Here is a 72,089-nt window from a genome sequence, read left to right as displayed (position 1 = left end):
CTTGGCTTTTAAGATTAAAGTAGATGGTTTTGACTACATCGTTTTTGCGACATCGGATAGTATGAAGTGTTTTAATTGCGGGAGGGAGGGGCATAGATAATCGCAAGAGCTTGTCCAGCGAGAAAAGCGGAGAATAATGATGCGAGGAATGAGGCTGTTGGTGGGGCGGTTGGGGCTGCTGATGGGGCGGTCGGGGCTGCTGTAGAACAGAATGAGAAGGCGACAGGTGAAATACAAGCAGACAGTCAGGTGAGTGAGGAAGAACAGGCGGAAAATAATGTTGCAAGGAATGAGGCTGTTGGTGGGGCGGCTGGGGCTGCTGCAGAACAGGATAAGACTGAGACAGGTGCAACACAGGCAGACAGTCAGGTGAGTGAGGAAGAACAAGAGATTGAAGTACAGGAAAGCGGTCAAAGTGAGGGAGGACAGGAGGAAGGTGAAGTACAGTCAAATAGTCAGGGGAGAGAAGAAGGACAGGCAGAGAAAAGTGAGGCAGGAAAAAAAGACACGGGGGAACAGAAAGCTGTTGATGGGATGGTTTTTGGGCCAAAGGCTATAATTTCTGGGAAACAAATTGATCAAAGCGCTAATGATATAAGGGTTGAAATGCATGCAGTGTCAGACTCTGGCCGAGCTGATATTGAGATGATGGATGAACTTTTAAAAGTGCCACACATGCTGAAGAGAAAGGGTAAAAGTAGTAAAGGAAGTTCAAAGGCAAAAAAAACAACAGAAAGTGAGGAAAAAGTAACTAAGACAGCAAAACAAGTAGTCAGCGAGAGTGATAATGAGTCTACAGATGATGGTGGTCTTGAGTTTTCTGTTGATAAAATAAGAGCTTTTTTACGGAAAACAAAAAATAAGAAATATGTGAAGGTGGGAGATCACTTCTCTGACAGTCAGCAGTTTGCTGATTCTGCTCGGTTTCAGATGAGCAGTGAAGGAGAAGGAGGGTTTACTGACCAGGAGATGTTTAGACTGAGGAAATTTGTGTCCAAAATTAGAGCAGAATTAAACAATGAAGAGAAACACTTTCCATCTCAGAGTCAGAGCTAAAATATAGGCAGCTACGCACGGCGGCTAGAGGCCCCGAGAGTTCTCCCTGCATCGCAGTTCGCAGCCCGTTCCGTCGCAGTTGATTTTTCACCTATTTAATCTGCGGTCGGTTGGGGGGCCTCCGACGGCCGCGCGTCGCCTCCTCCATTCAACCGCCGTCACTTCTTCATCCTACCGTTAAGCGACAGCCTGCTGTCCGGTCGTGGGCCCCCCTGTTGTCCCCCTCTGCGCTGCGCTGTGCCGGCTTGCGCTGCAGAATTAGAGCAGATCTACAAGCTCACAATGCGTTGAAGCGCGACGCGTTGTGAGCTTGTAGATCGGCCGCACCACCGCGCAACGCATGCAGTCGAATTATACACACAATGGAATCGAAACAAAAACAACTGAACACATGTAGGCTAATTGAGTGTACAACGGCTCCGCTCACAATCAAAACGACTCGTCACTCGAGTGAAGTGTAAAGGTATGCTGTCATGTCATGTAGGACTGTGTGTGGACAAAAAAAGTTTTATTTCAAATAATTTGTCACGCATGGATGGACCGACGACCTCTCTCTCTCTCTCTCTCTCTCTCTCTCACACTCTCTCTTTCAGTCTCTCTCTGTCAGTCCAGTCAGTCAGTGTCATGATTTCACAATTTTCAAATTGAATTTTGATCATCACAAACTGTCTGCAGGCAATCAAGCAAATGTGATACTTAATATTTATAACAAATAACAGCAACACAAGCAAGCAGCTGTTCATTTTACTTGTATAACCAGTAAGTTGAGCTGCATTGCAGGGCAGACTGGTTGGGTGGTGGTTTTATATCAGTTTATGATCAGGGCAACAGGTTTGTGTTCCATTGGTATTCGTTGTAGAGTAGAGTAATACATAGACAAGTTAAATTGCTAATATAGATCATCAGACAGTGTCAGCCCCAGAGACCCCTCCTGTGACAGCTTGCTTGACATGACTCATGTCATGTTAATTGTTAACTATAGCTTCCTTACAACAAATAAAATAACATAATGTGGAGGACCACAATCTCTGCATTCACACTGTTAAGCTGCTAAATTAGGCAGTGCATGTCAATTTCTTACTCATTGGAGATGAGAACCTGGCATATAATATCTGTAGGAAAGTGAAGGCAAAAGTAAGTATTAATTAATTAATTCAAAACATTTGCGCGTGCTTTCCCCCGACATCTCGCACAGGGCCTCGCATTTCTCCCAGACGCCCCTGGTGCAGAGAAGATCTCTTCCATACCTGGGTCGCTGAATGTGTATTCACATATTTTAATGTAAACTGCGTCACTCCCTCCATGAACGAGTCAGTCGTTTCTGTTTACTGATGATTTCATTGAGCTCTCACTCTCAATAGACAAAAAAAAGTCAAACTGTAACAAAAACAAATCGCATCAATTAAACTCATATACAAATCAAACATACACCTTAAATGTTGACAAAGAACGTAAAACATTGGTTCAGAAACAACAAACAAACCTTGGTTAATGACACGCTTCTCTCAAACAATTCATGTCCTTCCGTCTACACGGAGGCTTGACAAAGAAACAGTTGTGAGCCATCGCTGGTTCAACACCAAATAAGGATATGGCACCGGACGTGACGTAATTCCAAATTACCTTTCCCAATATAATGTGAAATAAAACAAAAATAATGACAGAAACATGTTTCTGCCAAATACTGTACCTTTTTAAAGTTGGGTTTTTTATTATTGTTTGGACCCAATGTTTTATACATTTGTGTCAATAAAGTAACTAACTAGCAGACTCCGATCTGAGCCGACTGTTTACTGAACGTGGATGTGAAATAAACATTGATTGATTGATTGATTGAAATATTTATTAACAGTTTGTAGAATTACAGTACATTTCAAGCACAAACTCAATACAAAGACTGTTAACTGTGAGTGGACGACCCAATTAAGCATTACACTTGTTTACAACAGCCTGTTGTAAACAAGTCAACAGATGGGTCCACATTGTTCAATTCATCAAAACATTTAGAGACATACAAACAGACACTTCTATGTAGTTAAAAAACAGAACAGGAATTCATCATATATAACATTGTTTTTGTATGGGCGTTTTTCTGTTTAGCATAATGGTATGCAGGTATGCCCCAGCAGCACTGGGGGAAGTCACACTAGAGTACATGATACTACTACTGTCTCGTTTTATAAACAGTCTATCCTTTAGGCTCAGGGTCAGAGAGTGTAGGCTAGGGGGGAAGGTTCACTAACTTCACTTCTTCATTCACGGTGCCTAAAACAAGAACAATGATGGAGGCCCACTCGCTCTCGCTGTTCTTCACAGTAAACGGAGTTTTAACAGCATTTAAGTCGCGGATTAATTTCTACATGTTGTTGGTGCTGTGGAGCAGCATCTGTAACACACCTGTGACAGGTAGGCCTATACACTTATTAATGCTCATTTACACTCACTTTTACTAACCGTCTGAAAACGAAATCAAACGTCTCTTCAATCTCTCTTTTCAATTCCTTTGCAAAACCTTAATACAAATATTAAATACATAAATAACACTTAACAGACCTGCAGTAATCCGCCAGGTTTGGACATGACCAAAACATATGAGTCCAATCTTTTGATGCTGATGGACGGTAGATTGGTAATGTTAGCCTACTGTAGGCCTATATCTCCATATAGTCTCGATTGAGCCTCTAGGAACCAAAATGTAAGATTTTGTCCACAATTCCTTGTATTTGACGTTGGTACCATGAGGAGAGAACAGGAGAGACAATTCTTCTACATTCTCTAATTGTGTATAGACTTCTTGTACATTTAGTAATGCAGATGTTTAACAATAATGTAACTCTTGAGAGCTTAAAATGAAATCAAATTTCGTTTCATTTTATGCTCTCAAGAGTTAAATATATATAAGGGTCCATTTGATTATTCCATTATGATTGGGAATATTTTCACTGCACCATGGTTACTCCCATCTGTAGTACAGTACTGTAATGTAATGTATCTTTGAGCGCCTCTAGCGCAATTTCGACAGAGTGGGGCGCTAAAACACTGTTGATAATTGCCTCTGTTTTGGTGCGTGCACTTGAAAACCTCTTCGCTGTGTCTGAGTCTGGGAATGCCTTTTTCAGCAAATTACTGGTGCAATTATCCATCGACAGTGATCAACTTGTAACTGTTATGGTGTTTGACAGTGTGAAATGCTAAAACTCCCTCCGCTGCATTCACCATATCTTCTGCTTTGCCAGGTCGTACAAGGTAGACCTACTCTGTCAATTTAGCAGACGAGCTCTCACCCCGTACAGCTGTTTTGTGCTTTGTAGTTTTTTGCCACAGATAGAGAGCGGGTAAATATATGAAAAAACCTTAAAAAAAATGTAACAAAAGGTTTCTCAACTGATTTATGTAGTATTAGGTGTCCTTAATAACATACTAAAAGCTAACCAAAGTTTGACCACCCGAAAGGTGTTATTTTCAAGATGGCGTCCAAGATGGCCTAAAAACCATTAAAATAGCCTAACTCCTTCATTATTCATCCTAGACAAGTACTTTTTGTGTCTAACCCTATGTTTTTGGGGTCTAGGAGTCCATTGAACCAAATTGCAGAGATATAATTAGATAATTGTGAAATCCAATATTGTGTTTGTGACTGTTAAAACCCTCTGAAATAGTCACCAATTTCAAGTTAACTAAACTAAATATTTAATAAATATCTAAATATTTATATATATTTTTGGAATAATGTTTCAAGATATCCTCAAAACACAACAAAACTAATAGTCACAATTTGCAGTAATTCAGAAGGTTGTGGCAGAGAATATTGTCAGTTGATAGACAATAGCCTACTGATTGCAATATTGAAATATTATATATATTTGGATCTGTGGATAAAATTAGGCTCAAACTAAATAATTCATCTTTGACTATACACCCACCCAAAACTAATTTATTGCATTATTTACTCTTAGTGCAGAGTAGTCAGAACCTAAGTCTCTACCGGGTGCAGAGGGGAGTATGATAGGTGGGGTTGGGTGAGGAGGTAAAGGGGGGTCCGGACTAGGGTTGGGATTTGTTAGGACTTTAACGGTTCCGGTTCCTAACGGTTCCTAATATTATTTTTTCTGACATATATTATGCTTATATTATAACTAACCTAACCAAGTACTTAATAAACACAAATTAAATTATTGTATTTGCACTTTACAATTATGAGTTGGCACTATTATTTAAACTTCACCACCACCAGCTAGCCACCACGACAATATCATTGTTGCAATTTGTACTGTATATTAAATATACAGTACACATTGCAATAATGATATTGTTGTGGTGACAAATGTCTTTAATGTTCAGATTAATTTAATATTATTTTTTATTGTACTGTAGGCTATGATCCTGTGCTTTTTTCTGCAAACTGTTTATAAAGTAATCAAGTAATCAATCTATGGAGGTATACAGTATGTATATGCACCTAAAGTCTGGGCTCTCAACAGTTGCGTGATTAATTTAGAGCCAAATGAAAAGCAATTGAGTTGCTTATAATTTGTAAAAATAAGTGCAGACAAATTGATTTTTATTTAATTCATGGCTCTATAGTTAACGTGATTCAGACAGAAAGACGTCGAGTCATAATAAAAAGCTCTGTAGAAGTTAGTAGTTTTTATTTTCTAACGTTATTCGTGTAGGCATATTGACTTTGAGATGTTTCCTGGTGCAAGTTGCAACATCCTTTGCAGGAAACTATGGCATCACATTTATTGCACGCAAAGTGCAATACATGCAATGCCATAGTTTCCTGCAAAGGAAGTTGCAACTTGCACCAGTTGCATGTCCACATTGAGGAAACATCTCAAAATAAATACGCCTACATGAGACAAGATGAATCTACTCACTCATGTAGGTGGGGGTCACGGCATGCTGGGGAACGGAGTGTGGAGGAGGTAGAAACTAAGGAATTGGGGTTTAGCTTAGGCTGGGAGGAGTGTTCCTATACGTCGCCTGGCTTATAGTCCCACTGGTCCCATGTGGACCATGCTGGCTCTTACTCCCGAGATATGACCTCTTGAGGTATCGAGGCTATAGCCTACTGTTTTGGCAGCGTAATACCTTACTCGTTACTGGGTAAAGTAATAATATTTAAAGGCGAACATTGGTTCAGAACAGTGCTTCTTAAATAAATAATCACAAGTACCGTAGGCTACTAGTGTCTGTAACATGAGGTCCCAGTGCAAAGATGAAAATCATAATGAAATGGCCTATGACCCTGTCACCCTAGGCTAATTCATATACATTTAATTTGGGGGTCCTTTAAAATTAAAATGGCTGAGGATCAGTGGATTAAACTGTGAGTTAATTCACAGAAAATACAATGACAAACAGCCTACATTCATTTTTATAGCCCTATATGTTTCTGTTCTGCCTTGTTTGTTTTTGTTCTGCGTCTTATTCTGTAGCGTGGGCGCCCTCTTGTTGATAAAGGTGGGTGGTGCAGAGAAGATCTCTTCCATACCCGGGTCGCTGTATGTGTATTCACATATTTTAATGTAAACTGCGTCACTCCCTCCATGAACGAGTCAGTCGTTTCTGTTTACTGATGATTTCATTGAGCTCTCACTCTCAATAGACAAAAAAAGTCAAACTGTAACAAAAACAAATCGCATCAATTAAACTCATATACAAATCAAACATACACCTTAAATGTTGACAAAGAACGTAAAACATTGGTTCAGAAACAACAAACAAACCTTGGTTAATGACACGCTTCTCTCAAACAATTCATGTCCTTCCGTCTACACGGAGGCTTGACAAAGAAACAGTTGTGAGCCATCGCTGGTTCAACACCAAAAGGATATGGCACCGGACGTGACGTAATTCCAAATTACCTTTCCCAATATAATGTGAAATAAAACAAAATAATGACAGAAACATGTTTCTGCCAAATACTGTACCTTTTTAAAGTTGGGTTTTTTATTATTGTTTGGACCCAATGTTTTATACATTTGTGTCAATAAAGTAACTAACTAGCAGACTCCGTTTACAACAGCCTGTTGTAAACAAGTCAACAGCTGAACAATGTGGACCCATGGGTCCACATTGTTCAATTCATCAAAACATTTAGAGACATACAAACAGACACTTCTATGTAGTTAAAAAACAGAACAGGAATTCATCATATATAACATTGTTTTTGTATGGGCGTTTTTCTGTTTAGCATAATGGTATGCAGGTATGCCCCAGCAGCACTGGGGGAAGTCACACTAGAGTACATGATACTACTACTGTCTCGTGTTTTATAAACAGTCTATCCTTTAGGCTCAGGGTCAGAGAGTGTAGGCTAGGGGGGAAGGTTCACTAACTTCACTTCTTCATTCACGGTGCCTAAAACAAGAACAATGATGGAGGCCCACTCGCTCTCGCTGTTCTTCACAGTAAACGGAGTTTTAACAGCATTTAAGTCGCGGATTAATTTCTACATGTTGTTGGTGCTGTGGAGCAGCATCTGTAACACACCTGTGACAGGTAGGCCTATACACTTATTAATGCTCATTTACACTCACTTTTACTAACCGTCTGAAAACGAAATCAAACGTGACTTTTTCACTGGGAAAACAAACGGGTGTGGTTTAAAAAGCCGTGTACGTTCCAACTTTTTCTTTTCTCTCTTCTCTCTCTCTCTCTCTCTCTGAGTGGAAGGACGCGAGTGAGTGAGGTGCTGCGTGTGAGAGGTGTTTTTGCAAGTGATTTCTATTTCTATCTATTATCTTATCTTTACCTATAAATGTATTAGTAGTGTTGTTAGTTTAAAGTGTTTTTGGTGTCTATAGCGATTTGTTGTGGTTGTTTGGCGTGTGTTTACGTTCGGCCAGCACACGCTGGTCGGCGTGCACGGTGCACGCCGAGATGGAGACGCCTTTTGTTGGCCTGACAAGGAAACACGGCGTTAAAGTGTCAGCGAGTTTTGCGTGTTCAGTGGAAGAATGTAGTTTGGCTGCTGGTAAAGTGGTCGGTTGTGGAAGCATAAAATCCGCTGCTCGGATGAACAGCGCTGTGATCATTTTCGTTGGCAGGTTGAGAAAGGCATTGTCATTAAGGACACTTATGTCCCTGTTGTTCCTCTCGCTACACCATCAAAGAAGGTGACGATATCTAAGGCCGCAGTCACACCTTTGAGACAGCCGTCTTATCAATGTTTTATGGTTTCATCTGTCTTGTCGTTTGTCGCATCAATTGACCACAATGCTTTGCGTAATCTGGGCGGTGCGTGGGCGGTACGAGGACATGCGGAAACAGATCCACGTGTTCGTGTTGCCTGTTGTTGTCCTTACGCTGTTAGCCGCGGGACACAGTAGCTAGTAGCTTGTTGGTTGTGTCAACGTGTTTGTGGTGACAAAATGTTTTTTTGGAGGAGAAAGAGGGCTCTTGTCCTGGCGATGTTGGTGGCGAGGAGAAAGAGGGAAAGGGAGACGCGCCAGAGAGAGCTTAGCAACGACTCCATTATTTTTAATAAAGCGCATCCATTTTACCACAACACACGACTTTATTGCTACATTTCAGGCTGTTAGCCATGGGGCACCTGGGCGCACGGCTCTCTCCTATCTGCAGTCAGACCGTTCAGCGTTACTTCAGGAGAGGAGACGACAGATGCCAGTGGACACCTCGATGTTAATGTTATTAAAAAAAATGAGAGAAAAAAAGGTGTGACTGCGGCCTAAGGCCGCAGTCACACCTTTGAGACAGCCGTCTTATGGTTGTCTGATCAAAAGCATCAGACAAGACAGCTCCCAATGCATTTCTAATGGGAGTCACGTGGTTTGATGAGACAAACGTGTTTCATGGGGGGGGGGGGGCAAGACACGAGGCATAAAACATTGATAAAACATTTTGTAGGCGACAAACTGGAGAACAAGGCGGCACCAGACACAAGACAAAAAGGGTTGGGTTTACCCGCCAACCAATAGGAGAGAAGGTCCGTTTGTTACGCTGCACTGGGCGGTCTTTTCACACTCTGAGTCTGTTGTTTTTTTTCTGCATAGTGCAGACACGGAAGAGGAAAGCCTATGCACTTTCGTATTAATTTAAGTAAAGTAGTTTGGTCTGTTCCAGTAAGCAATTCAACAGGAAAATATAATCCCTGCCCGTCGTGGCCGAACAGAAAATTAAAACAAACGTTATAATTCAAGGTGCATGCATTTTCACTCCTAATGCTTACCGGTATATGATTCTGCCCTGTGTTATGATCAAATGTACTAGATATTTATCGTGTACACACGCACACCCTGCATTGACAGAATGGACCGGAGCTACTTATAAACTGAAAAAGTCGCTTGTTTAACGTGCCACGGCTGTGACAGCTAGCAGCTGCAGCTGTCAAACTAGCAACAGGCTAGCTGTAAAACTAGCAACAGGCCAGGGCTGACAGTCCGAATGTCGGCAATCCAGTTAAAAAGCACATCAGTAAAACTGTGTATCCGAACCTTAAAATCCATATGCTGTCTGCAGTGGTTAAAAAACAGGGCTTAAAAAGAGCTTAAAAAGACGGAGCTTCGTCATTGAGCTGCTGCTGTGTTTCAGGGTTCAGCTGCTTAACGTTCGGTGTGCATCGTTCATCGCTGAAACTACGCGACTATATTAAAATGTCAAATACTGTCTCAGCAGAAATTTTGATTCATATGATTCATATGATTCAAAATCATATGATTTGGTTGTTAAAATAAAATAAAACTGTTAATATGAATGAACATGTTTTCAGTTCGCATGGGCAGTGCGCATTGGACTGGAGATTATGAAAGAGTCGTAGCCATGACTTATATTTCTGAAAATGCTACTGCTCGCAAACAATCATTTTGGGCATGAAATGTTATGATTCCCCCCCTTTTTTTTCTCTCATTTTTTTTAATAACATTAACATCGAGGTGTCCACTGGCATCTGTCGTCTCCTCTCCTGAAGTAACGCTGAACGGTCTGACTGCAGATAGGAGAGAGCCGTGCGCCCAGGTGCCCCATGGCTAACAGCCTGAAATGTAGCAATAAAGTCGTGTGTTGTGGTAAAATGGATGCGCTTTATTAAAAATAATGGAGTCGTTGCTAAGCTCTCTCTGGCGCGTCTCCCTTTCCCTCTTTCTCCTCGCCACCAACATCGCCAGGACAAGAGCCCTCTTTCTCCTCCAAAAAAACATTTTGTCACCACAAACACGTTGACACAACCAACAAGCTACTAGCTACTGTGTCCCGCGGCTAACAGCGTAAGGACAACAACAGGCAACACGAACACGTGGATCTGTTTCCGCATGTCCTCGTACCGCCCACGCACCGCCCAGATTACGCAAAGCATTGTGGTCAATTGATGCGACAAACGACAAGACAGATGAAACCATAAAACATTGATAAGACGGCTGTCTCAAAGGTGTGACTGCGGCCTAACGTTCCCCCGTTCATCAGTGATGACATTCTTCTCCGTGAGCTTTCAAGACATGGAAAGATTGTCTCACCGATGAAGAAAGTACACTCGGGTTGTAAGGCCCCCGAATTAAAGCATGTTGTGTCACACAGACGCCAGTTGTACATGATTCTTAATGAAAGGAATGTGGATTTGAACTTGGCTTTTAAGATTAAAGTAGATGGTTTTGACTACATCGTTTTTGCGACATCGGATAGTATGAAGTGTTTTAATTGCGGGAGGGAGGGGCATAGATAATCGCAAGAGCTTGTCCAGCGAGAAAAGCGGAGAATAATGATGCGAGGAATGAGGCTGTTGGTGGGGCGGTTGGGGCTGCTGATGGGGCGGTCGGGGCTGCTGTAGAACAGAATGAGAAGGCGACAGGTGAAATACAAGCAGACAGTCAGGTGAGTGAGGAAGAACAGGCGGAAAATAATGTTGCAAGGAATGAGGCTGTTGGTGGGGCGGCTGGGGCTGCTGCAGAACAGGATAAGACTGAGACAGGTGCAACACAGGCAGACAGTCAGGTGAGTGAGGAAGAACAAGAGATTGAAGTACAGGAAAGCGGTCAAAGTGAGGGAGGACAGGAGGAAGGTGAAGTACAGTCAAATAGTCAGGGGAGAGAAGAAGGACAGGCAGAGAAAAGTGAGGCAGGAAAAAAAGACACGGGGGAACAGAAAGCTGTTGATGGGATGGTTTTTGGGCCAAAGGCTATAATTTCTGGGAAACAAATTGATCAAAGCGCTAATGATATAAGGGTTGAAATGCATGCAGTGTCAGACTCTGGCCGAGCTGATATTGAGATGATGGATGAACTTTTAAAAGTGCCACACATGCTGAAGAGAAAGGGTAAAAGTAGTAAAGGAAGTTCAAAGGCAAAAAAAACAACAGAAAGTGAGGAAAAAGTAACTAAGACAGCAAAACAAGTAGTCAGCGAGAGTGATAATGAGTCTACAGATGATGGTGGTCTTGAGTTTTCTGTTGATAAAATAAGAGCTTTTTTACGGAAAACAAAAAATAAGAAATATGTGAAGGTGGGAGATCACTTCTCTGACAGTCAGCAGTTTGCTGATTCTGCTCGGTTTCAGATGAGCAGTGAAGGAGAAGGAGGGTTTACTGACCAGGAGATGTTTAGACTGAGGAAATTTGTGTCCAAAATTAGAGCAGAATTAAACAATGAAGAGAAACACTTTCCATCTCAGAGTCAGAGCTAAAATATAGGCAGCTACGCACGGCGGCTAGAGGCCCCGAGAGTTCTCCCTGCATCGCAGTTCGCAGCCCGTTCCGTCGCAGTTGATTTTTCACCTATTTAATCTGCGGTCGGTTGGGGGGCCTCCGACGGCCGCGCGTCGCCTCCTCCATTCAACCGCCGTCACTTCTTCATCCTACCGTTAAGCGACAGCCTGCTGTCCGGTCGTGGGCCCCCCTGTTGTCCCCCTCTGCGCTGCGCTGTGCCGGCTTGCGCTGCAGAATTAGAGCAGATCTACAAGCTCACAATGCGTTGAAGCGCGACGCGTTGTGAGCTTGTAGATCGGCCGCACCACCGCGCAACGCATGCAGTCGAATTATACACACAATGGAATCGAAACAAAAACAACTGAACACATGTAGGCTAATTGAGTGTACAACGGCTCCGCTCACAATCAAAACGACTCGTCACTCGAGTGAAGTGTAAAGGTATGCTGTCATGTCATGTAGGACTGTGTGTGGACAAAAAAAGTTTTATTTCAAATAATTTGTCACGCATGGATGGACCGACGACCTCTCTCTCTCTCTCTCTCTCTCTCTCTCACACTCTCTCTTTCAGTCTCTCTCTGTCAGTCCAGTCAGTCAGTGTCATGATTTCACAATTTTCAAATTGAATTTTGATCATCACAAACTGTCTGCAGGCAATCAAGCAAATGTGATACTTAATATTTATAACAAATAACAGCAACACAAGCAAGCAGCTGTTCATTTTACTTGTATAACCAGTAAGTTGAGCTGCATTGCAGGGCAGACTGGTTGGGTGGTGGTTTTATATCAGTTTATGATCAGGGCAACAGGTTTGTGTTCCATTGGTATTCGTTGTAGAGTAGAGTAATACATAGACAAGTTAAATTGCTAATATAGATCATCAGACAGTGTCAGCCCCAGAGACCCCTCCTGTGACAGCTTGCTTGACATGACTCATGTCATGTTAATTGTTAACTATAGCTTCCTTACAACAAATAAAATAACATAATGTGGAGGACCACAATCTCTGCATTCACACTGTTAAGCTGCTAAATTAGGCAGTGCATGTCAATTTCTTACTCATTGGAGATGAGAACCTGGCATATAATATCTGTAGGAAAGTGAAGGCAAAAGTAAGTATTAATTAATTAATTCAAAACATTTGCGCGTGCTTTCCCCCGACATCTCGCACAGGGCCTCGCATTTCTCCCAGACGCCCCTGGTGCAGAGAAGATCTCTTCCATACCTGGGTCGCTGAATGTGTATTCACATATTTTAATGTAAACTGCGTCACTCCCTCCATGAACGAGTCAGTCGTTTCTGTTTACTGATGATTTCATTGAGCTCTCACTCTCAATAGACAAAAAAAAGTCAAACTGTAACAAAAACAAATCGCATCAATTAAACTCATATACAAATCAAACATACACCTTAAATGTTGACAAAGAACGTAAAACATTGGTTCAGAAACAACAAACAAACCTTGGTTAATGACACGCTTCTCTCAAACAATTCATGTCCTTCCGTCTACACGGAGGCTTGACAAAGAAACAGTTGTGAGCCATCGCTGGTTCAACACCAAATAAGGATATGGCACCGGACGTGACGTAATTCCAAATTACCTTTCCCAATATAATGTGAAATAAAACAAAAATAATGACAGAAACATGTTTCTGCCAAATACTGTACCTTTTTAAAGTTGGGTTTTTTATTATTGTTTGGACCCAATGTTTTATACATTTGTGTCAATAAAGTAACTAACTAGCAGACTCCGATCTGAGCCGACTGTTTACTGAACGTGGATGTGAAATAAACATTGATTGATTGATTGATTGAAATATTTATTAACAGTTTGTAGAATTACAGTACATTTCAAGCACAAACTCAATACAAAGACTGTTAACTGTGAGTGGACGACCCAATTAAGCATTACACTTGTTTACAACAGCCTGTTGTAAACAAGTCAACAGATGGGTCCACATTGTTCAATTCATCAAAACATTTAGAGACATACAAACAGACACTTCTATGTAGTTAAAAAACAGAACAGGAATTCATCATATATAACATTGTTTTTGTATGGGCGTTTTTCTGTTTAGCATAATGGTATGCAGGTATGCCCCAGCAGCACTGGGGGAAGTCACACTAGAGTACATGATACTACTACTGTCTCGTTTTATAAACAGTCTATCCTTTAGGCTCAGGGTCAGAGAGTGTAGGCTAGGGGGGAAGGTTCACTAACTTCACTTCTTCATTCACGGTGCCTAAAACAAGAACAATGATGGAGGCCCACTCGCTCTCGCTGTTCTTCACAGTAAACGGAGTTTTAACAGCATTTAAGTCGCGGATTAATTTCTACATGTTGTTGGTGCTGTGGAGCAGCATCTGTAACACACCTGTGACAGGTAGGCCTATACACTTATTAATGCTCATTTACACTCACTTTTACTAACCGTCTGAAAACGAAATCAAACGTCTCTTCAATCTCTCTTTTCAATTCCTTTGCAAAACCTTAATACAAATATTAAATACATAAATAACACTTAACAGACCTGCAGTAATCCGCCAGGTTTGGACATGACCAAAACATATGAGTCCAATCTTTTGATGCTGATGGACGGTAGATTGGTAATGTTAGCCTACTGTAGGCCTATATCTCCATATAGTCTCGATTGAGCCTCTAGGAACCAAAATGTAAGATTTTGTCCACAATTCCTTGTATTTGACGTTGGTACCATGAGGAGAGAACAGGAGAGACAATTCTTCTACATTCTCTAATTGTGTATAGACTTCTTGTACATTTAGTAATGCAGATGTTTAACAATAATGTAACTCTTGAGAGCTTAAAATGAAATCAAATTTCGTTTCATTTTATGCTCTCAAGAGTTAAATATATATAAGGGTCCATTTGATTATTCCATTATGATTGGGAATATTTTCACTGCACCATGGTTACTCCCATCTGTAGTACAGTACTGTAATGTAATGTATCTTTGAGCGCCTCTAGCGCAATTTCGACAGAGTGGGGCGCTAAAACACTGTTGATAATTGCCTCTGTTTTGGTGCGTGCACTTGAAAACCTCTTCGCTGTGTCTGAGTCTGGGAATGCCTTTTTCAGCAAATTACTGGTGCAATTATCCATCGACAGTGATCAACTTGTAACTGTTATGGTGTTTGACAGTGTGAAATGCTAAAACTCCCTCCGCTGCATTCACCATATCTTCTGCTTTGCCAGGTCGTACAAGGTAGACCTACTCTGTCAATTTAGCAGACGAGCTCTCACCCCGTACAGCTGTTTTGTGCTTTGTAGTTTTTTGCCACAGATAGAGAGCGGGTAAATATATGAAAAAACCTTAAAAAAAATGTAACAAAAGGTTTCTCAACTGATTTATGTAGTATTAGGTGTCCTTAATAACATACTAAAAGCTAACCAAAGTTTGACCACCCGAAAGGTGTTATTTTCAAGATGGCGTCCAAGATGGCCTAAAAACCATTAAAATAGCCTAACTCCTTCATTATTCATCCTAGACAAGTACTTTTTGTGTCTAACCCTATGTTTTTGGGGTCTAGGAGTCCATTGAACCAAATTGCAGAGATATAATTAGATAATTGTGAAATCCAATATTGTGTTTGTGACTGTTAAAACCCTCTGAAATAGTCACCAATTTCAAGTTAACTAAACTAAATATTTAATAAATATCTAAATATTTATATATATTTTTGGAATAATGTTTCAAGATATCCTCAAAACACAACAAAACTAATAGTCACAATTTGCAGTAATTCAGAAGGTTGTGGCAGAGAATATTGTCAGTTGATAGACAATAGCCTACTGATTGCAATATTGAAATATTATATATATTTGGATCTGTGGATAAAATTAGGCTCAAACTAAATAATTCATCTTTGACTATACACCCACCCAAAACTAATTTATTGCATTATTTACTCTTAGTGCAGAGTAGTCAGAACCTAAGTCTCTACCGGGTGCAGAGGGGAGTATGATAGGTGGGGTTGGGTGAGGAGGTAAAGGGGGGTCCGGACTAGGGTTGGGATTTGTTAGGACTTTAACGGTTCCGGTTCCTAACGGTTCCTAATATTATTTTTTCTGACATATATTATGCTTATATTATAACTAACCTAACCAAGTACTTAATAAACACAAATTAAATTATTGTATTTGCACTTTACAATTATGAGTTGGCACTATTATTTAAACTTCACCACCACCAGCTAGCCACCACGACAATATCATTGTTGCAATTTGTACTGTATATTAAATATACAGTACACATTGCAATAATGATATTGTTGTGGTGACAAATGTCTTTAATGTTCAGATTAATTTAATATTATTTTTTATTGTACTGTAGGCTATGATCCTGTGCTTTTTTCTGCAAACTGTTTATAAAGTAATCAAGTAATCAATCTATGGAGGTATACAGTATGTATATGCACCTAAAGTCTGGGCTCTCAACAGTTGCGTGATTAATTTAGAGCCAAATGAAAAGCAATTGAGTTGCTTATAATTTGTAAAAATAAGTGCAGACAAATTGATTTTTATTTAATTCATGGCTCTATAGTTAACGTGATTCAGACAGAAAGACGTCGAGTCATAATAAAAAGCTCTGTAGAAGTTAGTAGTTTTTATTTTCTAACGTTATTCGTGTAGGCATATTGACTTTGAGATGTTTCCTGGTGCAAGTTGCAACATCCTTTGCAGGAAACTATGGCATCACATTTATTGCACGCAAAGTGCAATACATGCAATGCCATAGTTTCCTGCAAAGGAAGTTGCAACTTGCACCAGTTGCATGTCCACATTGAGGAAACATCTCAAAATAAATACGCCTACATGAGACAAGATGAATCTACTCACTCATGTAGGTGGGGGTCACGGCATGCTGGGGAACGGAGTGTGGAGGAGGTAGAAACTAAGGAATTGGGGTTTAGCTTAGGCTGGGAGGAGTGTTCCTATACGTCGCCTGGCTTATAGTCCCACTGGTCCCATGTGGACCATGCTGGCTCTTACTCCCGAGATATGACCTCTTGAGGTATCGAGGCTATAGCCTACTGTTTTGGCAGCGTAATACCTTACTCGTTACTGGGTAAAGTAATAATATTTAAAGGCGAACATTGGTTCAGAACAGTGCTTCTTAAATAAATAATCACAAGTACCGTAGGCTACTAGTGTCTGTAACATGAGGTCCCAGTGCAAAGATGAAAATCATAATGAAATGGCCTATGACCCTGTCACCCTAGGCTAATTCATATACATTTAATTTGGGGGTCCTTTAAAATTAAAATGGCTGAGGATCAGTGGATTAAACTGTGAGTTAATTCACAGAAAATACAATGACAAACAGCCTACATTCATTTTTATAGCCCTATATGTTTCTGTTCTGCCTTGTTTGTTTTTGTTCTGCGTCTTATTCTGTAGCGTGGGCGCCCTCTTGTTGATAAAGGTGGGTGGTGCAGAGAAGATCTCTTCCATACCCGGGTCGCTGTATGTGTATTCACATATTTTAATGTAAACTGCGTCACTCCCTCCATGAACGAGTCAGTCGTTTCTGTTTACTGATGATTTCATTGAGCTCTCACTCTCAATAGACAAAAAAAGTCAAACTGTAACAAAAACAAATCGCATCAATTAAACTCATATACAAATCAAACATACACCTTAAATGTTGACAAAGAACGTAAAACATTGGTTCAGAAACAACAAACAAACCTTGGTTAATGACACGCTTCTCTCAAACAATTCATGTCCTTCCGTCTACACGGAGGCTTGACAAAGAAACAGTTGTGAGCCATCGCTGGTTCAACACCAAAAGGATATGGCACCGGACGTGACGTAATTCCAAATTACCTTTCCCAATATAATGTGAAATAAAACAAAATAATGACAGAAACATGTTTCTGCCAAATACTGTACCTTTTTAAAGTTGGGTTTTTTATTATTGTTTGGACCCAATGTTTTATACATTTGTGTCAATAAAGTAACTAACTAGCAGACTCCGTTTACAACAGCCTGTTGTAAACAAGTCAACAGCTGAACAATGTGGACCCATGGGTCCACATTGTTCAATTCATCAAAACATTTAGAGACATACAAACAGACACTTCTATGTAGTTAAAAAACAGAACAGGAATTCATCATATATAACATTGTTTTTGTATGGGCGTTTTTCTGTTTAGCATAATGGTATGCAGGTATGCCCCAGCAGCACTGGGGGAAGTCACACTAGAGTACATGATACTACTACTGTCTCGTGTTTTATAAACAGTCTATCCTTTAGGCTCAGGGTCAGAGAGTGTAGGCTAGGGGGGAAGGTTCACTAACTTCACTTCTTCATTCACGGTGCCTAAAACAAGAACAATGATGGAGGCCCACTCGCTCTCGCTGTTCTTCACAGTAAACGGAGTTTTAACAGCATTTAAGTCGCGGATTAATTTCTACATGTTGTTGGTGCTGTGGAGCAGCATCTGTAACACACCTGTGACAGGTAGGCCTATACACTTATTAATGCTCATTTACACTCACTTTTACTAACCGTCTGAAAACGAAATCAAACGTGACTTTTTCACTGGGAAAACAAACGGGTGTGGTTTAAAAAGCCGTGTACGTTCCAACTTTTTCTTTTCTCTCTTCTCTCTCTCTCTCTCTCTCTGAGTGGAAGGACGCGAGTGAGTGAGGTGCTGCGTGTGAGAGGTGTTTTTGCAAGTGATTTCTATTTCTATCTATTATCTTATCTTTACCTATAAATGTATTAGTAGTGTTGTTAGTTTAAAGTGTTTTTGGTGTCTATAGCGATTTGTTGTGGTTGTTTGGCGTGTGTTTACGTTCGGCCAGCACACGCTGGTCGGCGTGCACGGTGCACGCCGAGATGGAGACGCCTTTTGTTGGCCTGACAAGGAAACACGGCGTTAAAGTGTCAGCGAGTTTTGCGTGTTCAGTGGAAGAATGTAGTTTGGCTGCTGGTAAAGTGGTCGGTTGTGGAAGCATAAAATCCGCTGCTCGGATGAACAGCGCTGTGATCATTTTCGTTGGCAGGTTGAGAAAGGCATTGTCATTAAGGACACTTATGTCCCTGTTGTTCCTCTCGCTACACCATCAAAGAAGGTGACGATATCTAAGGCCGCAGTCACACCTTTGAGACAGCCGTCTTATCAATGTTTTATGGTTTCATCTGTCTTGTCGTTTGTCGCATCAATTGACCACAATGCTTTGCGTAATCTGGGCGGTGCGTGGGCGGTACGAGGACATGCGGAAACAGATCCACGTGTTCGTGTTGCCTGTTGTTGTCCTTACGCTGTTAGCCGCGGGACACAGTAGCTAGTAGCTTGTTGGTTGTGTCAACGTGTTTGTGGTGACAAAATGTTTTTTTGGAGGAGAAAGAGGGCTCTTGTCCTGGCGATGTTGGTGGCGAGGAGAAAGAGGGAAAGGGAGACGCGCCAGAGAGAGCTTAGCAACGACTCCATTATTTTTAATAAAGCGCATCCATTTTACCACAACACACGACTTTATTGCTACATTTCAGGCTGTTAGCCATGGGGCACCTGGGCGCACGGCTCTCTCCTATCTGCAGTCAGACCGTTCAGCGTTACTTCAGGAGAGGAGACGACAGATGCCAGTGGACACCTCGATGTTAATGTTATTAAAAAAAATGAGAGAAAAAAAGGTGTGACTGCGGCCTAAGGCCGCAGTCACACCTTTGAGACAGCCGTCTTATGGTTGTCTGATCAAAAGCATCAGACAAGACAGCTCCCAATGCATTTCTAATGGGAGTCACGTGGTTTGATGAGACAAACGTGTTTCATGGGGGGGGGGGGGCAAGACACGAGGCATAAAACATTGATAAAACATTTTGTAGGCGACAAACTGGAGAACAAGGCGGCACCAGACACAAGACAAAAAGGGTTGGGTTTACCCGCCAACCAATAGGAGAGAAGGTCCGTTTGTTACGCTGCACTGGGCGGTCTTTTCACACTCTGAGTCTGTTGTTTTTTTTCTGCATAGTGCAGACACGGAAGAGGAAAGCCTATGCACTTTCGTATTAATTTAAGTAAAGTAGTTTGGTCTGTTCCAGTAAGCAATTCAACAGGAAAATATAATCCCTGCCCGTCGTGGCCGAACAGAAAATTAAAACAAACGTTATAATTCAAGGTGCATGCATTTTCACTCCTAATGCTTACCGGTATATGATTCTGCCCTGTGTTATGATCAAATGTACTAGATATTTATCGTGTACACACGCACACCCTGCATTGACAGAATGGACCGGAGCTACTTATAAACTGAAAAAGTCGCTTGTTTAACGTGCCACGGCTGTGACAGCTAGCAGCTGCAGCTGTCAAACTAGCAACAGGCTAGCTGTAAAACTAGCAACAGGCCAGGGCTGACAGTCCGAATGTCGGCAATCCAGTTAAAAAGCACATCAGTAAAACTGTGTATCCGAACCTTAAAATCCATATGCTGTCTGCAGTGGTTAAAAAACAGGGCTTAAAAAGAGCTTAAAAAGACGGAGCTTCGTCATTGAGCTGCTGCTGTGTTTCAGGGTTCAGCTGCTTAACGTTCGGTGTGCATCGTTCATCGCTGAAACTACGCGACTATATTAAAATGTCAAATACTGTCTCAGCAGAAATTTTGATTCATATGATTCATATGATTCAAAATCATATGATTTGGTTGTTAAAATAAAATAAAACTGTTAATATGAATGAACATGTTTTCAGTTCGCATGGGCAGTGCGCATTGGACTGGAGATTATGAAAGAGTCGTAGCCATGACTTATATTTCTGAAAATGCTACTGCTCGCAAACAATCATTTTGGGCATGAAATGTTATGATTCCCCCCCTTTTTTTTCTCTCATTTTTTTTAATAACATTAACATCGAGGTGTCCACTGGCATCTGTCGTCTCCTCTCCTGAAGTAACGCTGAACGGTCTGACTGCAGATAGGAGAGAGCCGTGCGCCCAGGTGCCCCATGGCTAACAGCCTGAAATGTAGCAATAAAGTCGTGTGTTGTGGTAAAATGGATGCGCTTTATTAAAAATAATGGAGTCGTTGCTAAGCTCTCTCTGGCGCGTCTCCCTTTCCCTCTTTCTCCTCGCCACCAACATCGCCAGGACAAGAGCCCTCTTTCTCCTCCAAAAAAACATTTTGTCACCACAAACACGTTGACACAACCAACAAGCTACTAGCTACTGTGTCCCGCGGCTAACAGCGTAAGGACAACAACAGGCAACACGAACACGTGGATCTGTTTCCGCATGTCCTCGTACCGCCCACGCACCGCCCAGATTACGCAAAGCATTGTGGTCAATTGATGCGACAAACGACAAGACAGATGAAACCATAAAACATTGATAAGACGGCTGTCTCAAAGGTGTGACTGCGGCCTAACGTTCCCCCGTTCATCAGTGATGACATTCTTCTCCGTGAGCTTTCAAGACATGGAAAGATTGTCTCACCGATGAAGAAAGTACACTCGGGTTGTAAGGCCCCCGAATTAAAGCATGTTGTGTCACACAGACGCCAGTTGTACATGATTCTTAATGAAAGGAATGTGGATTTGAACTTGGCTTTTAAGATTAAAGTAGATGGTTTTGACTACATCGTTTTTGCGACATCGGATAGTATGAAGTGTTTTAATTGCGGGAGGGAGGGGCATAGATAATCGCAAGAGCTTGTCCAGCGAGAAAAGCGGAGAATAATGATGCGAGGAATGAGGCTGTTGGTGGGGCGGTTGGGGCTGCTGATGGGGCGGTCGGGGCTGCTGTAGAACAGAATGAGAAGGCGACAGGTGAAATACAAGCAGACAGTCAGGTGAGTGAGGAAGAACAGGCGGAAAATAATGTTGCAAGGAATGAGGCTGTTGGTGGGGCGGCTGGGGCTGCTGCAGAACAGGATAAGACTGAGACAGGTGCAACACAGGCAGACAGTCAGGTGAGTGAGGAAGAACAAGAGATTGAAGTACAGGAAAGCGGTCAAAGTGAGGGAGGACAGGAGGAAGGTGAAGTACAGTCAAATAGTCAGGGGAGAGAAGAAGGACAGGCAGAGAAAAGTGAGGCAGGAAAAAAAGACACGGGGGAACAGAAAGCTGTTGATGGGATGGTTTTTGGGCCAAAGGCTATAATTTCTGGGAAACAAATTGATCAAAGCGCTAATGATATAAGGGTTGAAATGCATGCAGTGTCAGACTCTGGCCGAGCTGATATTGAGATGATGGATGAACTTTTAAAAGTGCCACACATGCTGAAGAGAAAGGGTAAAAGTAGTAAAGGAAGTTCAAAGGCAAAAAAAAACAACAGAAAGTGAGGAAAAAGTAACTAAGACAGCAAAACAAGTAGTCAGCGAGAGTGATAATGAGTCTACAGATGATGGTGGTCTTGAGTTTTCTGTTGATAAAATAAGAGCTTTTTTACGGAAAACAAAAAATAAGAAATATGTGAAGGTGGGAGATCACTTCTCTGACAGTCAGCAGTTTGCTGATTCTGCTCGGTTTCAGATGAGCAGTGAAGGAGAAGGAGGGTTTACTGACCAGGAGATGTTTAGACTGAGGAAATTTGTGTCCAAAATTAGAGCAGAATTAAACAATGAAGATGATGTTTAAGGGTTTATTTTCTATGTGCAGCTTATTTCTTTGCTGTTTTTTCATTATCTTTTGCAATGAGTAATCAGCACTCTGAATTTAAATGGGGCACGAGATGTAGCTAAAAGATCTCTGTTATATGAATTAATTAAACTAAAAAGGACTGATATTATGTTTGTGCAGGAGACTCACAGTGACAGCTCTAATGAGTCTGAGTGGAAAAGAGAGTGGGAGGGGGAGGTGGTGCTGAGTCACAAGAGCACAAACAGTGGGGGGGTGGGTATTCTTTTTTCAAAAAGTTTCACGCCAGTGTCTTTTGACATAGAAGAAGTTGTAGAGGGCAGACTTTTGGTGGTTAGAGCAGTTTTTGAGCAACATATTTGTGTTCTCATTAATGTGTACGCTCCTACAAATGGACCTGAAAGAGTGCTTTTTTTTACAAGTGTTAAGTGATTTTTTAAGTAAATTAAATGGTGAAGATTATCTTTTTTTGGCAGGTGATTACAACTGTACGGAAAATAGTTTAGATAGGAATCACTTGGAACCTCACAATGCTTCAAAATTTGCACTGAGGAAAGTAATGCAAATGCATGATCTGGCAGATGTGTGGAGAAAAATGAACGATGGAAAAAGGCAATATACATGGGTTCACAGCAGAGATAATTTATTATCTCTGGCGAGATTGGACAGGGTTTATTGTTTTAAGCATCACTTGAGTATTTTTAAGAATTGCAGAATAGTGCCTGTTGGTTTTACCGATCACTCTTTGGTCAGCTGTACTGTTTTTATTAATAATGTAAAACCTAAAAGTGCGTATTGTCATTTTAACACGGCTTTGCTTCTTGATGCACACTTTAAAGATGTTTTTCGGTTTTTTTGGGGTGTTTTTAAGGGTGGAAAAAATGATTTTAAATCTTTGAGACAATGGTGGGACTGTGGGAAAGTAGAGATAAAACAGCTCTGTCAACAGTACACTCTCAATGTTACGCGGGACATCACCAGGTCTATGCAAGATCTGGAGATTGAGATTGTGGAACTACAGAATTTTGCAGAGTCCACTGGAAATCGAGGTCATATTGAAGACCTCAAGTCTAAAAGATCTGCTCTTACAGACCTACTAGGCACTAAGGCACAGGGGGCGCTGGTACGGTCGCGTTTTCAAAGCGCAACCCTGATGGATGCACCATCAAAGTTTTTCTTTGGTCTTGAGAAGAGGAACGGGCAGAAGAGGCTGATGCACGCTCTGCGCTCTGCTACAGGACAAGAGTTGAGAGACACTAACGAGATACGGAGACGGGCAGTGGACTTTTATTCTGAACTGTACAGCAGTGAATACAAAGAGAACGAGGAACTGTTTAGTTATTTTTGTGATGATTTGCCCAACGTTCCAGAGACAACCGCTGCTGAGCTGGAGGTTCCACTGGGGCTAAAAGAGTGAGAAGAAGGAAGGGCAAAGACAAACTGTGCAATCTTCAGTAGCTCTGAGTAACATGCAATGCTTTTGGCCTTCTCAAAATATTTTGACCACATTTGGTGCACTTGCCGGCCTTTGAACTCTCCATCACTATTGCAGCTCTCAGTGAATTTCTTGAGATTGGTGACCTGATCAAAACACTTCATCAATTGGCACCCCCTTTTCTCCTAGGTACTTGATGCAGGGTTCCACATCATTCCAATTTGGTGTCTCACTCAGATCCATCCACATGAACGGGGTGAATTCTTCCATGGGTGTCATCCACTTCTCCAGATACTGCAGACATGCACTGTGTACAGACCTTGTACATCAGCACAGAATTGGTCACATTCCTTTCCAAGTCCATTTGTGCGCTTCTGTGCCAGTAGTCCCTTAACTTGAATGGACATGAAGTTGTTTCTCTTGCGTTCCTCAAGCATAGTGTGGACACTGTGCAAGATGTTACACACTTCCACAATGGAATTCTTCTCCTTTTCCATTTCTTGAATGCGTGAGTGAGTGCATGTGCCAAAGGTAAATCTCACTAAATTCATTTCCAAAAAACCTCTTGATCATTGCGGGTGGCTTTTCCTGAGACAGAAAGTATCCCTTTAATGCTGGAAACATCTGCAGCAGCCTCTCAATTCCAGGGAATAATGACAGCCATCGTGTCTTGCTGTGGGAAAGGAGCTTTCTGTATTCAATATCAACAAAGTCACAGTACTCCTTCAAATTCTCAGTGCGCACAGTGTAAATGTGGAAGTACTGGTAAATCTTGAACATGATATTCTCAACTTCAACATCAAGTGTGTATGCACCATGATGGACACAATTGTTCAATATGTGTGCTGGGCAACCCACACCGACCAGAGTCTTGTTCTGCAGCAACTTCTTCATTTTGCAAACACATTCTTCCCCCCTTCATCACGTCTGATTCCTCCGAAATTTGTGTTGCAGTTGTCACCAGCAAATGCAATACATTTGTCTGACAAATTGTTTTTTCTCAATGTTTCAATTAAGTAGTTTGCAATGGTTTCGGCTGTCTCATTAGGTGTGACTTTGACCTCAAGCAATGTTCATTGTACACCACCTTTCTTCCAGTCAAAATACTGGATTATGATTGGGAATATTTTCACTGCACCATGGTTACTCCCATCTGTAGTACAGTACTGTATATCTTTGAGCGCCTCTAGCGCAATTTCGACAGAGTGGGGCGCTAAAACACTGTTGATAATTGCCTCTGTTTTGGTGCGTGCACTTGAAAACCTCTTCGCTGTGTCTGAGTCTGGGAATGCCTTTTTCAGCAAATTACTGGTGCAATTATCCATCGACAGTGATCGACTTGTAACTGTTATGGTGTTTGACAGTGTGAAATGCTAAAACTCCCTCCGCTGCATTCACCATATCTTCTGCTTTGCCAGGTCGTACAAGGTAGACCTACTCTGTCAATTTAGCAGACGAGCTCTCACCCCGTACAGCTGTTTTGTGCTTTGTAGTTTTTTGCCACAGATAGAGCGGGTAAATATATGAAAAAACCTTAAAAAAAATGTAACAAAAGGTTTCTCAACTGATTTATGTAGTATTAGGTGTCCTTAATAACATACTAAAAGCTAACCAAAGTTTGACCACCCGAAAGGTGTTATTTTCAAGATGGCGTCCAAGATGGCCTAAAAATCATTAAAATAGCCTAACTCCTTCATTATTCATCCTAGACAAGTACTTTTTGTGTCTAACCCTATGTTTTTGGGGTCTAGGAGTCCATTGAACCAAATTGCAGAGATATAATTAGATAATTGTGAAATCCAATATTGTGTTTGTGACTGTTAAAACCCTCTGAAATAGTCACCAATTTCAAGTTAACTAAACTAAATATTTAATAAATATCTAAATATTTATATATATTTTTGGAATAAGGTTTCAAGATATCCTCAAAACACAACAAAACTAATAGTCACAATTTGCAGTAATTCAGAAGGTTGTGGCAGAGAATATTGTCAGTTGATAGACAATAGCCTACTGATTGCAATATTGAAATATTATATATATTTGGATCTGTGGATAAAATTAGGCTCAAACTAAATAATTCATCTTTGACTATACACCCACCCAAAACTAATTTATTGCATTATTTACTCTTAGTGCAGAGTAGTCAGAACCTAAGTCTCTACCGGGTGCAGAGGGGAGTATTATAGGTGGGGTTGGGTGAGGAGGTAAAGGGGGGTCCGGACTAGGGTTGGGATTTGTTAGGACTTTAACGGTTCCGGTTCCTAACGGTTCCTAATATTATTTTTTCTGACATATATTATGCTTATATTATAACTAACCTAACCAAGTACTTAATAAACACAAATTAAATTATTGTATTTGCACTTTACAATTATGAGTTGGCACTATTATTTAAACTTCACCACCACCAGCTAGCCACCACGACAATATCATTGTTGCAATTTGTACTGTATATTAAATATACAGTACACATTGCAATAATGATATTGTTGTGGTGACAAATGTCTTTAATGTTCAGATTAATTTAATATTATTTTTTATTGTACTGTAGGCTATGATCCTGTGCTTTTTTCTGCAAACTGTTTATAAAGTAATCAAGTAATCAATCTATGGAGGTATACAGTATGTATATGCACCTAAAGTCTGGGCTCTCAACAGTTGCGTGATTAATTTAGAGCCAAATGAAAAGCAATTGAGTTGCTTATAATTTGTAAAAATAAGTGCAGACAAATTGATTTTTATTTAATTCATGGCTCTATAGTTAACGTGATTCAGACAGAAAGACGTCGAGTCATAATAAAAAGCTCTGTAGAAGTTAGTAGTTTTTATTTTCTAACGTTATTCGTGTAGGCATATTGACTTTGAGATGTTTCCTGGTGCAAGTTGCAACATCCTTTGCAGGAAACTATGGCATCACATTTATTGCACGCAAAGTGCAATACATGCAATGCCATAGTTTCCTGCAAAGGAAGTTGCAACTTGCACCAGTTGCATGTCCACATTGAGGAAACATCTCAAAATAAATACGCCTACATGAGACAAGATGAATCTACTCACTCATGTAGGTGGGGGTCACGGCATGCTGGGGAACGGAGTGTGGAGGAGGTAGAAACTAAGGAATTGGGGTTTAGCTTAGGCTGGGAGGAGTGTTCCTATACGTCGCCTGGCTTATAGTCCCACTGGTCCCATGTGGACCATGCTGGCTCTTACTCCCGAGATATGACCTCTTGAGTTAGCCTAGGTAGTGAGGACAGCCTCCACTGATGGTGGTGGTTATAAGACCTCCACATGTTGCAAGACTGTCAGGCAGTCGTGTTCTTAAATGTATGTATGCTGGTCCCAAATGGACCTCCTGCTGGCTCCTAGGCCTGAGCTATAGGCTAAGAGTGGGCATAGGTATACAGAAGGGTCAGACCCACATAGTGGTGGTTATAAGACCTAGGTCCCTATGTCGGACTGGCTCACAGGAGAGTCGGTGTCTGGTTGTTGGCTGACCATTAACATTACTGGGGGCCCCAGTGACTGATCATTATGGCGCAGAATACCCTCTCCCCTCTCCTCTAGAACAGCTACTGTAGTACGAAAATGCAAAAAGTGCATTAGTGGAATTAGTGGCGCCCACTGTATTTATATTGGCCACATGGCATCCTACGTTGTCATTTAGTGTGCCCATAACATGCATTAAAGTCCATAATAGTCTTGGCTGCCATATGACTTAAAAAGCCATCCATTGGAAGGCAGCAATGCTTGTTTGTTGGATAGCAGCAGGGACACAGCGTGGAGGGAGGTTAGATTGGGATTCTATGGGGAGACCGAGACTGGAGCCCAGGGCTCAAGGTTATTGCCAGTAGTACCAAACACAAAGTAAATGTGAAATTAATTGTACACACACAACTACTACAGTCTAGGGGAATAAGAAGATGTCTGTGACAAGCATAACTGAACCCTATCCATGCCACACTCCACCACCTGCCTATATACCAAGATACATGTGTGATAGCTCTGTACTGACTTCACACCCTCTCTAGTCTCTAGGCCCATGAGGGGCCATTTCTCTCCAATGTATCCCCACTGAGGAGTCCATCTTCCCCATAGACCAGACAAGTGGCCAATTGGTCCTACTGAGTGTGTTTGGTGCAAAGACACTCAGCATTGTGAGCTTTTATAGATCACCTATTTTCACAATGTTTGTCCCGGCCCACAGTTTGGGAACCACTACCCTAGGGGACATATTTTTATTATTATTATTGCCAGACACCTTTACAAACAAAATAGTGCAGACATTTCTCTGTACATTTCTTCCATGATTGGTGTAATATTCCCAGTCTAATGAGTCTATCACTTGGCAGCCATGCTTTTACAAATGTCACATCATATCACAGTACCGCCCAGTAATAATGAATATATTCTTTATTGTTATGGTATCAAAATAAATCTCCTGGAAGCTTCAACAGAATGTGAATTTTGTATATGTGATGAATTCACCAATCCTGGGCAGTACAGCATTATAGAAAAGGGAAATGTCCTATTACACTGTTATATAACCAATTGCTTTAATATATCATTGTACTTGTAATTGCTTGACTATAATTTATATATGCTAATTTGATTCCTAGATAACCAAAACATAGGGTTAGACACCAAAATTACTTTTCTAGGATGAATAATGGAGGAGTAGGCTAATGGTATTTTAAAAAAAAACCTTTCGGGTGGTCAAACTTTGGTAAACTTTTAGTATGTTATTTAGGGCACCTAATATAGGCTACTATATAAATCAGTTGGGAAACCTTTTGTTACAATTTTTTTTAGGGTCAAACCATATTTTTACCTGCCTAATATGTTCCTGCTTCAGATTTGTCACGGCCAGGACGAAAACGGATACTTTTTCCGCAAATCATCTGTGAAGTTGCATTTTTGTTTCGGTATCTTTCTCTCTCTGTGCACTGAGTGACACACACACACACACTGTGACTGCATGCGCTCGCCTCCACTTAGTTTGTTTAGATCTGCGCATGGACTCCGCCTCTCATAGTGCTTGAATGAATGGATTAAATCTCATTCAAGCCAGTGGTATAGGAATGAGAGTATGATCATGTGCGTCTAATATGAATATTCTTGCTTCACGCACACACTTGCGCGCGCGCGCGCACACACACACACACACACACACACACACACACACACACACAAAGGGATCCTACAACAGCACAATGTCTGTTTTGTTTTCAATAAATGAAAGCCTGGGTATCGAGGCTATAGCCTACTGTTTTGGCAGCGTAATACCTTACTCGTTACTGGGTAAAGTAATAATATTTAAAGGCGAACATTGGTTCAGAACAGTGCTTCTTAAATAAATAATCACAAGTACCGTAGGCTACTAGTGTCTGTAACATGAGGTCCCAGTGCAAAGATGAAAATCATAATGAAATGGCCTATGACCCTGTCACCCTAGGCTAATTCATATACATTTAATTTGGGGGTCCTTTAAAATTAAAATGGCTGAGGATCAGTGGATTAAACTGTGAGTTAATTCACAGAAAATACAATGACAAACAGCCTACATTCATTTTTATAGCCCTATATGTTTCTGTTCTGCCTTGTTTGTTTTTGTTCTGCGTCTTATTCTGTAGCGTGGGCGCCCTCTTGTTGATAAAGGTGGGTGGTGCAGAGAAGATCTCTTCCATACCCGGGTCGCTGTATGTGTATTCACATATTTTAATGTAAACTGCGTCACTCCCTCCATGAACGAGTCAGTCGTTTCTGTTTACTGATGATTTCATTGAGCTCTCACTCTCAATAGACAAAAAAAGTCAAACTGTAACAAAAACAAATCGCATCAATTAAACTCATATACAAATCAAACATACACCTTAAATGTTGACAAAGAACGTAAAACATTGGTTCAGAAACAACAAACAAACCTTGGTTAATGACACGCTTCTCTCAAACAATTCATGTCCTTCCGTCTACACGGAGGCTTGACAAAGAAACAGTTGTGAGCCATCGCTGGTTCAACACCAAATAAGGATATGGCACCGGACGTGACGTAATTCCAAATTACCTTTCCCAATATAATGTGAAATAAAACAAAATAATGACAGAAACATGTTTCTGCCAAATACTGTACCTTTTTAAAGTTGGGTTTTTTATTATTGTTTGGACCCAATGTTTTATACATTTGTGTCAATAAAGTAACTAACTAGCAGACTCCGTTTACAACAGCCTGTTGTAAACAAGTCAACAGCTGAACAATGTGGACCCATGGGTCCACATTGTTCAATTCATCAAAACATTTAGAGACATACAAACAGACACTTCTATGTAGTTAAAAAACAGAACAGGAATTCATCATATATAACATTGTTTTTGTATGGGCGTTTTTCTGTTTAGCATAATGGTATGCAGGTATGCCCCAGCAGCACTGGGGGAAGTCACACTAGAGTACATGATACTACTACTGTCTCGTGTTTTATAAACAGTCTATCCTTTAGGCTCAGGGTCAGAGAGTGTAGGCTAGGGGGGAAGGTTCACTAACTTCACTTCTTCATTCACGGTGCCTAAAACAAGAACAATGATGGAGGCCCACTCGCTCTCGCTGTTCTTCACAGTAAACGGAGTTTTAACAGCATTTAAGTCGCGGATTAATTTCTACATGTTGTTGGTGCTGTGGAGCAGCATCTGTAACACACCTGTGACAGGTAGGCCTATACACTTATTAATGCTCATTTACACTCACTTTTACTAACTGTCTGAAAACGAAATCAAACGTGACTTTTTCACTGGGAAAACAAACGGGTGTGGTTTAAAAAGCCGTGTACGTTCCAACTTTTTCTTTTCTCTCTTCTCTCTCTCTCTCTCTCTCTCTCTGAGTGGAAGGACGCGAGTGAGTGAGGTGCTGCGTGTGAGAGGTGTTTTTGCAAGTGATTTCTATTTCTATCTATTATCTTATCTTTACCTATAAATGTATTAGTAGTGTTGTTAGTTTAAAGTGTTTTTGGTGTCTATAGCGATTTGTTGTGGTTGTTTGGCGTGTGTTTACGTTCGGCCAGCACACGCTGGTCGGCGTGCACGGTGCACGCCGAGATGGAGACGCCTTTTGTTGGCCTGACAAGGAAACACGGCGTTAAAGTGTCAGCGAGTTTTGCGTGTTCAGTGGAAGAATGTAGTTTGGCTGCTGGTAAAGTGGTCGGTTGTGGAAGCATAAAATCCGCTGCTCGGATGAACAGCGCTGTGATCATTTTCGTTGGCAGGTTGAGAAAGGCATTGTCATTAAGGACACTTATGTCCCTGTTGTTCCTCTCGCTACACCATCAAAGAAGGTGACGATATCTAACGTTCCCCCGTTCATCAGTGATGACATTCTTCTCCGTGAGCTTTCAAGACATGGAAAGATTGTCTCACCGATGAAGAAAGTACACTCGGGTTGTAAGGCCCCCGAATTAAAGCATGTTGTGTCACACAGACGCCAGTTGTACATGATTCTTAATGAAAGGAATGTGGATTTGAACTTGGCTTTTAAGATTAAAGTAGATGGTTTTGACTACATCGTTTTTGCGACATCGGATAGTATGAAGTGTTTTAATTGCGGGAGGGAGGGGCATAGATAATCGCAAGAGCTTGTCCAGCGAGAAAAGCGGAGAATAATGATGCGAGGAATGAGGCTGTTGGTGGGGCGGTTGGGGCTGCTGATGGGGCGGTCGGGGCTGCTGTAGAACAGAATGAGAAGGCGACAGGTGAAATACAAGCAGACAGTCAGGTGAGTGAGGAAGAACAGGCGGAAAATAATGTTGCAAGGAATGAGGCTGTTGGTGGGGCGGCTGGGGCTGCTGCAGAACAGGATAAGACTGAGACAGGTGCAACACAGGCAGACAGTCAGGTGAGTGAGGAAGAACAAGAGATTGAAGTACAGGAAAGCGGTCAAAGTGAGGGAGGACAGGAGGAAGGTGAAGTACAGTCAAATAGTCAGGGGAGAGAAGAAGGACAGGCAGAGAAAAGTGAGGCAGGAAAAAAAGACACGGGGGAACAGAAAGCTGTTGATGGGATGGTTTTTGGGCCAAAGGCTATAATTTCTGGGAAACAAATTGATCAAAGCGCTAATGATATAAGGGTTGAAATGCATGCAGTGTCAGACTCTGGCCGAGCTGATATTGAGATGATGGATGAACTTTTAAAAGTGCCACACATGCTGAAGAGAAAGGGTAAAAGTAGTAAAGGAAGTTCAAAGGCAAAAAAAACAACAGAAAGTGAGGAAAAAGTAACTAAGACAGCAAAACAAGTAGTCAGCGAGAGTGATAATGAGTCTACAGATGATGGTGGTCTTGAGTTTTCTGTTGATAAAATAAGAGCTTTTTTACGGAAAACAAAAAATAAGAAATATGTGAAGGTGGGAGATCACTTCTCTGACAGTCAGCAGTTTGCTGATTCTGCTCGGTTTCAGATGAGCAGTGAAGGAGAAGGAGGGTTTACTGACCAGGAGATGTTTAGACTGAGGAAATTTGTGTCCAAAATTAGAGCAGAATTAAACAATGAAGATGATGTTTAAGGGTTTATTTTCTATGTGCAGCTTATTTCTTTGCTGTTTTTTCATTATCTTTTGCAATGAGTAATCAGCACTCTGAATTTAAATGGGGCACGAGATGTAGCTAAAAGATCTCTGTTATATGAATTAATTAAACTAAAAAGGACTGATATTATGTTTGTGCAGGAGACTCACAGTGACAGCTCTAATGAGTCTGAGTGGAAAAGAGAGTGGGAGGGGGAGGTGGTGCTGAGTCACAAGAGCACAAACAGTGGGGGGGTGGGTATTCTTTTTTCAAAAAGTTTCACGCCAGTGTCTTTTGACATAGAAGAAGTTGTAGAGGGCAGACTTTTGGTGGTTAGAGCAGTTTTTGAGCAACATATTTGTGTTCTCATTAATGTGTACGCTCCTACAAATGGACCTGAAAGAGTGCTTTTTTTTACAAGTGTTAAGTGATTTTTTAAGTAAATTAAATGGTGAAGATTATCTTTTTTTGGCAGGTGATTACAACTGTACGGAAAATAGTTTAGATAGGAATCACTTGGAACCTCACAATGCTTCAAAATTTGCACTGAGGAAAGTAATGCAAATGCATGATCTGGCAGATGTGTGGAGAAAAATGAACGATGGAAAAAGGCAATATACATGGGTTCACAGCAGAGATAATTTATTATCTCTGGCGAGATTGGACAGGGTTTATTGTTTTAAGCATCACTTGAGTATTTTTAAGAATTGCAGAATAGTGCCTGTTGGTTTTACCGATCACTCTTTGGTCAGCTGTACTGTTTTTATTAATAATGTAAAACCTAAAAGTGCGTATTGTCATTTTAACACGGCTTTGCTTCTTGATGCACACTTTAAAGATGTTTTTCGGTTTTTTTGGGGTGTTTTTAAGGGTGGAAAAAATTATTTTAAATCTTTGAGACAATGGTGGGACTGTGGGAAAGTAGAGATAAAACAGCTCTGTCAACAGTACACTCTCAATGTTACGCGGGACATCACCAGGTCTATGCAAGATCTGGAGATTGAGATTGTGGAACTACAGAATTTTGCAGAGTCCACTGGAAATCGAGGTCATATTGAAGACCTCAAGTCTAAAAGATCTGCTCTTACAGACCTACTAGGCACTAAGGCACAGGGGGCGCTGGTACGGTCGCGTTTTCAAAGCGCAACCCTGATGGATGCACCATCAAAGTTTTTCTTTGGTCTTGAGAAGAGGAACGGGCAGAAGAGGCTGATGCACGCTCTGCGCTCTGCTACAGGACAAGAGTTGAGAGACACTAACGAGATACGGAGACGGGCAGTGGACTTTTATTCTGAACTGTACAGCAGTGAATACAAAGAGAACGAGGAACTGTTTAGTTATTTTTGTGATGATTTGCCCAACGTTCCAGAGACAACCGCTGCTGAGCTGGAGGTTCCACTGGGGCTAAAAGAGTGAGAAGAAGGAAGGGCAAAGACAAACTGTGCAATCTTCAGTAGCTCTGAGTAACATGCAATGCTTTTGGCCTTCTCAAAATATTTTGACCACATTTGGTGCACTTGCCGGCCTTTGAACTCTCCATCACTATTGCAGCTCTCAGTGAATTTCTTGAGATTGGTGACCTGATCAAAACACTTCATCAATTGGCACCCCCTTTTCTCCTAGGTACTTGATGCAGGGTTCCACATCATTCCAATTTGGTGTCTCACTCAGATCCATCCACATGAACGGGGTGAATTCTTCCATGGGTGTCATCCACTTCTCCAGATACTGCAGACATGCACTGTGTACAGACCTTGTACATCAGCACAGAATTGGTCACATTCCTTTCCAAGTCCATTTGTGCGCTTCTGTGCCAGTAGTCCCTTAACTTGAATGGACATGAAGTTGTTTCTCTTGCGTTCCTCAAGCATAGTGTGGACACTGTGCAAGATGTTACACACTTCCACAATGGAATTCTTCTCCTTTTCCATTTCTTGAATGCGTGAGTGAGTGCATGTGCCAAAGGTAAATCTCACTAAATTCATTTCCAAAAAACCTCTTGATCATTGCGGGTGGCTTTTCCTGAGACAGAAAGTATCCCTTTAATGCTGGAAACATCTGCAGCAGCCTCTCAATTCCAGGGAATAATGACAGCCATCGTGTCTTGCTGTGGGAAAGGAGCTTTCTGTATTCAATATCAACAAAGTCACAGTACTCCTTCAAATTCTCAGTGCGCACAGTGTAAATGTGGAAGTACTGGTAAATCTTGAACATGATATTCTCAACTTCAACATCAAGTGTGTATGCACCATGATGGACACAATTGTTCAATATGTGTGCTGGGCAACCCACACCGACCAGAGTCTTGTTCTGCAGCAACTTCTTCATTTTGCAAACACATTCTTCCCCCCTTCATCACGTCTGATTCCTCCGAAATTTGTGTTGCAGTTGTCACCAGCAAATGCAATACATTTGTCTGACAAATTGTTTTTTCTCAATGTTTCAATTAAGTAGTTTGCAATGGTTTCGGCTGTCTCATTAGGTGTGACTTTGACCTCAAGCAATGTTCATTGTACACCACCTTTCTTCCAGTCAAAATACTGGATTATGATTGGGAATATTTTCACTGCACCATGGTTACTCCCATCTGTAGTACAGTACTGTATATCTTTGAGCGCCTCTAGCGCAATTTCGACAGAGTGGGGCGCTAAAACACTGTTGATAATTGCCTCTGTTTTGGTGCGTGCACTTGAAAACCTCTTCGCTGTGTCTGAGTCTGGGAATGCCTTTTTCAGCAAATTACTGGTGCAATTATCCATCGACAGTGATCGACTTGTAACTGTTATGGTGTTTGACAGTGTGAAATGCTAAAACTCCCTCCGCTGCATTCACCATATCTTCTGCTTTGCCAGGTCGTACAAGGTAGACCTACTCTGTCAATTTAGCAGACGAGCTCTCACCCCGTACAGCTGTTTTGTGCTTTGTAGTTTTTTGCCACAGATAGAGCGGGTAAATATATGAAAAAACCTTAAAAAAAATGTAACAAAAGGTTTCTCAACTGATTTATGTAGTATTAGGTGTCCTTAATAACATACTAAAAGCTAACCAAAGTTTGACCACCCGAAAGGTGTTATTTTCAAGATGGCGTCCAAGATGGCCTAAAAATCATTAAAATAGCCTAACTCCTTCATTATTCATCCTAGACAAGTACTTTTTGTGTCTAACCCTATGTTTTTGGGGTCTAGGAGTCCATTGAACCAAATTGCAGAGATATAATTAGATAATTGTGAAATCCAATATTGTGTTTGTGACTGTTAAAACCCTCTGAAATAGTCACCAATTTCAAGTTAACTAAACTAAATATTTAATAAATATCTAAATATTTATATATATTTTTGGAATAAGGTTTCAAGATATCCTCAAAACACAACAAAACTAATAGTCACAATTTGCAGTAATTCAGAAGGTTGTGGCAGAGAATATTGTCAGTTGATAGACAATAGCCTACTGATTGCAATATTGAAATATTATATATATTTGGATCTGTGGATAAAATTAGGCTCAAACTAAATAATTCATCTTTGACTATACACCCACCCAAAACTAATTTATTGCATTATTTACTCTTAGTGCAGAGTAGTCAGAACCTAAGTCTCTACCGGGTGCAGAGGGGAGTATTATAGGTGGGGTTGGGTGAGGAGGTAAAGGGGGGTCCGGACTAGGGTTGGGATTTGTTAGGACTTTAACGGTTCCGGTTCCTAACGGTTCCTAATATTATTTTTTCTGACATATATTATGCTTATATTATAACTAACCTAACCAAGTACTTAATAAACACAAATTAAATTATTGTATTTGCACTTTACAATTATGAGTTGGCACTATTATTTAAACTTCACCACCACCAGCTAGCCACCACGACAATATCATTGTTGCAATTTGTACTGTATATTAAATATACAGTACACATTGCAATAATGATATTGTTGTGGTGACAAATGTCTTTAATGTTCAGATTAATTTAATATTATTTTTTATTGTACTGTAGGCTATGATCCTGTGCTTTTTTCTGCAAACTGTTTATAAAGTAATCAAGTAATCAATCTATGGAGGTATACAGTATGTATATGCACCTAAAGTCTGGGCTCTCAACAGTTGCGTGATTAATTTAGAGCCAAATGAAAAGCAATTGAGTTGCTTATAATTTGTAAAAATAAGTGCAGACAAATTGATTTTTATTTAATTCATGGCTCTATAGTTAACGTGATTCAGACAGAAAGACGTCGAGTCATAATAAAAAGCTCTGTAGAAGTTAGTAGTTTTTATTTTCTAACGTTATTCGTGTAGGCATATTGACTTTGAGATGTTTCCTGGTGCAAGTTGCAACATCCTTTGCAGGAAACTATGGCATCACATTTATTGCACGCAAAGTGCAATACATGCAATGCCATAGTTTCCTGCAAAGGAAGTTGCAACTTGCACCAGTTGCATGTCCACATTGAGGAAACATCTCAAAATAAATACGCCTACATGAGACAAGATGAATCTACTCACTCATGTAGGTGGGGGTCACGGCATGCTGGGGAACGGAGTGTGGAGGAGGTAGAAACTAAGGAATTGGGGTTTAGCTTAGGCTGGGAGGAGTGTTCCTATACGTCGCCTGGCTTATAGTCCCACTGGTCCCATGTGGACCATGCTGGCTCTTACTCCCGAGATATGACCTCTTGAGTTAGCCTAGGTAGTGAGGACAGCCTCCACTGATGGTGGTGGTTATAAGACCTCCACATGTTGCAAGACTGTCAGGCAGTCGTGTTCTTAAATGTATGTATGCTGGTCCCAAATGGACCTCCTGCTGGCTCCTAGGCCTGAGCTATAGGCTAAGAGTGGGCATAGGTATACAGAAGGGTCAGACCCACATAGTGGTGGTTATAAGACCTAGGTCCCTATGTCGGACTGGCTCACAGGAGAGTCGGTGTCTGGTTGTTGGCTGACCATTAACATTACTGGGGGCCCCAGTGACTGATCATTATGGCGCAGAATACCCTCTCCCCTCTCCTCTAGAACAGCTACTGTAGTACGAAAATGCAAAAAGTGCATTAGTGGAATTAGTGGCGCCCACTGTATTTATATTGGCCACATGGCATCCTACGTTGTCATTTAGTGTGCCCATAACATGCATTAAAGTCCATAATAGTCTTGGCTGCCATATGACTTAAAAAGCCATCCATTGGAAGGCAGCAATGCTTGTTTGTTGGATAGCAGCAGGGACACAGCGTGGAGGGAGGTTAGATTGGGATTCTATGGGGAGACCGAGACTGGAGCCCAGGGCTCAAGGTTATTGCCAGTAGTACCAAACACAAAGTAAATGTGAAATTAATTGTACACACACAACTACTACAGTCTAGGGGAATAAGAAGATGTCTGTGACAAGCATAACTGAACCCTATCCATGCCACACTCCACCACCTGCCTATATACCAAGATACATGTGTGATAGCTCTGTACTGACTTCACACCCTCTCTAGTCTCTAGGCCCATGAGGGGCCATTTCTCTCCAATGTATCCCCACTGAGGAGTCCATCTTCCCCATAGACCAGACAAGTGGCCAATTGGTCCTACTGAGTGTGTTTGGTGCAAAGACACTCAGCATTGTGAGCTTTTATAGATCACCTATTTTCACAATGTTTGTCCCGGCCCACAGTTTGGGAACCACTACCCTAGGGGACATATTTTTATTATTATTATTGCCAGACACCTTTACAAACAAAATAGTGCAGACATTTCTCTGTACATTTCTTCCATGATTGGTGTAATATTCCCAGTCTAATGAGTCTATCACTTGGCAGCCATGCTTTTACAAATGTCACATCATATCACAGTACCGCCCAGTAATAATGAATATATTCTTTATTGTTATGGTATCAAAATAAATCTCCTGGAAGCTTCAACAGAATGTGAATTTTGTATATGTGATGAATTCACCAATCCTGGGCAGTACAGCATTATAGAAAAGGGAAATGTCCTATTACACTGTTATATAACCAATTGCTTTAATATATCATTGTACTTGTAATTGCTTGACTATAATTTATATATGCTAATTTGATTCCTAGATAACCAAAACATAGGGTTAGACACCAAAATTACTTTTCTAGGATGAATAATGGAGGAGTAGGCTAATGGTATTTTAAAAAAAAACCTTTCGGGTGGTCAAACTTTGGTAAACTTTTAGTATGTTATTTAGGGCACCTAATATAGGCTACTATATAAATCAGTTGGGAAACCTTTTGTTACAATTTTTTTTAGGGTCAAACCATATTTTTACCTGCCTAATATGTTCCTGCTTCAGATTTGTCACGGCCAGGACGAAAACGGATACTTTTTCCGCAAATCATCTGTGAAGTTGCATTTTTGTTTCGGTATCTTTCTCTCTCTGTGCACTGAGTGACACACACACACACACTGTGACTGCATGCGCTCGCCTCCACTTAGTTTGTTTAGATCTGCGCATGGACTCCGCCTCTCATAGTGCTTGAATGAATGGATTAAATCTCATTCAAGCCAGTGGTATAGGAATGAGAGTATGATCATGTGCGTCTAATATGAATATTCTTGCTTCACGCACACACTCGCGCGCGCGCGCGCACACACACACACACACACACACACACACACACACACACAAAGGGATCCTACAACAGCACAATGTCTGTTTTGTTTTCAATAAATGAAAGCCTGGGTATTTACTAACTGTCTGAAAACGAAATCAAACGTGACTTTTTCACTGGGAAAACAAACGGGTGTGGTTTAAAAAGCCGTGTACGTTCCAACTTTTTCTTTTCTCTCTTCTCTCTCTCTCTCTCTCTCTCTCTGAGTGGAAGGACGCGAGTGAGTGAGGTGCTGCGTGTGAGAGGTGTTTTTGCAAGTGATTTCTATTTCTATCTATTATCTTATCTTTACCTATAAATGTATTAGTAGTGTTGTTAGTTTAAAGTGTTTTTGGTGTCTATAGCGATTTGTTGTGGTTGTTTGGCGTGTGTTTACGTTCGGCCAGCACACGCTGGTCGGCGTGCACGGTGCACGCCGAGATGGAGACGCCTTTTGTTGGCCTGACAAGGAAACACGGCGTTAAAGTGTCAGCGAGTTTTGCGTGTTCAGTGGAAGAATGTAGTTTGGCTGCTGGTAAAGTGGTCGGTTGTGGAAGCATAAAATCCGCTGCTCGGATGAACAGCGCTGTGATCATTTTCGTTGGCAGGTTGAGAAAGGCATTGTCATTAAGGACACTTATGTCCCTGTTGTTCCTCTCGCTACACCATCAAAGAAGGTGACGATATCTAACGTTCCCCCGTTCATCAGTGATGACATTCTTCTCCGTGAGCTTTCAAGACATGGAAAGATTGTCTCACCGATGAAGAAAGTACACTCGGGTTGTAAGGCCCCCGAATTAAAGCATGTTGTGTCACACAGACGCCAGTTGTACATGATTCTTAATGAAAGGAATGTGGATTTGAACTTGGCTTTTAAGATTAAAGTAGATGGTTTTGACTACATCGTTTTTGCGACATCGGATAGTATGAAGTGTTTTAATTGCGGGAGGGAGGGGCATAGATAATCGCAAGAGCTTGTCCAGCGAGAAAAGCGGAGAATAATGATGCGAGGAATGAGGCTGTTGGTGGGGCGGTTGGGGCTGCTGATGGGGCGGTCGGGGCTGCTGTAGAACAGAATGAGAAGGCGACAGGTGAAATACAAGCAGACAGTCAGGTGAGTGAGGAAGAACAGGCGGAAAATAATGTTGCAAGGAATGAGGCTGTTGGTGGGGCGGCTGGGGCTGCTGCAGAACAGGATAAGACTGAGACAGGTGCAACACAGGCAGACAGTCAGGTGAGTGAGGAAGAACAAGAGATTGAAGTACAGGAAAGCGGTCAAAGTGAGGGAGGACAGGAGGAAGGTGAAGTACAGTCAAATAGTCAGGGGAGAGAAGAAGGACAGGCAGAGAAAAGTGAGGCAGGAAAAAAAGACACGGGGGAACAGAAAGCTGTTGATGGGATGGTTTTTGGGCCAAAGGCTATAATTTCTGGGAAACAAATTGATCAAAGCGCTAATGATATAAGGGTTGAAATGCATGCAGTGTCAGACTCTGGCCGAGCTGATATTGAGATGATGGATGAACTTTTAAAAGTGCCACACATGCTGAAGAGAAAGGGTAAAAGTAGTAAAGGAAGTTCAAAGGCAAAAAAAACAACAGAAAGTGAGGAAAAAGTAACTAAGACAGCAAAACAAGTAGTCAGCGAGAGTGATAATGAGTCTACAGATGATGGTGGTCTTGAGTTTTCTGTTGATAAAATAAGAGCTTTTTTACGGAAAACAAAAAATAAGAAATATGTGAAGGTGGGAGATCACTTCTCTGACAGTCAGCAGTTTGCTGATTCTGCTCGGTTTCAGATGAGCAGTGAAGGAGAAGGAGGGTTTACTGACCAGGAGATGTTTAGACTGAGGAAATTTGTGTCCAAAATTAGAGCAGAATTAAACAATGAAGATGATGTTTAAGGGTTTATTTTCTATGTGCAGCTTATTTCTTTGCTGTTTTTTCATTATCTTTTGCAATGAGTAATCAGCACTCTGAATTTAAATGGGGCACGAGATGTAGCTAAAAGATCTCTGTTATATGAATTAATTAAACTAAAAAGGACTGATATTATGTTTGTGCAGGAGACTCACAGTGACAGCTCTAATGAGTCTGAGTGGAAAAGAGAGTGGGAGGGGGAGGTGGTGCTGAGTCACAAGAGCACAAACAGTGGGGGGGTGGGTATTCTTTTTTCAAAAAGTTTCACGCCAGTGTCTTTTGACATAGAAGAAGTTGTAGAGGGCAGACTTTTGGTGGTTAGAGCAGTTTTTGAGCAACATATTTGTGTTCTCATTAATGTGTACGCTCCTACAAATGGACCTGGGAGTGTTAAGTGATTTTTTAAGTAAATTAAATGGTGAAGATTATCTTTTTTTGGCAGGTGATTACAACTGTACGGAAAATAGTTTAGATAGGAATCACTTGGAACCTCACAATGCTTCAAAATTTGCACTGAGGAAAGTAATGCAAATGCATGATCTGGCAGATGTGTGGAGAAAAATGAACGATGGAAAAAGGCAATATACATGGGTTCACAGCAGAGATAATTTATTATCTCTGGCGAGATTGGACAGGGTTTATTGTTTTAAGCATCACTTGAGTATTTTTAAGAATTGCAGAATAGTGCCTGTTGGTTTTACCGATCACTCTTTGGTCAGCTGTACTGTTTTTATTAATAATGTAAAACCTAAAAGTGCGTATTGGCATTTTAACACGGCTTTGCTTCTTGATGCACACTTTAAAGATGTTTTTCGGTTTTTTTGGGGTGTTTTTAAGGGTGGAAAAAATGATTTTAAATCTTTGAGACAATGGTGGGACTGTGGGAAAGTAGAGATAAAACAGCTCTGTCAACAGTACACTCTCAATGTTACGCGGGACATCACCAGGTCTATGCAAGATCTGGAGATTGAGATTGTGGAACTACAGAATTTTGCAGAGTCCACTGGAAATCGAGGTCATATTGAAGACCTCAAGTCTAAAAGATCTGCTCTTACAGACCTACTAGGCACTAAGGCACAGGGGGCGCTGGTACGGTCGCGTTTTCAAAGCGCAACCCTGATGGATGCACCATCAAAGTTTTTCTTTGGTCTTGAGAAGAGGAACGGGCAGAAGAGGCTGATGCACGCTCTGCGCTCTGCTACAGGACAAGAGTTGAGAGACACTAACGAGATACGGAGACGGGCAGTGGACTTTTATTCTGAACTGTACAGCAGTGAATACAAAGAGAACGAGGAACTGTTTAGTTATTTTTGTGATGATTTGCCCAACGTTCCAGAGACAACCGCTGCTGAGCTGGAGGTTCCACTGGGGCTAAAAGATCTTCATACAGCCCTGCAGGGCATGGAGGGGGGTAAGGCCCCGGGCATCGATGGCATTCCAGTCGAGTTCTACAAGGAGTTCTGGAGCGAGATGGGTGAAGATCTTTTAAGCGTGTTCAACGAGAGTTTTAAAGACATGACATTACCGCTAAGTTGCAGGAGGGCAGTAATAACTCTCTTACCGAAGAAAGGAGATCTACAAGAGATTAAGAATTGGCGCCCCGTTTCACTTCTCTGCACAGACTATAAAATCCTCTCTAAAGCTTTGGCTAATAGATTCAAAGAGGTCATGGACCTGGTCATTCATCAGGATCAGACGTATTGTGTGCCTGGTAGGTCAATTCTGGACAATGTGTCCTTAATTCGGGATATTTTGGACGTCTCTGGTTCATTAGGTGTCGACTTTGGTCTCATTTCGTTGGACCAACAAAAGGCATTTGACCGGGTTGAATATCTGTACCTCTGGGATACTCTGGAGAGTTTTGGTTTCAGCCCTGGTCTAATAGCCATGATCAAGGTGTTGTACCAGGACATTGAGAGTGTACTGAAGATTAATGGTGGTCTAAGTGCCCCTTTTAAAGTGTCCAGAGGGGTAAGACAGGGCTGCAGCCTTTCAGGAATGCTGTACTCGTTATCCATAGAGCCCATGTTGTGTAAAGTAAGAAAAAGTATAGGAGGTCTGCTTTTAGATAATTTTAACAAAAGTCATATTTTATCAGCTTATGCAGATGATGTCATCGTCATCATAAGTAACAAAGAAGATATACAAAAATTGGAAGAAATTGTGAATGATTTTGGAATTTTATCAGCAGCAAAAGTGAATTGGGAGAAGAGTGAAGCATTGGCAGTTGGGAACTGGAGGGAAGGTCTGCCCATTTTACCAGGGGGGTTGACATGGAGGAAGGATGGGCTAAAATATCTAGGAGTATATGTTGGGAATGAGACTATAGTTAAACAGAACTGGGAAGGGGTGATTGCGAGAGTAGAAGGCAGGCTCAACAAATGGAAATGGTTAAAACCACAGATGTCCTTTAGAGGCAGGGCTTTAATCATAAATAACCTAGTAGCTTCTGCTCTCTGGCACCGGTTGGCATGTATGGAGCCCCCTAAAGGACTTACACACAAACTACAAGCCATTTTCTTGGATTTTTTTTGGGACAGGTTACATTGGGTGCCCCAGAGTGTGTTGTATTTACCAAGAGAGGAGGGGGGACAAGGTTTAATACACATAGAGAGCAGAAGAGCTGCTTTTAGACTACAGTTCATACAGCGGTATCTTATAGGACCAAATGATGTCGTGTGGAGAGAATTGGCGAGCAGCATCTTGAGAAAGACATCTGGGCTGGGCTTAGACACTGCTTTGTTTTTGATGGAGGGCAAGGTTTTAAACCCACGTGCTTTACCTCCTTTTTATAAAGCACTTTTTAAGGTTTGGGACCTGTTTAAATGGGAAAGACTAGAGCCCACATGTTCTTTATACTGGTTATTAGAGGAGCCTCTTATTAATGGAGCCAGGTTGGATGTTCAGAATAATTCAACACCAGGTCTTAACAGCATTCTGTGTACTACCAGGGCCGTTACTCTGGGAAAAATAGTTGATTTAGCTGGTCCTGGTCTGAGTGACACCACGGCTGTAGCTTCTTTTCTTGGGCTGAGGTCGTTACGACAGACCAGAAACATTTTGAATATGTGGCTTGAGAAATTGACTGAGGATGAGGTAAAAATGTTGCAGGAATACAGTGACGGAGTAGAGACTCCTGACGAGGATGATCCTTTTCCTGAACTGGGTTTCGTTCCCAATTTAGAAGGTTTCTCAGGAGCTTTTTTGAAAGAAGACACTGAATATGTAGACTTGTACACTGCAAAAGGAAAAATTATGTATAAAGGGTGTGTAAAAGCACTGAACAGGTGTAAGTTGAATGGGAGGGTTGACACAGTATGGAGACAAAAATTAGAGCTGGACATTGAAGTGAAACCTGTATGGAGGGTATTATACAAACCACCTACAAAAAAGAGAACTGGTGATTTACAGTGGAGGATTTTACATGGTGCCATTGCAGTTAACAGTTTTGTCTCTATGATTAATCCCACAGTCCCAAGTTTATGCCCTTTTTGTGACAAAGTGGAGACCGTTTTTCATTGTTTCTATGAGTGTAAAAGACTTTGTGATCTGTTTATTGTTTTGGAAAACTTGTTTCATTTGTTTGGTGAAGAGTGGTCTAAGACTGCTTTTATTTTGGGAGCAGGTTATAGAAAAGCTAACTGTGTCAAATGGCAATTATTGAACATGATAGTAGGTGAAGCCAAACTGTCTATATACTGCAGTAGAAAGAACAAAGTCGAGGGCAGGGAAGGACAAGATGCAGTTCCTTTTTTCATTGCACTTACAAAAGCCAGAATATGGGTTGATTACAGATTTTTTAAAGAAATGAATGACATTGATGAGTTCATGAGAAAATGGTGTTATGATGATGCACTTTGTTCTGTGGTAGACGATGAATTAATATTTAATATAATTTTTAGGTAGAGAATTGAAGCTATTGTTGGAACTAATGTTTTTACCTGATCTGATCTGATGTATATTTGTTTTAATTAGTTTTGTAAATAAAAGTTTTTGGTAAAAATCAAAAAAAATCTCTCTCTCTCTCTCTCTCTCTCTCTCTCTCTCTCTCTCTCTCTCTTTTCAATTCCTTTGCAAAACCTTAATACAAATATTAAATACATAAATAACACTTAACAGACCTGCAGTAATCCGCCAGGTTTGGACATGACCAAAACATATGAGTCCAATCTTTTGATGCTGATGGACGGTAGATTGGTAATGGTAGCCTACTGTAGGCCTATATCTCCATATAGTCTCGATTGAGCCTCTAGGAACCAAAATGTAAGATTTTGTCCACAATTCCTTGTATTTGACGTTGGTACCATGAGGAGAGAACAGGAGAGACAATTATTCTACATTCTCTAATTGTGTGTAGACTTCTTGTACATTTAGTAATGCAGATGTTTAACAATAATGTAACTCTTGAGAGCTTAAAATGAAATCAAATTTCGTTTCATTTTATGCTCTCAAGAGTTAAATATATATAAGCGTCCATTTGGTTACTCTATCATTTAGCTGGGGACCACCTGGAACCCCCTCAAGGACCACTGGTATCACTAATATCCCTAATACTGTATGTATGGCATGGTGTAGTACAGTTGAGTTTGCGTTTTGCACCCCCTGCTGGCAGGAAATATGCTGAGCTGTGTATCGGACGGTTATTCTCTTCTGGTTGCCATTCTGCCCAGTAGGCTAGTATAGGTATAGGTTCTCAATGTTTTTGGCTGGGGACCCCCGGACATGCTTTGGCCCATGTCTCGTCTTAACTGTGAGTGGACGACACCATAAAGCATTACACTTGTTTACAAGAGGGTCCACCATGTTCAATTCATCAAAACATTTAGAGACGTACAAATAGACACTATAGACACTATATTCTCTTAAAACATAGGCCTAATGATTATTATCAATAAATTAATAGTATATCCATATTATCCAGCAATATGAAAACATCCTCAGCATTAACCACATGAAGCCCCACTAAGCCTGGGGGGGGGGGGGGGGATACTCCAAAAATAGCCTAGTGCAAATAAATGCACTAGATCTGTCACGATATCTGTCTGTGGTGTACTCTTATTGTGTAGTTGTGTTCCTGGTGTTTCTTGTCTGCTCCATTTGTTGTTGCCTGCCTTGTCTCACCAGTCTCCACCTGTGTCCTGTAACCTGTTTAGTGTCAACCAATCATGTGTTGATTGTAGTTATGTTGCACCTGTGTCTAGTTAGTCTTTGTGTCTATTTATACCTCCCAGTGTTCAATGTTCCCTTGTCAGATTATAGTTTGTTGTCACAGTGTCCTGCCGTTGTATGTCCTGTCTAGTTGTGAATAAATCATCATTCTACTTTATCTGCCTGCCTGCCTGCTCTTGGTTCTGCATTTGGTCCATCACATGTCTCACCGTGACAGTATAATCTGACCAACATGGACCCAGCAGAACTCCAGGGGATTGATGAGGATCTGCAAGTCATTGACAGCTACGTTAATGCAGTTAAAGCAACAACTTGTGTTAAGCAGCAAGAGATGGCTCTCAGCAAGGTTGGCCTTGAAAGAGACTTTTCAGTTTATGAAAAAGAATCCACAGTTTGCACAACTGGTGGATGGAACAGCCAGGCAATTAAGAACTTTGTTAGCATCTTTGCTATTCAAGCCTGAACCTGTCACTCCAGCTTGCCCTGCTTCCCAACCTGCTCCTCAGTCTGCTTCCCTACCTGCTCACCAGCCTGCGATCCAGTCAATCAGGCTGGGGTCTGTAGGCCTTCAGCCTGTCTGTCCTGAACCTACCCCTGTTGACCCTGTGTTCCCTGAGCCAGCCGACGCTGAGACAGCTTCAGCTTCGGATCCATTCATTGGGACTCGCTTGGCCATCTTCAGGGGGAACCGGGTGAGGGGGCGTGGTTGCCATGGCTATCGACGACGTCAACACTCCTCACTGCCCAGCATCTCCGAGACGCGGCCATCGCCGCCCAGCGACGCCCAGTCGCGGCCACCGCCGCCCAGTGTCGCCGAGTCGCGGCCATCGCCGCCCAGCGCCGCAGAGACGCGGTCACCGCCGCCCAGCGACGCCCAGTCGCGGCCACCGCCGCCCCAGATGCCGTCGCTGGCACACAGCGACACGCTGCAGCTCGCCTCCTCTGAGGCCCCGCCGCTGCAGCTCGCCTCCACTGAGGCTCCGCCGCTGCAGCTCGCCTCCACTGAGGCTCCGCCGCTGCAGCTCGCCTCCACTGAGGCTCCGCCGCTGCAGCTCGCCTCCACTGAGGCCCCGCCGCTGCAGCTCGCCTCCACTGAGGCTCCGCCGCTGCAGCTCGCCTCCACTGAGGCTCCGCCGCTGCAGCTCGCCTCCACTGAGGCTCCGCCGCTGCAGCTCGCCTCCACTGAGGCTCCGCCGCTGCAGCTCGCCTCCACTGAGGCTCCGCCGCTGCAGCTCGCCTCCACTGAGGCTCCGCCGCTGCAGCTCGCCTCCACTGAGGCCCCGCCGCTGCAGATCGCCTCCACTGAGGCCCCGCCGCTGCAGCTCGCCTCCACTGAGGCTCCTCCGCTGCAGCCCGCCTCCACTGAGGCTCCGCCGCTGCAGCCCGTCTCCACTGAGGCTCCGCCGCTGCAGCTCGCCTCCACTGAGGCTCCGCCGCTGCCCCCCGTTAACTTTCTGCCAGGGGCTTCAGCAACTTTTGGTCCCCAGCCCCCTCGACCCCGCTCTGAACAATGTAATCCTGTGAGTGGTTCTTTTGGTCCGCCGGATAGTCCGTTGGCCACTCTACCTGTCGTTCTGTCTACCTGTGTCCCGGTTTGTATGTCTGCGTGTCTGTCTGCCAGTATGCTTGTGCGTTTGTCTGCTCCCCAGTGTTTTAGTCCCCCTAATCTGTTTTCCCACCTGTTGTGTCAGACCGCATGTTTGTCTGCCTGTCTGTCCGTTTGTCAGTTTATTTGCTTGTCTTTGGGTTTGTCTCAGTTTGTGTCTGTCTGTTTGTCTGTGTGCTTGTCTGTGTGTCTTCCCACCTGCATTTCTGTATGACTTCTCGTTTTGCCCTGCCTAGATCGAGTCCTCTGTTTTGTTACAACTTGTTTTGAGCTTGTAGATCTGTATTTTTTGTGTTTTTGTCCTGCCAGTCCTATGTTAGTTTTGTGCCCCTGTTTCCCTCCTTCCGACTCCCCTCCACCCACCCTACTCAGTATTCGGGAGATTTTTTTTGTTTTTGTTTTGGGATGTTTGGAACCCATCCCTTGGGGGGAGGTACTGTCACGATATCTGTCTGTGGTGTACTCTTATTGTGTAGTTGTGTTCCTGGTGTTTCTTGTCTGCTCCATTTGTTGTTGCCTGCCTTGTCTCACCAGTCTCCACCTGTGTCCTGTAACCTGTTTAGTGTCAACCAATCATGTGTTGATTGTAGTTATGTTGCACCTGTGTCTAGTTAGTCTTTGTGTCTATTTATACCTCCCAGTGTTCAATGTTCCCTTGTCAGATTATAGTTTGTTGTCACAGTGTCCTGCCGTTGTATGTCCTGTCTAGTTGTGAATAAATCATCATTCTACTTTATCTGCCTGCCTGCCTGCTCTTGGTTCTGCATTTGGTCCATCACATGTCTCACCGTGACAAGATCATTAATCTCGAGATCCGCCAGGGAAGAAAAGAGAAGGAAAACAAAACATTAAAAAGTACATTTCTTTCGCTAGTTCAACGTGTGCATGCATGTGCGCTCAAGAGCGAGCTTGCGCAATGCATTATGGGGTAGATTTGCTTCGCTGCGTTTTTGTAGTGACCATCGGATGGTCCCTACAATTCCCGGTGCATTGTGGGATACTTCAGTCCACTACATTAGGGTGCAAAAATGCTCACTACATATTCGGACACAAACAAAATGGCGGAACCTCAACGCAGTGCACTGTATGAGGCATAGGGAATACCCCCGTACTTGATGGTCTATTTATGAAGAGGGGCGAACTGCATTGGAGCCACTAGAGGCGCTGTGATACCATACCTTGTGAATAACCTCTTATCTGGTGAATTACTCTTTTGTACTTTTTATTTTCATACTTTGAGTGCAAATGTGCACTGTTCTAATCTTGTGATACTATACCATGTGACTATTCTCTCTTGCTGCTGCTACTACTGTGTTTTGTCTGTGTTCTAAAAACATACTGTACTACTGCACTTTTGCCCAAGACAAATTTCCCCTCGTGGTGACAATAAAGTCTATCTCATTTGGGTTGTGTTTTTAGGACCACTCCAGGTCGACAGGTCCTCTCAGCCTGTGCTGGCCAGACTGGGAGGCGAGGCGATCCTTCCGTTTGAAGTTGACCCACCGCTCAACATGGAGAGACGTTCAGTGTTGTGGACCAGACTCAGAGCTGGCCTGGCGTCACAAAACGTTTACGTTTTCGTATATGGACGTCCCATTAACACCTCCGTGAACCTCTTGTACAAACGGAGGACGTTCCTGTTTCACGAGGAGCTGCAACACGGCAACATCTCACTGAGGCTGACCGGGGTGAGGCTCTCGGACATCGGGACCTACTGCTGTCTCGTTCCACACGTGGGCTACAGTACGATCCAGCTCCTTGTTGGTAAGATTTAATGTTCATAACCATAACCAGTGTTGGGCCTTTAAAAAAAGAAAAAATGGTTATTCTGGGTTTTGAAATATCAAAAACACTAAAGAACACCAACGTGTATTGATTTAAAGCTGGAGGGCCAAGAGATGACCAAGTGAAATACCTTCCACCACGAGGCAGAGGCATCCGCGTGGAACTGTTCCCAGACTACAGCTCTATTTCTGTAGCCGTCACCAGCATCCTGTGGAGGCACGGACTTAACCTGGCAGCGGAGTGGTATCTGGATGATGGTCTGGATTACTACGGGAATGGAGACCGCTCCACGCTGGACCCAGACACCGGACGGCTGGTCATCGACAACATGACCGCAGACGACATCGGGCAGTATTCTGTGGAGATCAACGAGAGACGTCACGGCAAGACTTACCAGCTTAAAGAGATGAGTAAGTATGACTTGTCGTTATGGATCTGTTATTGTCTGTCCTTTATGATTTGTTTTGGTATTTTTATTTTATTGAAACATTTATTAGAGAATGTTTGGGATCAGCCGGTCCTCCATGTGATGGATCACTCCAGGGAAGGGGCATAATGGATCACAATACATTCATTTTGGGGGGTCCTTGGCATGAAAATGAGAACCACTGTGTGAAGCCTGTACAACTAGGCTAAACAGCAGGGCAACTGGGTTGTACTGAGTTTGACGCGTGCAGTGATTAAATCAATGTCCAGAGAGTTTTCTTACTTTCGGATATGTCAATCCATTTATTGAAATCCACTTTCTTTCAGCAGTAGTACAAACGTAAATAAACTGTGTAACAAACAAACAAACTGAACCTATCAACCACGCACGGTCAAACTGTCTCGTCTTCCCCTGTCGCACCTGAGTGCCATCACAGTGACAGCAGGTAATGAGCGTTTTCATGACAACCTCCCACCGTTCTGACTGACTGATAGCCATGACGTCATCATAAAGAAGGACACGTTAACTTCATCATTAATTAGTTAATTAGTAAACAAAACAAAATAAACAGAGCACTTTGCCTCCAACACACTGGTTTATACAACATTGAGAAACAAGCCCAGCTAAGCAACTACACTTTAGAAACAAGCCCAAATAAACAACTACACTTTAGAAACAAGCCCAAATAAACAACTACACTTTAGAAACAAGACCAAATAAACAACTACACTTTAGAAACAAGACCAAATAAACAACTACACTTTAGAAACAAGACCAAATAAACAACTACACTTTAGAAACATTTTTTTTTTCTTTTAGAGCCTTTGAGGTATTATAAAAGTCTTAACCCTCTTATTGTCAGATTTAATATCATCTTTTTGTGCATTGGGCCAGATTTGGCGACTTTTTGAATGACAATAGAAATATGTGCGATATGAGCACAATGTCACCAAATATCTCATTTTCAAGCTGCATTTCTGTACTTAGAAATAAGAAGCATGTCTCTAGCATTTTCCATCGTTTACTTATAGCACTTATAGCAAAAATGAAGCATTTTAGTTCACTGAAACCAAGGTGTATTAAAATGCTATTTGGCCACTCAGAATAGCCAAATGGCATTGATCACGCCTCCAGGTCTTTAGTTTACTCAAGTTAGGGAAGAAGACCTGGTACTTAAGACACGTAAAATACAGCCCTATAGGTCCTAGACTGTATTACCTTAATAAACATGGTCATGAATACTTTCTGCTTCCAGTCACTAGTTTAAAGTCTCATTTCTCATGTCATAATATTATTTTTGGAAAATTATGGTCCCATTTATTAAAAAAATAACCATGAAGTTGAGTATGTTCTGAGGGGTGTGGCTACCGTTACAGTCTATGATCGGGATCCACCCCCCGTTCAAGTCAAAATAAAAACCAACGAAGAAGGGGGGAAGTCCCGCCTCGTTGTCTGGGCCAGCCAATGGCCAGCTGGGCCAAAACGGATCTAGAAAGATGGCGTCTATGGGCGCAACGCGATCTTATCTGGTTCTTGGGGTTTCATTAACACTGACTGCACTGCAGTGCTGTCTGCTAATGCTGTCTCTACCTCTAAGGTCGCCGCACAGACGGTGCAGTCATACACAGGAGTATGACTGCGCCATAAAAAAAATATATATAACGTTTTTTATTTTTTTTACACCAGCGTCGGTGTCTGTGCGCGACAGATTTCAGTTTGTGCGAGGGCATAATTTATTTCAATTGTAATGGAAACTAGATATGTTGATGTGGTGCAGTATCCGGCTGGGCTAAGGATGTAATTGAAATCCGGTTCATACCGCCTCCCTCTGGCCAGCCGGGGCGCCTGATGGAGGGGAAAGGAATAACTGTTTGGAATAACGTTTTCGCGTTCCTTCCACGCACTACGTTTCCAACTGGGGAAACTCCCTCTCCTGTCGGGTGAAAAGAAGGGTCTTGGACTCCTCATGCATAGAAGGAAGCATGAGGTCAGTTCACGGTCAGCAGGAGGCATGTTAACATCTCGTCTTCAGTCAGTTGCCCCAGCGTGTGGGGGTGTGCATGTGTGTGCATGTGCACGTGCCTGCACATGCGTGTGCGTGTGTTCATAATAGATGTGTGGTGCATTCATTCTCCATGTCTTCATTCTGTGTCCTCAACAGAGAAAGTCCCACATCCAGAGCTATCCATCGTGGCACCATGTGACTCCAACTCCAGCAACTGCACGCTGCAGTGCAGCGTATTCGGAGACGTCACAGAGTCGGGCGTGGTCGTCTATCGATGGAGGTTCCACGATGAGAAATGGACTCGACCCAAACCCAACGAGACCAGGATCTACAGCGATGAGGAATGGAGCGGACCCGACTCCCGGACGGCCACGATCAGCGACGACGAGGAAGGGAGAAAAGTTCAAAGAATATCCTGTGCGATAAAGAACCTGTTCAGTGAGGAGCAGAGCGAGGCTGTAGACAACCCGCTTTACAAAGGTGTGTGTGTGTGTGTGTGTGTGTGTGTGTGTGTGTGTGTGTGTGTGTTTTCAGATTTGTGGAGGTGCCGCGCTATGAGCTTGTAGGTCTGCTATTTTTTAAATATCGTGAAAATGTGCCGCAAAGCTTTGAATATACTCTTTCAGAGCGAACATTTTAACTCAAATATTTGCTTCTGGGTGGGGGTCCCTGGAACAACATATTTTTAGATGGGGGTCGGCGGCCAATTACAGATAATTCTGTGCAGCCAGGGGCTCCTTGACATGAACAAGTTTGAGAACCACTGACATAGAATTAAGCAAAAGCCACGAGAGGTCTCAGGTTACCGGGTATTTTACAATACTGAAAAACTTTCACTGTCTCACATCTTTTCTATTTCTGTCTTTCAGCTCCTAAAGGACCAACAGGCAGAGGCAGACCAGGGCTTATTGTTACTCTCTTCATGTACGCAGTAGCACTGGCAACTTTAATCTGGAACAGGAAACCTTGTGAGTCTTTAATTTATTTTTAACTAGATTTATTTACTTAAATCCATCCATCTATGTGTCATTATGTGAAGACGAGAATGATCCTATAGTGTCTCCTCACTGACCAATCACTGCCTCACATCTCACTGACCAATCACTGTCTCACATATGACTGACCAATCACTGTCTCACATCTCACTGACCAATCACTGCCTCACATTTCACTGACCAATCACTGTATCACATCTCACTGACCAATCACTGTCTCACATCTCACTGACCAATCACTGTCTCACATCTCACTGACCAATCACTGCCTCACATTTCAGATTGGACAGAAGAAGAGAAGGAAAGACGACACAGAGCCGCCAAACTGAGAGGTGTGTGTGTGTGTGTGTGTGTGTGTGTGTGTGTGTGTGTGTGTGTGTGTGTGTGTGTGTGTGTGTGTGTGTGTCGACTCGAGACAAGGCTGTTAAACATTGAATTGCTTTGTTCGCTGCAGGTCTGTTGGAGAGAACACCAGGATATCGTCACATCACTGACTATAAAGAGCAGCTTCAATGCAACATGAACAGCACATATCTGAGGGTGGAACTGGGCACACAGTCTGAGGTCGTGTTTGAAAACGTCTTCGCTCCGCTCTACAATGTAGACATCGAAAGAACAGATATCCACAGCCATCATGAAGTCAGACGACGTCTGGAGATGAAGAAGGCAGGAGAGGGAACAGAAATCCAACTGGGTCAGATGTTCAAAGAACTTTCTGGACGAGTCATAAGAACAGTGCTGACCGTTGGCTGTGCAGGTATTGGAAAAACGTTCCTCGTACACAAATTTTTGTTCGACTGGGCCAAGAAATGTTTCCCCCAAGACCCACACCTCGTGTTCCCGCTCAAGTTCCGCCAGTTAAATAAGCTCAAGGGACAACAGTTTACTTTGGCACAGCTAATTCACTGCTGCATCCCAGAAACCAGATTTATTGAGGAAGACATTCTTAATCTTATCTTCACTGAATTGCAGAAGTCAGGAGACTACAGCAACAGCTCCTTCAAAGTCATGTTTGTTCTGGATGGTTATGATGAAAATAATTTCCAGTTTGATTTCAGCACAGAAATTAGCCTCATGAATGTCAACGACTCTTACCCAGTGGAAGATCTCCTTGTAAACCTCATCAAGGGGAAGCTCCTCCTCCCCTCTGCTCGCATCTGGATAACCTCACGACCTGTAGCAGCCAATCAGATCCCTAAGAAGTTTGTAAACAGGATGACAAAGTACGAGGGTTCATCAGAGTGTGATTTTTTTGTAAAGTGAAACTTATATAATTTTGTCATTTATAGGAACTATATAAAACAGTCAAAGCACATATAAGATCCATAGTATTTTTTTGTAAAGTGAAACTTATATAATTTTGTCATTTATATGAACTATATAAAACAGTCAAAGCACATATAAGATCCATAGTATTTTTTTGTAAAGTGAAACTTATATAATTTTGTCATTTATATGAACTATATAAAACATTTAAAGCACATATAAGATCCATAGTATTTTTTTGTAAAGTGAAACTTATATAATTTTGTCATTTATAGGAACTATATAAAACAGTCAAAGCACATATAAGATCCATAGTATTTTTTTGTAAAGTGAAACTTATATAATTTTGTCATTTATAGGAACTATATAAAACAGTCAAAGCACATATAAGAGCCATAGTAAGTTTTTGTAAAGTGAAACTTATATGATTTTGTCATTTATAGGAACTATATATAACAGTCAAAGCACATATAAGAGCCATAGTAAGTTTTTGTAAAGTGAAACCTATATAATTTTGTAACTTATAAGAACTATATGTGACGGTAAATCCACATACAATATTCTTAGTAAATTAGTATAAATTGAAATATATATGAACTTATAAATAATTACTGCAGTAAATCCACATACAAAATCCTTAGTAATTGTGTGTTGTCAAACTTGTAGAGTTGGGCAAACATCAGTGAAACCAAAATCTGATAGGATATTGTATAGAAACCATACAATACAGGCCATGTATGTCACAGAGACATCCAAATTAAACAAAACCTAATCTTACAATGAAATAACATGAGATGACAAAATAATGAGTTGTATTCCCTTTTACATTTTATGACTCCTACATTATTTAAGATCCCCCCACCCAGTGCCCCCCCAGCCAGTGTCCTCCCCAGCCAGTGACCCCCCAGTGTGACACCCCCCACCCAGTGCCCCCCAGCCAGTGTCCACCCAGTGTGATGCCCCCCCCCCAGCCAGTGTCCTCCCCAGCCAGTGTCCCCCCAGTGTGACACAAGCCCCCAGTGCCCCCCCAGCCAGTGCCCCCCCCAGCCAGTGTCACCACCAATGTCCCCCCATGTACCTCCCAATGCATTTTATTTTATACTGTTATGGTAACTTATAAGAATCTTCTAAAAAAAACAAAAAACATAAAGAGAGCATATGATGGCAAGTGATGCGGGAATAATTGGGAGTTGATGGTATAGTAGGTGTGGTGCTCTATCTCAGCAACTATCTCCCTGGGGTCTATAGCGCATATGTTATTTTTTATACCTATCATACACTTCACATATAAAAACGTATATATAGTCATAGATAAAACATATGTTTTTTTTATAACTATAAGGTATAATGTATTGGCTGACATATAACAATGTTATAAAAAACATATAAAAGAAGCATACTTTTCTTGTAAATTAAATGGTTACAAACTATAAAATACATACTATAATGGTATTTTTTTTATATATGGAAAGGATATATCTCATATAATTTAAAACTACAAACATTGTATGGAACATGTAAGGAAAATACAGTTTGCCATTTACTTACCTCATAGATCACATACATGTTGTTTACTTGATTCATACATGATTCACTTTATTGTCTTATATGAGGATTGTATGAAAGGTGCCACTTTCAAGAGTTCACATATAAAATCTAGTATGTACTTTACATGACATACATGTAAATGACATACATATAAAATGTAAATACTTACTATTGGAGGCAACAGGACAACATATATGTTTCTTCTACTTTTTTTTCCATATGGGAATGGTGGATTTTTATTGTATGGCGTATTTTATTTTAAAGTCACCGTACCAACTTTGTGGTGTTCTGAAAACATGTTACTGTAAATGACTCTGTGGATGGATACATTGCTCAGTGCCTAAATGATAAAACATGTTACTGTAAATTACTCTGGATAGGCCTACATTGCTCAGTGCCTAAATGATAAAACATGATACTGTAAATGGCTCAGTGCCTAAATGATAAAACATGTTACTGTAAATGGCTCTGTGGATACGTTGCGTGCCAAGTGCCTAAATTATAAACTGTAATTGTTTTAATTTAATAAATGTATTGTTGAAAAGTCTGTCGTGGTTCTGTTGTCGTGTATTAATTATTCATAGTGTTTTCACAGTTTGGCCCAGATTTGGCTCAAACAACAAGGGGTTGAGTTCGTTCTCCCATGCCACAGAAATTCACATTCCTTTACAACTGTTGGTAGGGCGCTACCAACAGTTAAAGAAATGTGAATCCCTACAAAACCGCTCTCAAAGAGCCCTTACAGGTGGCTGCAGTTCAAAACTGGCCCGGTAAAAAGTCAACTTAGCTGGGGACCCCCTGCAACTGCCTCAAGGACCCCTGGGGGTCCCTGGACCCCACTTTGTGAACCACTGTTTTTAGAAGGCTGACTCTGTGTTTCAGACACTATTTGTGTCGTGGTAAAATGAACTGCTGTGAGCGCCGGTCGGGGGCCGGGGCACACATGGGCACCGCGGCCATGTGGCCGACGTGGCCGTATTCAAATATGTATTAACAGTTTGCAGAATTACAGTACATTTCAAGCACAAACTCAATACAAAGACAGTAAGACTGTTAACTGTGAGTGGACGACCCAAGTAAGCATTACACTTGTTTACAAGAGGGTGAGGGTCCACCATGTTCAATTCATGAAAACATTTAGAGACGTACAAATAGACACTTCTTAGACTAATTCTATATATAGTTAAAGACCAGAACAGGAAATCATCATAAAGGAAGCAAAAAGGGGAAAAGAAACATATACAGTGAGGGGGAAAAGGGGGGGAATCAATCTGTTTTTCATTTTTGTATCTTTTGCATAGATCTGCTTGTGAGCCCTGCACGTGTGAACGTATATCGTAGCTCCATAGGCTACTTTAAATACAACTCACAGCTTTCAGCTTCCTTTCTGTCCAGCCAGCTGCCAGATATCACACTCACAGCCAGGCCACCTCTTCAGGTCCTCTGGTCCTACATAGCAGTAACCTCACGTCACCAGGCTTTAGCAATTAGCAGTGATCAGGACTCAGGAGAAACAGCTTGCACTGCAGTGATGTCTTCCTCACTCAGGCCGACCACCTCAGCCCAATATGGTGTTTTCCTTCAAAACAGGCATTGTGAACAGCTGAACCTCGCTCTTTGATTTTCCCTTTTGTAAAAAAGGAAAAAAAAGGAAAGAAACTGACTGTACAGTATGTGGTCCATGGTGACATTTATCAATTATTGCTAAAAAGCGTGTGTGTGTGCAGTGGAGCCTGCCTGGAAAATTACATGGGGGGGGGGTCCTTTTATGGGCGTGGCCAAAAGTGGGCGTTACCAGAAGTGGGCGTTACCAAAAGGTGGGCGTGAACATGGCCGCCAGAACTCTGTCAGATTTTGACAGCTTCAAATTAGTGTTAAAAATAATATAACCCAATTGACTCCAGTCCTCTCTGTTTAATTCACTACAGTAAGCACTTGTGTTATTTGTAAATTGTTCTTAAATTGTAAAAGTATACTGTACCAATTGTATAATCATTTATAAACTGTTAATAAAAATGTATGACAAAAATAAAGTATAGTTGATTATTTGAGCTTGTTTCTAAAGTGTAATTGTTTATGGAGAGTAGGTAACCAAGTGATTAGATGTAAAATTGTGTAAAATTCAGGGATAATGAAAGTTAAAAGAACTCCATGACACATTCATTTAAACCAAAGATGAGGCACTTTATTTAGGAATAAGGAAGGTAGAAGGAAAGCAAAATAAACATTAGATATATGTATATCCAAAGCAATCAGATGCTCGATGGAGGTGCAATAAAAAGTTTAAAAGTAAAGTGAAATGGTGCTTCAAAGATCAGTGGGACTCGAATAATAGAAAAAGGACCGTGATCCGAGCACTCAAAAAAGTTAAAAAATGAGGAGGATAGATAAAAAATAACTTTTAAAACAGCAAACATGTTTTGACTCGCACAGGACTCTTCATCAGGGCAGGTATGATGCAGAACCAGGTTTACCAGCGGCTGAACCCACATTTCCCAAAGTACTTATATGCGGGAGTCATTCCCAAAACAGAAGCTTTTCACAACTTCCTTAAGATCCAAGGCTTCAGTCAGATCATCTTGTATGCATGCATCTGCATCTTCTGCAAAGACTCCTTGTGTATCGCACTTGATTCGTGGCTGTCCAGCATATCAGGGCACTTTTTCCAGTTGTTGACACCAGTAGAAGTGAAGTTGTCTTGTCCATATTTTGCAAAGATGATCAGGTTTCGAGAGGTAGCATACCGGCAAATGTGACAAATCAATCGTTTTCTTGTACTGCACAGTACAAGCCAGGCTCGCGTTGTTAACCACTCTGGATTGCAATAACGAACCTTTTGACCATAGGCCCTGGACGTATCCTTCTTTGCAACAAATGGTTGGATCGGTTTGTCAGTTTCAGTTGAATAAAGACAGCATGTATCGACACATACTGTAGGAACAGTAGTGACAGTGATACTAGCAGCCTCCTCCTGTGACTCGTCTGCCTTAAGTCCTGGTGGCATTGCATTCTCTTTGTTGCACTCGGAAACCGAAGCAGCTTCCACAGGCTCCACGGGTGGCATCACTGGCACTGCTGCTGAAGGCCTCGGCTTGACGAAAGCGAGGATTGACTGCACACACTTCTTCTTTCTCTGTGGCTCACTCATCCTGATAAATGATGTGTGTTGCTTAGCTCAAATGATGCTGTGCTTTATACTGTGTGCTCAGCCTCTGCCATCTGATAGGCCAGGCCAGATATTCAAATTCAAGAAATGGCTTATTGACATTCCATTCCTCCTGGATAGATGGTTGACATCCCACAATCAAAATAGGAATAGGAATTTGCCTGATTGATTGCTATGCATACCTAAGATCATTGTTCCAGACCCCTTAATTAACACCTAGGAATGGAAAACTAAACTGAGTTCAAACCATATTTACATTTTTTTAATTTTAAACTCAAAAGTGCCCCAAGTTGAAGAATCACCCACATATATGTAACTAAAAAGTGCTATGACTACATACAAAGCAATTCTAGTGCTGTCTAGATTGATTTGGTGTGTGTGTGACACAAGTAGGCTACAGCACAATAACAGTGAAGATGCATATACCTACAAGCTGACATTACACCCTATTCAAAATACAGTGTTTGGCAATGACATCTGTTTTACAGAAGCTAAGAACATAACAGTGGAATATATCTATCTATATAATGAAACTATATGTATAAACTATGCATATAACCATGACGTGCTATGACTACATAATGTGTGGGGTCAAACTAGGGGTTTTTCATGACTCTGAATCCATTAAAAGCATTACTTTTGCACAAAAAGCACTTTTGGGTGACACTACAGCTCTTGTCACAACTGGTTGCTTATTTTTCTCGCCGAATTTGGCAACATCCTTTCATATGAAAGCAGGGAATCATATAGCTTAAAATGACAACCTGTCAACCTTGATTCCAATGCCAATGTATTAATACCTGTACGCTATAGACATTCTATTTAAAGACATTTTTTAATTTAGGACTAAAACTGGACTAAAACCTTTTACTAAAATGACTAAAACCCTTAGGAGTTTCCGTCGACTAAAACTATCAAGGATAGAAATGACTAAGACTAATTAAGCATTTTTCCAAATGACTAAGAGTGACTGAAACTAATAAGCATTTCGTCCAAAAGACTAAGACTAAATCTAAAAAATGCCTACCCAAAAACAACACTGTTTACCGTTTGGTTACTAGTGTTAGATTTGTATTGTAATCTTATTCTCAAGCATGAGATGAATAGTTAACATGTAATCACAGTTTGTATTGTAGGCTAATCTTATTCTCAAGCATGAGATGAATAGTTAACATGTAATCACAGTAACCGTCTGTCGCAGGAAACAAAAATATATAAGCTTACATGTATGACATGAATTGAAGCACATGCACCAACATGTTGTACTTTGTTTTAGTTTAAATTTGTATACCATATAATATGTAAATCCAGACACTGAGATGACTCCAATATAGACGAAACAAATGTTTCCATGTATAGATTAATTTAAAGTATATTCAACATACTATTTGAACGGATTGTTATTTATAGGCCTACTCCCCATTCACTGAGTCAATAGTTTCATCAAATATGATGAAACATGTTAAATGTTATAATGAATTGAAAATGGAGGACCCTGATGATGTAAACATCGTTTGTTTATTTTTCCTCGTATCAGGTTTTTTGTATTGACCTGTACTTTTGTTGAACTGTACCCATTCTACAAACTGTGAATAAAATGTTTAATCAATCGTTTGTTTGTGCTTAAAAAATATAGAATACAATATGAAAGTTTGTTTTTTCTTCTTAGTATATAATTAAAAAAATGTAGTCCTCACAAAAGTCTGAGTAGGCTAGATGTTAAAATCTCCCAAACATGTTTGAAAGTGAAACATGCAGTCTTTGTTCAGTACCAGGAGTCTGCCCATGGCACAATCTCTTTGTTAAACAGAAATAAATGTGCATGTGGGTTACAAATTCCATCCTAAAGGAGAGTGAACCCTGCAAAGATTTATCAGTTTTAGTTCAATGTCTTCCAGTTTCCCTTAAAGTTTCACTTCTATTCTGTAAGTATCCTATTATTATATCATGACTGGATGTGGAGACATGGGAAGACTTCTGTTACTGAACAAATAATAATTATATAAACGATTACTAGAGCTATTTTAACTGCACATATCCCTTAGAACTTAATATCACCCTTTGTGAAAAAAAAGTGTTGTGTGTGATAGACCTATTTCTGTAGTTCTGCTGGAACTCCTCAGAGTCAGAGGTGTAAAATGGTCTCAGTTCATCCATAATGTAATCATTAACAGGTGATCTGTCCAATGCCAGACAACCAGTGACCATTAACACGTTTAATCTCTGCATTTGAATGCATTGTCTACAGTGAATGAAGCATCAGCCATCATCATTTAGACTGTTTACATTTTAACCTTTAAGAATGTGGGTTTTGTTCATTGTTTAGCATTTGAAAAAAGTGCAGTCATCACAACCCTATTGAAACTAATTCCACACACCTGAGTGCTCCTCATTCCCTCAGAGCAACACAACCTGAACAATTAATTAAAGACAGGTTTCCCAGGTTTACACAAATACAGTTGTTGCTGTTATTGTGTCTCTGTTGTTAATAACAATGTTCACATGAATAATACTGTATGGACACATGTTTCTGCACACAACACATTACACAATGGGCTATGAGACTAAGAGGATTAGACAATAGGCTATACGAATTTGTTGTTAGACCTTGACCAGTTTTGTACAGAAACCAGACCACTGTCTTCTATACTAAACTGGAAACAAATTGAACTTACATTGCACCTTCATACAATAATAATACAAGTACAGGGGATGTGGTAGTATACTGGTAGAAGACAAGATAATAAGGCTTGTGTACTATTTATGAAGACTGGCTGCAATCATTTTAGGGGTGAGTGGCAGTTTGTGTTTTGGAAAACAAATAGACCCAACTGTTTACATTACACTGGGATGTAAATCACAGTATGAGCAGTTGTTTCTTCACCAGAGATGGTTCTACTTGGTTCTGATGTTACTGAAAGAATGTGGAGCAATCCTCTTTGACTCTTATTTATGTTACAGTTCAGTTATTTGTTTCCTGATTTACCAATAACTAAATAATCATGTTTTCTATATTATATGCTTTGACTCTGACAATGTCTGTTTTTGGGGATTTATGCTGACTCCTGCATTTACTTTACTCGCGTTCACATAGACTGATAGGATGTACTTATATTCATACATCAATATATTATAATTTGGATATAGTTTAGATTAATTAAATATGAAGCTTACATCTCACAGTTGGCAGTTTATTTCTAGAATGTTGCACAGAGCATGGCCTGGGGGAGGAGCTACAGAGGGGTGGAGCACAGTTTGTTAGGTTGTGATTGGTGGAGACATGATTCCATTGAGGTCAACATCAACACCAAGCAGTTAGTGGTTCCACCTCAGCCTCTCTAGTATAAGAAGAGTTTGTAGTTGTCAGTTCTCCACAACTCCTCCAGGATATCAATAATTTCTGATCACATCTGACTGTGGACTCCAGACTTCAGCTGAAGATGAACTCTACCAATGCCACCATGAACGGTTCTGCTCAACAGGGAGGACCCAGTGATCATCAAGACCTCTGTAAGTTATACTTACTGTGTCTATCTGTTTATTTGTTTTGTTTTGATATTAGCATCGACTTAAAATACTGTCGCTTGTCTCTTTTTCTAAAATGCACAACAGACGTCGAAGCGAAATTGAAGCTAAGCTGTGTACATTAACTTCACATTCGTTTCTGCGATTTTAAGTCCAAGTACAACTAAGCAATGTTTAATTTGTTTCCAATTCAGTGTTGCATCATCAGCCTGGTTTACCTGTTCTACCAGAGGTGAATGAACAAAGAAGCTTGGCTACGCAAAAACACCACTGCTGTGATCAGTGTGGTAAACGCTTCCCTAAAATGTCCAAACTTAAAATACACCAGAGAATTCACACTGGAGAGAAACCCTATGGATGTGATCAGTGTGGACAACACTTCTCTGACAAGGCCACCCTGAAAAGTCACCAGATAATTCACACTGGGGAGAAACCCTATGGATGTGATCAGTGTGGACAACACTTCTCTAGAATGGACAACCTTAAAAGCCACCAGAGAATTCACACTGGAGAGAAACCCTATGGATGTGATCAGTGTGGACAACACTTCTCTCAAATGGCACACCTTAAAAGCCACCAGAAAATTCACACTGGAGAGAAGCCATATGGATGTGATCAGTGTGGACAACACTTCTCTCAAATGGTACACCTTAAAAGCCACCAGAAAATTCACACTGGAGAGAAGCCATATGGATGTGATCAGTGTGGACAACACTTCTCTCAAATTGCAAACCTTAAAAGCCACCAGAGAATTCACACTGGAGAGAAACCCTATGGATGTGATCAGTGCGGACAACACTTTTCTCAAATGTCCAACCTTAAAAGACACCAGAAAGTTCCCACTGGAGAGAAACCCAAATAATTGTGATGTTTGTTGAAAAGCTTTATAGTAATTCAAACAATTTGGATTTTCACAAGGTTGTAGCCTACACACTGGATTTAAACTGTTGACTCTTGTGTTGTACTAATTTGAGCCACTCAAAATGTCCTGACTGCACACATTACACATTACAACCAAGTGTAACATGTTGATCCATATGGTATTTTTTAAACAATTGTTTAAGGCTATACTGTTTAAACACATTACATATATATGAGCATCTTAATTCTAGATTAATAGGATGGTGATGAAACAAATGTTTCCATGTATAGATGAATTGCAAGTAAACTTAGTATTTGAACGGACTGGTCTTCTGCCATGTTACAGATTCCCCAGATTTGCTGTAGTTTACATTTAGACGATTTTAGTTGTATGTCATTAAATGTTCGGAATAATTGAAAAATGGAGGACCCTGGTGTAAACAATTGTGTTTCCTCGTATCAGGTTTTTGTATTTTTTTTTCTTTTTGTATTGCCATTTTTATTTGCTAATTTGTAATTTTAAACATCTGTTTATTATGATTTTTGGCATATAAGCATTTCAGTAATGATTTAACCATAAAATTACAGATCGGACAAAAAATAGCAAAAAACAAACAAACAAGAGACTTACAATAAAAGGAGACAAAACATAACTCAAAGAAAAAGACAAAAACAATTATAACTGACAAGGCTGATGACTACACGGCACTCCGGGGACAGAAACAACATCACTATAAATAGGTTTTTTGTATTGACCTGTACTTTTGTTGAACTGTAACCATTCTACAAACTGAATAAAATGTTGAATCAATCGTTTGTCCGTGCTTTACAAAACATATAGAATATAATTAATTGTTGTTTTACTCAACACTAAAACAAACTGCCTATGTATTTAGTTACGATGGATATTTAAAATGCTATTATGAAAGGTTGTTTTTTCTTCCTGTTTTGTTCTTCTTAGTATATAATTAAAATGAACACTTGACCTTTATAGTGACACATTATGTTAAACAAACCACTGTCTTCTAGATTAAAGTGGAAACAAATTTAACAACACAGATTTACATTGCACCTTAATAAAATAAAATAATAAAGTACAGGGGATGAATGTGGTAGTATACTGGTAAAAGACAAGATGTGAAGGCTTGTGTACTATTCATGGAGACTGTTTGCAATCATTTTAGGGATGAGTGGCAGTCTGTGTTTTGGCAAACAAATAGTTTTTCTTTGTAAGATGCTGGCGTCAAGGCGTATACAAAGTAAATTAGGCTAATATGTTCTTAAATACAGTAGAGCCCTTAATTCCCCCTTCATATTACTGTTGATCAATTGTAGGCCTACTTTTAACACAATTCACATTATGAAACAGTAATAATTATGTTAGTGAAGTAGGTATGGAGACATATGGGAAGACCTATGTTACTGAACAAACAATACAGCCTATCAATGATTTACTAGAGCCATTTTAACAAAACATCTCCCTTACAGCACCTTTAACATTTCACAAAGGCAGTTCTGTAGTTCTGCTGAAACTCATCAGAGTCAAAGAGGTGTAAAATGGTCTCAGTTCATCCATAATGTGTGATCATTAACAGCTGATCTGTCCAATGACAGACAACCAGTGACCATTAACATGTTCAATCTCTGCATTTGAATGCATTGTCTACAGTGAATGAAGCATCAGCCATCATCATTTAGCCTGTTTACATTTTAACCTGGGTTAAGAATGTGGGTTTTGTTCATTATTTAGCATTTGAATAAAAAAAAAGTGCAGTCATCACTCACAACCCTATTGAAACTAGCACACACCTGAGTGCTCCTCATTCCCTCAGAGCAACACAACCTGAACAATGACTTAAAGACTTAAAGTTTTCCAGGTTTACACAAATACAGTTGTTGCTGTTATTGTGTCTCTGTTGTTAATAACAATGTAATCATGAATATATAGGATATGATTATTATTATAAAGATACTTTCATTAATGTCATTATCTTTAATGTGTAATGACATTACACAAGAGACTAAGGTCACATTCATACCAGAGAGCTTTGCTGCGATTAAAACGAATCCTGCTGCGCATTTTCAGAAAGTGCACTTCGTTTGGCAGGTGTGTGAAAGCTCATTTGAATCGTGATGCGAATCAAAGAACCGCACTATACTCCGAGCAAAAACGGGGGTTTCGCTTCGCTTCCAATCGCACTTGATTACGATTCGGTGCAGGTGTGAATGCAATCCGCATGAAGGAAATGAAGCAAACAATGTGGTGGGTGAGGAGCTGAACACAGTTGGAGACAGAGAATGCATCCGATAAAGCAGGGATACTCAAATAGATTTACCTGTGGGCCACATTACAAAAATGGCAAGGGGCCAGGGGCCAGTAGATAAAATTACGACATTAATGATACTTGATAACTTCTCTCTTTCAATTGCTTTATTTTCGCAAAATGTATCAAAGTACAATGTGCATGCACACAATATGTAAATAAATAAATGTGTTACATTTTCTTGCATAAACACAAAGAGCTTTTTCCATAACTGCACAAATTATTGCACATAACATGAGTAGCTGTTATAATAACATAATAACATAACATGAGTAGCTCTTTGCCTGCCTGCCATCAGAGTCAAAGAGGTGTAAAATGGTCTCAGTTCATCCATAATGTGATCATTAACAGGTGATCTGTCCAATGACAGACAACCAGTGACCATTAACATGTTTAATCTCTGCATTTGAATGCATTGTCTACAGTGAATGAAGCATCAGCCATCATCATTTAGACTGTTTACATTTTAACCTTTAAGAATGTGGGTTTTGTTCATTATTTAGCATTTGAAAAAAGTGCAGTCATCACAACCCTATTGAAACGAATTCCACACACCTGAGTGCTCCTCATTCCCTCAGAGCAACACAACCTGAACAATGAATTAAAGACTTAAAGTTTTCCAGGTTTACACAAATACAGTTGTTGCTGTTATTGTGTCTCTGTTGTTAATAACAATGTTCACATGAATAATACTGTATGGACACATGTTTCTGCACACAGGCCTACACATTACACAATGGGCTGTGAGACTAAGAGGATTTTACAATAGGCTATACTAATTTGTTTTTAGACCTTGAACAGTTTTGTACAGAAACCAGACCACTGTCTTCTATACTAAACTGGAAACAAATTGAACTTACATTGCACCTTCATACAATAATAATACAAGTACAGGGGATGTGGTAGTAGGCTATACTGGTAGAAGACAAGATATGAAGGCTTGTGTACTATTTATGAAGACTGGCTGCAATCATTTTAGGGGTGAGTGGCAGTTTGTGTTTTGGAAAACAAATAGACCCAACTGTTTTTTTTTTTTTTTGTGAGACACTGGGATGTAAATCACAGTATGAGCAGTTGTTTCTTCACCAGATATGGTTCTACTTGGTCCTGATGTTACTGAAAGAATGTGGAGCAATCCTCTTTTACTCTTATTTATGTTACAGTTCAGTTATTTGTTTCCTGATTTACCAATAACTAAATAATCATGTTTTCTATATTATATGCTTTGACTCTGACAATGTCTGTTTTTTGGGATTCATGCTGACTCCTGCATTTACTTTACTCACGTTCACATAGACTGATAGGATGTACTTATATTCATACATCAATATATTATAATTTGGATATAGTTTAGATTAATTTAATATGAAGCTTACAAAGCAATCTCACAGTTGGCAGTTTATTTCTAGAATGTTGCACAGAGCATGTCCTGGGGGAGGAGCTACAGAGGGGTGGAGCACAGTTTGTTAGGTTGTGATTGGTGGAGACATGATTCTATTGAGGTGGCCAATCAACACCAAGCAGTTAGTGGTTTCACCTCAGACTCTAGTATAAGAAGAGTTTGTAGTTGTCAGTTCTCCACAACTCCTCCAGGATATCAATCATTTCTGATCACATCTGACTGTGGACTCCAGACTTCAGCTGAAGATGAACTCTACCAATGCCACCATGCACGGTTCTGCTCAACAGGGAGGACCCAGTGATCATCAAGACCTCTGTAAGTTACTTACTGTTTCTATATGTTTATTTGTTTTGATATTAGCATCGACTTAAAATACTGTCGCTTGTCTCTTTTTCTAAAATGCACAACAGACGTCGAAGCGAAATTGAAGCTAAGCTGTGTACATTAACTTCACATTCGTTTCTGCAATTTTAAGTCCAAGTACAACTAAGCAATGTTTAATTTGTTTCCAATTCAGTGTTGCAACATCAGTCTGGTTTACCTGTTCTACCAGAGGTGAATGAACAAAGAAGCTTGGCTACGCAAAAACACCACTGCTGTGATCAGTGTGGTAAACGCTTCCCTAAAATGTCCAAACTTAAAATACACCAGAGAATTCACACTGGAGAGAAACCCTATGGATGTGATCAGTGTGGACAACACTTCTCTCAAATGTCCAGCCTTAAAAGCCACCAGAGAATTCACACTGGAGAGAAACCCTATGGATGTGATCAGTGTGGACAACACTTCTCTGACAAGGCCGCCCTGAAAAGTCACCAGAGAATTCACACTGGAGAGAAACCCTATGGATGTGATCAGTGTGGACAACACTTCTCTGCCAAGGCCACCCTGAAAAGTCACCAGAGAATTCACACTGGAGAGAAACCCTATGGATGTGATCAGTGTGGACAACACTTCTCTGCCAAGGCCACCCTGAAAAGTCACCAGAGAATTCACACTGGAGAGAAACCATATGGATGTGGTCAATGTGGGAAACACTTCTCTAAAATGACCAACCTTAAAAGCCACCAGAAAATTCACACTGGAGAGAAACCCTATGGATGTGATCAGTGTGGACAACATTTCTCTAGAATGGACAGCCTTAAAATCCATCAGATAATTCACACTGGAGAGAAACCCAAATAATTGTGATGTTTGTGGAAAAGATTCTTAGTAATTCAAACAATTTGGATTTTCACAAGGTTGTACACACTGGATTTAAACTGTTGACTCTTGTGTTGTACTAATTTGAGCCACTGAAAATGTCCTGACTGCACACATTACACATTACAACCAAGTGTAACATGTTGATCCATATGGTATTTTTTAAACAATTGTTTAAGGCTAAACTGTTTAAACGCATTACATATATATGAGCATCTTAATTCTAGATTAATAGGATGGTGATGAAACTAATGTTTCCATGTATAGATTCATTGCAAGTAAACTTAGTATTTGAACGGACTGGTCTTCTGCCATGTTACAGATTCCCCAGATTTGCTGTAGTTTACATTTAGACGATTTTAGTTGTAAATGTTCAGAATAATTGAAAAATGGAGGACCCTGGTGTAAACAATTGTTTCCTCGTATCAGGTTTTTTGTATTGACCTGTACTTTTGTTGAACTGTAACCATTCTACAAAGAATCAATCGTTTGTCCGTGCTTTACAAAACATATAGAATATAATTAATTGTTTTACTCAACACTAAAACAAACTGCCTATGTATTTAGTTATGTTTAACAAAACATCTCCCTTACAGCACCTTTAACATTTCACAAAGGCAGTTTTGTAGTTCTTCTGAAACTCATCAGAGTCAAAGAGGTGTAAAATGGTCTCAGTTCATCCATAATGTGATCATTAACAGGTGATCTGTCCAATGACAGACAACCAGTGACCATTAACATGTTTAATCTCTGCATTCGAATGCATTGTCTACAGTGAATGAAGCATCAGCCATCATCATTTAGCCTGTTTACATTTTAACCTGGGTTAAGAATGTGGGTTTTGTTCATTATTTAGCATTTGAATAAAAAAAAGTGCAGTCATCACTCACAACCCTATTGAAATTAATTCAATAGATAGGGTGCTCCTCATTCCCTCAGAGCAGCACAACCTGAACAATGACTTAAAGACTTAAAGTTTTCCAGGTTTACACAAATACAGTTGTTGCTGTTATTGTGTCTCTGTTGTTAATAACAATGTAATCATGAATATAGGATATGATTATTATTATAAAGATAATGATATTAATGTAATTATCTTTAATGTGTAATGACATTACACAATGGGCTATGTCTAGCTGACACTTTAGCTTGTCCTCATAAAACAAGCTTAAAATCGTTATCATATACTTGTTGGATTACACACAAGTTATGTTCACTGCAACAGTTCCAGCCAGGACAGATAACGTAGCCTGGTAGAATCCTATCCATCTGTGTGGGATCCGCACGTAGTAATTCCGACGGAGCATTAGGGCCGATTCATACTCCTATTTTACCGCTGTTTCGGCGCTGTAGTGCCGAAATGATTTCGGCTCGTCAGAAATTTTCAGTAGCACCGAAGAGCCGACTTCAGGACGGTACCCCCCCCCCCCCCGAACCTCAAATGACGTCACATTGTAGGCTCTACAGAGCCGAACCGACTTTTATTCGGCTCTAAAATAGGAATATATGAATCGGCCCTTAGTCTGACATAATGTTGCAGTCACACAGATAATGAAATGAAATGCAGATTCTTGTGGATTTACTTTATTTTGTAACAATTTACTTTATTCTCACTTTCTTTTACACAAAAGAAAAGCAAAGAAACAACAACATTGGAACCCTTTTCTTTTCCTCTTACAAAATACAATAGTTTTGTATGTAAAAAAAACATTTTAGAAACGCAAGTGAAACAAGTTAAAAAAGAAAAAAACCTTCATCTAAATATTTAAGTTATAAAATCTATAGATTAACATCATCTACATATTTAATTTAAATTAATGTGTTCATTTGGCAGCTGAATATTTTTTCCCCCCTCAAATAGACACAATAATAACAAATATTATCGTTAAGATTCAACTCCTCTGAACTATCAACTAATACAACAGGGAATGCAAATGAAGTGCTGACGTAACCTCAGTATGCAAATGAAATGCTGAGGACGGACGGACAGACAGACAAGACAGACAGACAGACAGACAGACAGACAGACAGACAGACAGACAGACAGACAGACAGACAGACAGACAGACAGACAAGACAGACAGAGACAAATGCCTTTAAAACAAACAAAAAGGCTCTTTCTTTCTATCTGAAAATAGAACAAACAACAACAACAACATTAACAGAAACAAATGGAATGAATTGAGCAAGAATAAGCAGCACCATAAAGGAAAGAAAGCACCTCCCAGCATCCCACGCTGCTATCGAAGCACATTAAAGGAATACTTCACCTCATTTTGTTTTTGTTCCCGTTGCATTCCTGAGCCAATAATCCAATCCGGCAAAAACAAAACAAAAAAGTGAAACAAATAAAAATTAAATAATAATAATAATAAATGTATTTGGGTGAACTATTCTTTTAAGGGCAACAAATCCCTTCACATAGGCTACTGTATATATACACATAACAATATAATAAAAGATCAGATATAGAGAAACCCTATGGATGTGATCAGTGTGGACAACACTTCTCTGCCAAGGCCACCCTGAAAAGTCACCAGAGAATTCACACTGGAGAGAAACCATATGGATGTGGTCAATGTGGGAAACACTTCTCTAAAATGACCAACCTTAAAAGCCACCAGAAAATTCACACTGGAGAGAAACCCTATGGATGTGATCAGTGTGGACAACATTTCTCTAGAATGGACAGCCTTAAAATCCATCAGATAATTCACACTGGAGAGAAACCATATGGATGTGATCAATGTGGGAAACACTTCTCTCAAAAGTCCAACCTTAAAACCCACCAGAAAGTTCACACTGGAGAGAAACCCAAATAATTGTGATGTTTGTGGAAAAGATTTTTAGTAATTCAAACAATTTTCACAAGGTTGTACACACTGGATTTAAACTGTTGACTCTTGTGTTGTACTAATTTGAGCCACTGAAAATGTCCTGACCGCACACATTACACATTACAACCAAGTGTAACATGTTGATCCATATGGTATTTTTTAAACAATTGTTTAAGGCTATACTGTTTAAACACATTACATATATATGAGCATCTTAATTCTAGATTAATAGGATGGTGATGAAACAAATGTTTCCATGTATAGATTAATTGCAAGTAAACTTAGTATTTGAACGGACTGGTCTTCTGCCATGTTACAGATTCCCCAGATTGGCTGTAGTTTACATTTAGATGATTTTAGTTGTAAAAGTTCGGAATAATTGAAAAATGGAGGACCCTGGTGTAAACAATTGTGTTTCCTCGTATCAGGTTTTTTGTATTGACCTGTACTTTTGTTGAACTGTAACCATTCTACAAACTGAATAAAATGTTGAATCAATCGTTTGTCCGTGCTTTACAAAACATATAGAATATAATTCATTGTTGTTTTACTCAACACTAAAACAAACTGCCTATGTATTTAGTTACGATGGATATTTAAAATGCTATTATGAAAGGTTGTTTTTTCTTCCTGTTTTGTTCTTCTTAGTATATAATTAAAATGAACACTTGACCTTTATAGTGACACATTATGTTAAACAAACCACTGTCTTCTAGATTAAAGTGGAAACAAATTTAACAACACAGATTTACATTGCACCTTAATAAAATAAAATAATAAAGTACAGGGGATGGATGTGGTAGTATACTGGTAAAAGACAAGATGTGAAGGCTTGTGTACTATTCATGAAGACTGTTTGCAATCATTTTAGGGGTGAGTGGCAGTCTGTGTTTTGGAAAACAAATAACAGTTTTTCTTTGTAAGATGCTGGCGTCAAGGCGTATGTAAGTAAATTAGGCTAATATGGAGACATATGGGAAGACCTCTGTTACTGAACAAACAATACAGCCTATCAATGATTTACTAGAGCCATTTTAACAAAACATCTCCCTTACAGCACCTTAACATTTCACAAAGGCAGTTCTGTAGTTCTGCTGAAACTCATCAGAGTCAAAGAGGTGTAAAATGGTCTCAGTTCATCCATAATGTGATCATTAACAGGTGATCTGTCCAA

The 72,089-nt window shown here is 40.8% G+C and overlaps 1 protein-coding gene across 1 annotated transcript; it reads left to right on the top strand.

Moving 5' to 3' along the window:
* Positions 1 to 30,321: 30,321 nt before the first annotated feature.
* Positions 30,322 to 54,046, top strand: LOC308313887 (uncharacterized protein; the record flags this gene model as incomplete). The annotated part of the gene is made up of 7 exons (XM_080761213.1): positions 30,322 to 30,448; positions 48,991 to 49,335; positions 49,455 to 49,766; positions 51,945 to 52,268; positions 52,658 to 52,756; positions 53,065 to 53,115; positions 53,238 to 54,046. 7 exons carry the CDS (start codon positions 30,322 to 30,324, stop codon positions 54,044 to 54,046), a joined length of 2,067 nt encoding a protein of 688 aa, XP_080617339.1.
* Positions 54,047 to 72,089: the final 18,043 nt, after the last annotated feature.

The sequence above is a fragment of the Protomyctophum bolini genome, assembly GCF_963924005.1.
Source record: "Protomyctophum bolini genome assembly, chromosome: 4".
In the NCBI taxonomy this organism is placed as follows: domain Eukaryota; kingdom Metazoa; phylum Chordata; class Actinopteri; order Myctophiformes; family Myctophidae; genus Protomyctophum; species Protomyctophum bolini.
The sequence above is the reverse complement of the archived record's forward strand: the minus strand, read 5'-3'. Positions and strand labels throughout refer to the sequence as shown.